This window comes from Elephas maximus, chromosome 17 (assembly GCF_024166365.1).
Source record: "Elephas maximus indicus isolate mEleMax1 chromosome 17, mEleMax1 primary haplotype, whole genome shotgun sequence".
NCBI lineage: Eukaryota > Metazoa > Chordata > Mammalia > Proboscidea > Elephantidae > Elephas > Elephas maximus.
In genome coordinates this window covers 18723340-18795428 of record NC_064835.1, presented here as the reverse complement: position 1 = coordinate 18795428, position 72089 = coordinate 18723340, and the positions used below count along the sequence as shown (strand labels likewise).

Here is a 72089-nt window from a genome sequence, read left to right as displayed (position 1 = left end):
CTTCTGTAAAAATTAAAAAATTACAGCCTAGATAATCCTATGAGGCAGTTATACTGGATCACATGGGGTTTTTATGAGTTGAAAATAGTCTCCAAGACACCTAACCACAACAAGAGATAAAGGGGAACCCAAACCTTGAATCATCTACATAGAGCGCCTTAAGTGGCAACTAACAATGAACTTCTTCTTACAGCTGCACCTTTCTCTCTTCTTTCCAGAAGCTGCCAAGAGGAAAATGACATCAGAAAATCACTCTACAGTGACTGTGTTCATCATAGCTGGGCTAACTGAAAAGCCAGAACTCCAGCTGCCCCTCTTGTTCCTCCTCCTAGGAGTCTATGTGATCACAGTGGTGTGCAACATGGGCGTGATCACACTGATTGGGCTTACTTCTCACCTGCACACCCCCATGTACTATTTCCTCAGCAGTTTGTCCTTCATTGATCTCTGCCTTTCCACTGTCATTACTCCCAAAATGCTGGTGAGCTTTGTGACAGAGAACACCATCTCCTACCTCGAATGCATTACTCAGCTCTACTTCTTCCTCATTTTTGCTATTGCAGAGTGTCACATGCTGGCTGCAATGGCATATGACCGTTATGTTGCCATCTGTAGACCCTTGCTTTATAATATCATTATGTCCCCCCAGGTCTGTTTGTATCTGATTTTTGGAGTGTATATTATAGGACTGGTTTGTGCATCAGCTCATACGGGCTGCATATTTAGGGTTCATTTCTGCAAATTTGATGTTATCAACCATTATTTTTGTGATCTTCTTTCCCTCTTAAACCTTTCATGCTCTAGCACCTACGTCAATGAATTACTGATTCTAATCTTTAGTACATTTAACATTCTTGCCCCTAGTCTGACCATCCTTGGGTCTTATGTCTTCATTGTTGCCAGCATCCTCTGCATTCAGTCCACTGAGGGTAGGTCCAAAGCCTTCAGCACATGCAGCTCACACATCTTAGCTGTTGTAATCTTCTATGGTTCTGCAGCATTCATGTATTTGCAGCCATCATCGGTCAGCTCCATGGACCAAGGGAAAGTGTCTTCTGTGTTTTATACTATTGTTGTGCCTATGCTGAACCCCCTGATCTATAGTCTGAGGAATAAGGATGTCACAGTTGCCCTGAAGAAGATGCTAGAGAAAAGGACATTCTTGTGACAAGAAATAGGGTGAGGATGGTTTTATTAGATCTAAGTCTTTACCTATTACCTTGCACAAATTGATGTGTTTCGTATTAGTTCATGTGTCAACATTTTTCCTCGTTCAGTGGAATTTACTGACAACTTTCCTTACTTTCATGGCCTTTTTGATGCCATTTTTGCAGCTACATTTTTCCTCCCATATGAATTATTGAGGCATTCATTAGAAGAAACACTAAGAATGACAAGGATACAGGGACCCACTACTGCCATTGCCTCCTCTCTTCTTCCACACAATTGATTAAAACTCAGTTCTCAACCACATTGAAAATACCATCTACCACCACTGATTATCTGCCTCCTTTCTCCTGTTTAGTTAATAAACAACGTAAATCGTAGCAACATGTTTGCTGTAATCTCTAGTTTGTCGCACATTTCTAGCACGAAACAATTTCCTGCCCTATGCCTCCATGTGCCTGCATTGTCTGGCTTATTTGCTCTAACTCTTAATTCAAAAGGAGTAAGTAGAATTTTAAAATCTGAGTTAGAGACCCATCTGTGCGTTGTGATAGTTCTCAATCCAATATATCCTCTGTTTTGTCATTAATCATTCTAGTTTGTAATCTTCTGTTTATTGTCCAAAAATGCACTGGGCTGTAATCACCATAAAAGTAGCCATAACCACCTCTACATATGGTTCACTGCCACAACCCTGGTACCACCCAGTAAGCTCTTAATAATTGCCTTGGTAAGTATTTCCCCTATAAAATATGTATAGGAAAACAAGTAAGTACCCACCGTTTTCACCCATTTACTCTTCCAAAGTGTTACCTATGTCTTTTATTTTAATTCAGGTGATTTAAGTATAAGCTTGGAGAGTTCTACAAGAATCTGTAACTGGAGACAACCTGAGATGTTTCTATACAAGAGTTTAGAAATATTAGCTTTGAGCTTCTTCTGTGGCAAATCCCAGTATAGGTGTGATAAAAGGTTAACCTAGACACAGCAGGTAATAGCCACAAAAGGCCAGCCTGTTTGTCAGAATCTGAAAAGCATGAAACAATAGAAAACTACATCAAAGAAGTGGAACAGTGTGCTCCAACCCATTCAATGGACAATGGTCCTGCGTATCAAAAACTAAATAGGAATTTATCCTAGGAATCAAGTAAAAGATCTATCCAATATCATATTTAGCACACATAACCAAAAACAACCATCATATGACAGACCCAGGACCCCTGAGCCAACAGACCACATTGTTAGAAAGGAAAACAAGAAAATGTCACCCAGTCACGATCTTAGTTCTTTGTTTTACTTTAATCAGTCATATTCTGTAAGTAATTTACTCACTATGAATTAGCACCTGTCAAAACTCTATAAAAAGCACTTAGAGATTATGCTTCCTTGGATTTTGGTCCATTAATAGCTGGAGTATTTGCAGTCAATCTCCCATTTTGTTTTGTTGCAGAAGACTTTGGAGAAAGTTGTTTCTCCACAACAGGTGTGATAACTTGTTAATACTTGCTCTCTTTGTTATTAAGTCCTGTCAACAACCAAGGAGAGTCCTAAGCAAGTATTTGTTCTTGGTTTTAAATATGGCACATAAGAGACTCAAACAATGTAAACTACATTTGAAAATAACTTCACAGTTCCTGGATGGTGCAAACTGTTAACCACTCCACTACCAGTTGAAAAGTTGGTGGTTCAAACCCACTCCTAGGTGCCTCGGAAGGCAGGCCTGGCAATCTGCTTCCAAAAGGTCATGGTCTTGAAAGCCCTTTGGAGCAGTTCTACTCTGCACACACGTGGTCAGCAGGAATTGGAATGGATTTGACAACAACTGACAGCAAGAACATACTGGCATAGAGGAAATTCTTTGCTGTTTAGGCTTAGGAAGAGAGAACATTTAAATATTTAAATTAAAAGCCTTGTTTACTGCTGCCTGAGGAGATTTTATTCATCCTTTTTTTTCCTTTCTTTTTTAGTTAAGTAATTCTGATTGACTTCCAGCCTACTTCACGTTTGCTGTAAATTTATTTTTTATTTTGATTTTAAAATTTATTAAACCACAAACCAAACTCCCTGCCTTCAAGTCGATCTGACACATACCGACCCTTTAGGTGAGAGTAGAACTGCCTCATAGGGTTTCCAAGTCTGTAAGTATTTTTTTTTTTGATCTATTTCTTCTGATTATTTTATTGTGCTTTAGATGAAGGTTTAGAGAGCATAATAGTTTCTCATTAAACAATTAATACACATTGTCTTGTGACATTTTTACCAACCCCACGATGAGTCAACACTCTCCTCTTCTTGATCTTGTGCTCCCCATTGCCACCTTTCCTGTTCCTTCATGCCTTATGGTCCTTGCCCCTGGGCTGGTGTACCCAGTAAGTCTCATTTTGTTTTATGAGTCTATCTAATCTTAGGCTGAAGGGCAAAACTCAGTGCTGAGTTAAAAGGATGTAGGGGTCACTCTCAGGATTTCAACAGTCTCTGTCAAACCACTAAATTTGGTCTTTTTTTTTTTTTGTCAGAATTCTGTTCTACATTTTTCTCCAGCTCTGCATGGGACCCTCTATTGCGATCTCTGTCAGCGCAGTCAGTGGTGATAGCCAGGCATCATTTAGTTGTGCTGGATTCAGTCTGATGGAGGCTGTGGTAGTTGTGGCCTATTAGTTCCTTGGACTAATCATCCCCTTGTGTCTTTTGTTTTCTTCATTCTCTCTTGTTCCAGTTGGAGTGAGACCAGTTGGGTATCTCAGATGGTGGCTCACAAGCTTTTAAGACCCAGGCACTACTCACCAAAGTAGGATGTAGAACAGTTTTTATAACCTATACTATGCCAATTGAACTAGATTTCCCCCAGACCATGGTGCCCAGCCCTAAAACCAGTAATTCAGTTTATGAAGCTTCCATGACTTTTCCTTGGTCCAGTTGTACTGACTTTCCCAGTATTGTATAAAGTTTTACCCTTCACCAAAGTTACCACTTACCTATTGTCTATTTTGTGTTTTTCCCTTCCCACCCTTCCCCTGCCTCGTAACCATCAAAGATTGTTTCTTTCTGCATGTAAACCTTTTCATGGGTTTCTATAATATTGGCCTCATACAGTATTTGTCCTTTTGTGATTGACTTGTTTCACTAAGCATAATACCCTCCAGACTCATCCATGTTGTGAGATGTTTCACAGATTCATCATTGTTTCTCAAAGTGGTTGTAATATTTTGCATTCCTAACAATAGTGTACAAGAGTTCCAATCTTCCCGCAACTTATCCAACATTTATTATTTTGTGTTTTCGGGATTAGTGCCAGTATTATCGGGATGAGATGATATCTCATTGTAGTTTTGATTTGCATTTCTCTAATGGCAAATTATCTCAAGCATTTCTTCATGTGTCTGCTGGCCAGTGGAATGTCTTCCTTGGTAAAGTGTCTGTTCATATCCTTTGCCCGTTTTTTAATTGGATTATTTGTCTTTATGTTATTGAGATGCTGAAGTACTTTGTAGATTTTTGAGATTAAACCCTTGTGGTATATGTGGTAACCAAAACTTTTTTTCCCAGTCTCTAGGTTCTTATGTAATTCTTTTGATGAAGACTTTTGACGAGTGTTTAATTTTTAGGCGCTCCCACTTATCTGGTTTTTCTTCTGGTATTTGTACATTATTAGTTATGGTTTGTATACAATAGTATTTATGTCATGTGCTAGGGCCCCTAGAGTTGTCCCTATTTTTTCTTCCATGATCTTTACCATTTTAGATTTTGTATTAAGGTCTTGGATTCATTTTGAGTTACTTTTTGTGTATGGTGTGAGATATGATCTTGTTTCATTCTTTGAAAAGCACATTCAGTTATGCTGTCACCCTTTTTTAAAGAGACTGTCCTTTCCCCATTTAACGTATTTTGGACCTTTGTCAAATATAAATGGATCATAGATGGATGAATTTTAGTCTGGGTTCTCAATTCTGTTCTATTTGTCTGTGTGTCTGTTGTACCCACTACCAGGCTGTTTTGACTACCATGGCTGTGTAATGGGTTCGAAAACCAGGCAGTGTGAGGCTTTACAATTTGTCCTTCTTCAGTATTGCTTTACTTGTCCAGAGCCTCTTCCCTTTCCATATGAAGTTGGTGATTTATTTCTCCATCTCACTAAAGAATGCTGTTGGAATTTGAATTGGGATTGCATTGTATCTGTAGATAGCTTTGGGTAGATTTGACATTGTCACAATGTTGAGTCTTCCTATCTAAGAGCATGGCATGTTTTTCCATTTTCATAGGTTTTTTTCAGTTTCTTGCAATAGTGCTTTGCAGTTTTCTTTATATCTTCTATATTCCTGTTATATTTATTCCTAAGAACATTATCTTCTTGGAGGCTATTGTAAATTGTATTCATTCGTTGATTTCCTTTTTGAAGTTCTCTTTTTTGATGTAGAGGAATCCAACTGATTTTTTTATGTTAATCTTGTGTTTTGCTACTTTGCAGAAATCTTCTATTATTTCCAGTAACGTTCTTGTGAATTCTTTGGGGTTTTCTGATCATATCATCTAAGAATAAAAAAAAAAAAAAAAGAATACGGGTAGTTTTATCCCTTTCTTACCAATTTGGATGCTCTTTATCTCTTTTTGTTGCCTTACGGCTCTAGCTAGGTGTTCTGGAACAATCTTAAATAAGAGTGGTGATAGTGGCCAGAATTAACTGGTTCCCATTCTCAAGGGGAGTGCTTTCAGTCTCCATTTAGAATGTTGTTGGCTGTTGCCTTTGTATAAACACCTTTTTTATGTTGAGGAGTTTCTCTTCAATTCCTATTTACCTGAGAATTTTCATCAGGAATGGGCGTTGGACTTTGCCAAATGCCTTTTCTGTGTTGATTGATAAGATCATTTTATTTATGTGATGGATTACATTGATCGATTTTCTAATTTTGAACCATTCCTGCATAAAAAAAAAAATACGTAGTATAAATCCCACTTGATCATGCTAGAATTTTATTGAAGATTTTTAAGTCTATGTTCATAAGAGATATTGGTCCTTAGTTTTCTTTTTTTTTGTTCTTTGTCTGGCTTTGGTGTCAGGATTATGCTGACTTTATAGAACGTGTTTGGAAGTATCCCTTCCTTTTCTATGCTGTAAAATAGCTTGGGTAATACAGGTGTTAGCTCTCCTTTGAAAGATTGGTAGAATTCTCCAGTGAAGTCATCCAGGCCAGGGCTTTTTTTCACTGGAAGTTTTTTTTATTACCTCTTCCATGTCTTCTTTTGTTATTGGTCTGTTTAGTTTTTCTATGTGAGCTTGTGTTAGTTTAGGTAAGTAGTGTGTTTCTAGAAATTTGTCCATTTCCTCAAGGTTTTCAAATTTGTTGCAATACAATTTTTCATAGTATTATGATCCTTCTTACTTCAGTTGGGCCTGCTGTGATAACACTGGGCTCATTTCTCATTCAGGTTATTTGCCTCCTCTCCTATTTTTCTTTTGTAAGTTTGGCCAATCGCTTGTCAATTTTGTTGATCTTTTCGGAGAATCAACTTTTGGTTTTGTTGATTCTTTAAACTGTTTTTCTATTCTCTATTGCATTTATTCCTGCTTTAATCTTTATTATTTCCTTTCTTCTGTTTTCTAAGGGTTCCTTTTGCTGCTCTCTTTCTCTACATTCAAGTTGTAGGGTTAATGTTTTGATTTTGGCCCTTTCTTCTTTTTGGATGTGCGAATTTATTGCTATATATTAGCCTCTGAGCACTGCCTTTTGCTGTGTCCCAAAGGTTTTGATAAGATGTGTTTCATTCTCATTTGATTCTGTGAATCTTTTTATTCCATCCTTGATTTCTTCTATTACCCAGTAGGTTTTAAGCAAGGCCTTGTTTAGTTTCCATGTATTTTTCCTTGCTGTTTGTGTTATTGATTTCTGCTTTTATGACTATTCTGCTATTATGATAAGGGCAGATGGTTTGTATTATTTCGATGTTTTAGATTTTGTTAAGGCTTGCTTTGTGGCCTAAAATGTGGTCTATTCAGACGAATGTTCCATGTGCATTAGAAAAGAATGTATACCTTGCTGCAGTTGGGGAGAGTGTTCTGTGTATATCTATTAGGTCGAGTTGATTGATTATGGCATTTAGGTCCTCTGTATCTTTATTTTCTTTCTAGATGTTCTCTCTTTCACCAAAAGTAGTGTGTTAAAGTCTACTATTATAAAGGAACTTTCTATTTCTCTTTTTAGTGCTGGAATTTTTTTTTTTTTAATGTATTTTGGAGCCCTGTCTTCGGGTGTGTAGATATTTTTTATGGTTTTGTCCTCCTGGTGTATTGAGCATTCATTCAGTCATTATATATTGTTCTTCCTTATCCTTTATGGTGAATTTTGCTTTAAAGACTATTTTATCAGAGATTAATATTGCCACTCCTACTCTTTTTGGTTATTGTTTATTTGATACTTTTTTTTTCCATCCTTTGAGTTTTAGTTTATGTCTTTGTGTCTAAACTGTGCCTCTTGTAGACAGCATATAGATGGATTGTGTTTTCTTATCCATGTTGCCACTCTCTGTCTCTCTGCTGGTGCATTTAGGCAATTTACATTCAGCATAATTATTGTTAAGCATGAGTTTACTGCTGTCATTTTGATGTATTTTGTGTGCGTGTGTGTGGTGTTGATGATTTCTTTGTTCCTGTTAATTTTCTGTGCTGAGTTATTTTTGTTTATGTATATTCTTTTCGCCTCTTTCATTATTGTTGATTTTGTGTTTGCTGAGACTTTAATTTCTTCTTTTTTATTTTGATGGGTAGGTTTGTTAGCTTCCTTTGTGCTTACTTTGACATTTATCTTTAGTTTTCTACATTGAAACCAGTCTTCACTTCTTCTGTGTAAGGAAGTTCTATGGCTACACCATTTATTCCTTCCCCCCCTTTTTATTTTGACATTGTTGCATTTACATATTGATGCGTCCAGTTCCCTATTTTCAACCTTTTAGTTTTGCTTTGTTTTTTGAATTCCATATCTGGGTTGGTGTCTGGTCGATCTGCCCCGTGTTTTAGTTTGAAATGTTTTCTAATGTTGTTCAGTTGCTAATTGGAGGACTCTTATTATTAGTATTTGTAATTTAGGCCTTTTTTTTTTTTTGCAAATTCTCTTAATCTGTGTTTATTTGGAAATGATCTAATTTTGCCATCATGTTTGAGAGAAAATTTTGCTGGCTATATAATTCTTGTTTGATACATATATATATGTTTTTCTTCAAGGCTTTATATATAGGGTCACTATTAGTGGGAATCAACTCCATGGCACTGGGTTTGGTTTTGGTTATATATGTCATCCCACTGTCTTCTTGCTTGCATGATTTCTGCTGAGAAATCAGAGTTTAGTCTTATTGTCCCTCTTTGTAGATGACTTTTCATTTATCCTTTGCTGCTTTTAGGATTATTTCTTTGTCTTTGGTTTTATCAAGTTTGATTATGATATGTCTTGGTGACTTTCTTTTGGGGTCTATCCTGTATAGGGTTCTTTGAGCTTCTTGGATAGCTATCTTCTTGTCTTTTATATTAAGGATTTTTTCTGTCAGCAAATCTTCAACAATTTTCTCTGAGTTTTCCATTATCTCCCCTGTTCTCATACCCTGATCACTCATAAGTTTTTCTGCTTAGTAGTATTCAACATAATTCATACATTTTCGTCATTTTTTATTCTTTTTGTCTTATTTTTCTTCAAACAATTTAATGTCTAGTGATATATCTTCAATGTCACTAATTCTGATTTCCTTTGTCTCATTTCTGCTCCTATTACCTTCTATTGAGTTGCCTAACTGAAATTTTATTGTTAATCTTTTGAATTCCTATTTGATGTTTTTCTATGGTTTCTAGCAGCCTCTTTATTCTGTCATTTTGTTCTTGTATTGTTTTCCTGAATTTTTCTATTGCTTTGTCTGTGTGTTTCTTCTTGATCTGTTGCAGAGTTCTGTCTTTTGAATTCTTTATCAGGTAGTTTCATTGCCTTATGTTCCTCCAGGAGATTTTCTGGTTCCTTATTTTGGTTGCTTGCTGGACCATCTTGTCCTGTTTCTTTATGTGATTTGATATTGATTGTTGTCTCTGAGGCATTAATAAGTTATTATATTTATTCATTTTCTTTTTGTTTACTGCAGCCTATATATATATATATTTATAAATATAATTTTAAGATGTCCGGATTGGCTGGGCATGTGTGCTACTGTGGTCCGTGACATCAATGAAATTCTCACTTCTTGTCCTCATGTGGTAAGAGTAGCTACTAGATGCGTGAGCCTGGGAGGCTGTTTACTCTTCTGAGTGGGTGCTGAAGATGCAGGCAAAGATTTTTGGTGAGGTGATGAATCTGTCATGCTGGTCACCTTGCCTAGAATGCCAGGGTGTTCTCCTTGGTAGTTGAGTTGTGTGTTGTGTGTTTACCCTGCCACTTACTGGTTGGTTGAGGCATAGATAGGTGCCTGGTTCACTGGCCACCAAGTGTGTGATATGGAGACTGTCACCCACAATCCTGAGCTGGCAGGGCTGCATGGGCATGTTCAGAGCACACACAGGTCTCTGGTTGTGGTGGGAATGATGTGGGGGAATTGGCTGACCCTAGTTGCCATGATGGATGGTGTGCCACTATTTGCTTCGTGTGTTCAGTCCTTGGGCACCTGATGCCACTGAAGGGATTGGGAGGCACTGCTATTTCTCAGGCCCCTATTGTGGACAGCTAGATGGAGTGGGTGGTACCACCAGTCCTCAGGACCCTGGTGCAGGCGGGTAAAGCCCCTTCTTAGGGGCTGGAGAGTGTCAAATGTCACAAATTTGTAGTACCTCTTTGACTGCTGCAGGTGAAAAAGGGGTTCAGGTGGATGCCTTCTTTGTCCTCATGAAGGCATACAATGTCGGATTACCCTGCAAGGCACTGGGGTGGGTACTAGAGGTGGTGAAGGGTTCGGCAAGCTTGTGGACTCCTTATGCCAGTGACTGGGTGAAGAAGGGGGTGCCTCCAGATCCAGATGTGAGTTCCTGGTATAGGGGGCATGACAGTGTTGAATGTCACAGGACTGGTATCAGAGCAGGGAGGAGGATGGATGAGGAGAAGGGAGTGCTCCTGGGACATGGAGCTCTAGGAGGGGGAGTGGTTGTGGTACAGTGGTTTGGGGGCTTGCACTTAACTTTCACAGGTCTACTGTCACTCCTATTTCATTCTGAAGGTGCTTGCAAATTCACTGTTGCTTGGCTGGACCAGAAGGGGTGGGTTTCAGCTCGGGATGCTGTTGCTTGCTTCAGTCTTTGTTCTACCAGGACTTTGATGATCTCAAAATCTGTAATTCCCTATTTCTACTGTTTTTAGATTGCCTCTCCTTCCATTTGTTGCTCAGTCTGATTCTTCAGCTTTGCCTTTGATGATTAGGGTTCCTAGACTCTCGTATATATCCTATTCACTTGTTTTCTCAGTTCTTCGTTTAAGAGAGATGACATGAAGCATCTGACTCTTCCTCCACCTTGGCCCTGCCTCCAAGGTTGTCAAATTCCTAGGAACAGAAAATTGTGTTTTGCATTATATCATATTTCTTGGCCTATAGTTATATAACTGTTGTCGGCCGTAGTCTATTCTGACTCATGGTGACCCTATAGGAGAGAATAGAACTGCCTCCTACGGTTTCCTAGGCTGTAATCTTTATAGAAGAGGATCGCCAGATCTTTTCTTCTGTGGAGTGGTTGGTGGGTTCAAACTGTTGATCTTTTCTTAGCAGCCTTTTTTTTTTTTAGTGCTTTACCCATTGTGCAACCAAGTCTCCTTATATAATTATTGATAAGCAAAATTTTCCACAGGGTTTATGGATTATTCTGTTACTAAGTTTTTGCTCTTCTCATTCCAATTGGTAAAAATGACTTTAAACAGATTAAAGCCATACATCTATCAATCAGTAATGAAAACATATAATGTAAATTCAACAAAGTAAATTATTGCATTTATTAATTATAATTATTATATGAAAATGATATAACAGTTAATAAATATTTTGAACCAAAATTTAAAAATACAAGCTTTATACCTAACAACTTAATTCAGCCTTTACAGGAAATTAAAATAATCCCTATAAAGCATACATTTCCAGTTTCTTTAAACAATACTCTTTTTCTTTTAGGAGAAAAAAGGCATTGTCTCTCCATTTAGGCTTGTTAGTAAATCATTGTAATATCTGCAAGATGCTTTCATTCAGCCTCCAAATTAGAAAATACACGTATCACTGTTTTATGAGTACATCATGATATCCAAAAACTGTTAGTAGAGATCATTGATGGAAAAAAAAAAAAGGTTTTAATCTTGAATGTTAGAATGTTTTTCATGATCTTCTATATTTTCCTGTGGGAGATCACTTTAGAAAATATATTTTTTCTATGTTTTCAATATTTTCTGAAGTTTCAAATTTTTAAAAGTTTAAATAGCTTAGCGTGAAGCACATTAGAGCTCTAACATCTGTCACATCTTTGTTTGAAATCTATAATGAGACAAGAGCAATAAATTACACTTATGTGAGAATATTAAATATTTGAGAGCCAATGGGAAAAAGGGAAAACTCTAATTGTTTCTTTTCCCAAGAGTTGATACCTGAGAAACATGAATCTAATGGGAGGTCATTATAATTATTTGTTAATAATCAGATCCTTAACATCTATACTCAGAGTATAAATTCTTTCTGTCACATCAACCAACCAATGCAAAGAGTTAGATGGCCTTGGGCATGAGCATCATAAGAGATCAAGATCAGTAACTCAAAATAAATGCAAAAGGAGACTTAGGTTACGCCTCACTCTGTATCAGAGTGCTGCAAGGTTAGTATTCAGAACTATTCACTAGGATCATCAGAATCATTTTCCCCTCCAGAACAATGGAAGAGAACAATGTACAGCACTGAACTCTTTGAAAGTATGCAATACTTGTTAGGAAATAAAAGAAGAAATTATAATAAAAATAATCTGTTGTTAGATAATACAAATCTTTGAATGACATGAAAATTGGTCTGAATTTTATTTATAGACCATAGAGAATATTGATGACTTTTAAGAGTTTAATAGTCAGTAAAATAATTGTGAATTTCTGTATTATTATGTATATTAAAGTATAAAGGACCAACAGGAAAGATATGCTAAGAATACAAATTATGGCCATCATTATGGGAATGTAAATACTGGGTAAATGAAAAATATTTTACATTTTAGAGAGAAACTCAGTAGACTGCTGTTAAAGCAACTACACAAACATTTATTAAGTTCTTGTCAATAGCCAATAACTGTACTAAGCATCTTCTAGGTGTCGTTTTATTTAGTTTTCACAGCACCATCAAGAGGTAGATTCAAATATCTCTGTTTTTGTTTTGTTGTTTTTTTCCAGAGGTTTGGAGAGTGAAACTAGTTTTTTCAAGGTCACACAGCAAGTATTTGAGTGACCTGAGATTTGAATGCAGGACTATCTAACAATATCAGTGCCCATTAAATTTTTAAAATCATGAAATGCTGGAATTGAAAGTGGTATTAAAGATGATATATACAATGTTCCATCCAGTGCTTTTGTTCTTGAACAATATATACTCTAAGTGGTTATTCAGGCTATGCTTGAACAGGTTTAATTGTGAGTATGTAGCTGCACACTAAGGCAGTTGATTTCATTTCTGGATATGTATGACTGCTAGAATATTCTCATTTGTTGTAAAACAAAATATACCTCTCCATGGTTTACAGCAGTTTGTTTTAACTTCAATCTCTTGAAGACATATAAGAAGAATCCAAAACACCCATTGCCTTCAAGTCAATTCCTACTCCTAGGGACCCTCTAGAACAGAGTAGAACCGCCAAATAGGTTTCCTAGGCTATAATCTGTACAGAGCAGACTACCACATCTTTCTCCTGTGGAGTAGCTGGTAGGTTCAAACCACCAAGCTTTCGGTTAGCAGTCAAGCTCTTAACCACTGCATCACACAAAAAAAAAAAAGCCATACCAATTGTCATCAAGTCAATTCCTACTCATAGCAACCCTATAGGACAGAATAGAACTGCCCCATAGGGTTTCAAAGGAATAGCTGGTGGGCTCTAATTGCCAAACTTTTGGTTACCAGTCGAGCTCTTAACCATTGTGCCATCATGGCTCTTTTAAAAAAAGTTCAACACCTCTTTAATGCAAAATTTTAAACATTTGAAGGCAGCTGTCAAATGTTACAAGTTTTTTTTGATAGTTATATATCCTCAGTTCCTTTAGCTATTCCTCAAAAGGAAATGTTTTTAAATCTTTTTCCTGTAATTGTCCAGTTTCTTTATATTCCACATATCGTATCCCAGCTAAACAGTTTTTACTTGAGTCTTAGTAGGACTATGAATTTCTGTTTTGTAGGATGTGTTTGTTTTCTTTGTAAGTGTAGACTAAGGATTTGTGTCTTTGTAAAAATCTACATCAAATTGTTGACTAGTATTGTACTTAGACTGAATTTCATAATTTTATGTTTCATGTGCTCTAACTAATCAAAATTTTAACAATCATTAACTTCTGTAGCAACGAGACGTAGAATATGTGATTATAAAAACTGACCAGCATTGAGACATGTTATATTTGTCTACCAAAATCCTTCATATGTTTTAGTAATACGTATAACCTTCTAACATCTACCACTTCAGCTATGAAGTGAAATTAAAGTAGTGGACCAATCATGTCTACTTTTCCCCAGGACACAAGGATGGAATATAGGACCTAAATTTAGGTTGTTTTATTACTTCCCAGGGATTGTACACTTAGAAAGACTAGAAGACAATTCCTCACCCTTGGTGAAGCTCTTGAGTTATAAATGTGTGATCAGCCAGGCAGTTATGTCCCTGCCTTGTAGTCTGCGAGAAGGAAGCAGGGAGAAATAGTCACAAAGTCTCAAGATGAAAAGATCTTGGTAGCAGCCCAGTCCTTCTTTTATTGAGTTAGTATTCTAGTAAGAAAAATAACTTAGACTAGTATTAGTAGTTTTCATAAATTTATGAACCATACATTTATTAATTATAAAAACATTCATAACTATTCCTTATTTGGAATCAAACTAAAATGTAAATATTCTGCTTTTTAATATGTATGATATTAATATATACATGTAGAATATAGAAGCAAAAAAATCACTAGTGGCATTCACTTTGATGGACAAAAATATCCACAAATTTAAATTTTCTCCTAAAAATTCATAAACTTTCTAATTATGAGTTCCTTAAAGTCTGTAATTCCTCCTGTGTTCAACGATAATCATTTGATTCTCCAAAGTCAGAGAAGAGAAGACTCAAAGATCTCTGGAATATTAATGTCTTCTAATGAGGGTGAAAGTAAAGATCTCCACAGAATTACTTCCTCCCCTCCACACACACAGATACACATATGTATACAATTACACACACATACAGTGAAATTATTTTCTATTTTTCAGAGCCTACTGAGAGGAAAATGGACCATAGAAATCATTCTTCAGTAACTGAGTTCATTCTCTCTGGACTAACAGAATATCCTGAACTCCAGCTGTCCCTCTTCCTCCTATTCTTAGGAATCTACGTGGTCACAGTGGTGGGGAACCTGGGCATGATCACGCTGGTTGGACTCAGTTCTCACCTGCACACCTCCATGTACTATTTCCTCAGCAGTTTGTCCTTCATTGATCTCTGCCAGTCCACTCTCCTTACCCCCAAAATGCTGGTGAATTTTGTGACAGAGAAGAACATTATCTCCTACCCTGAATGCATGACTCAGCTCTATTTCTTTATTATTTTTGCTATTGCAGAGTGTCACATGCTGGCTGCAATGGCATATGACCACTATGTTGCCATCTGTAATCCCTTGCTTTATAATGTTATCATGTCTTATCATGTCTGCTTCTGGCTCACAAGGGCAGTATATATTCTGGGCATCATTGAATCTACAATTCATACAGGCTTTATGTTGAAACTCTTTTTCTGCAATACCAATGTTGTTAACCATTATTTCTGTGATCTCTTTCCACTCGTGAAGTTATCCTGCTCCAGCATCTATATCAATGAATTATTGGTTCCGGGTCTGAGTGCATTTAACATCTTGACTCCTGCCTTAGCCATCCTTGTCTCCTACATCTCCATCATTAGCAGCATTCTCCATATTCGCTCCACTGAGGGCAAGTCCAAAGCCTTTAGCGCTTGCAGCTCCCACATCTCAGCTGTTACAATCTTTTATGGTTCTGCAGCATTCATGTACCTACAGCCATCAAATGTCAGCTCCATGGACCAAGGCAAAGTGTCTTCTGTGTTCTATACTATTGTTGTGCCCATGCTGAACCCCATGATCTACAGTCTGAGAAATAAGGAAGTCAAATTTGCCCTGAAGAAAATTCTAGAAAGTAGAGCATGCTCATGAATCAATGCTATCATGTCCTATCAGTAATAGATATTTGGTTTGCTGATATATATAATTTGCTCAGCTAATTTTTGAAGTTTGTGGTTTTCTTGATACTTCTTACCCTACATAATAAAAAAAAAAACATAATACACACCCAAAATTCTCCTTCAGACCACCACTTCCTACAAGTCTGTATTACAAAGACTATATAGAAATATGGAGAATATAATCAACGGCTGTTTAGAATTACAGGAACTAAGGTTTCATTTTTTAATAATAATACAACCAAACAAACAAAAAGGTGATGAAAGTAACATATTACTGGGATATTACAAAATGTCAAACCCTGTACCAAGCACCTTAATGTATCACTTCAATATTTACAATATTCTCCCAGGGAAAATACTAGTAGTATTCTCCTCTTAAAGGTAAATATATTTAATCTTACAGAGTTTTCTTAACCTATCTCAAGCCTCAAACAATTAATAATCAAGCCTGGAAACAAACCTGAGAAGTTTGACTCCAAGATTCATGATTTTACTAAAAGTGCTATTCAGACAAAAGGAAGGAGGTATAAGGACTCCCTAAGGATTTTCTACACCAAGTATCACTAGCTCCCTATATGACTGTGCTACTGTCCTCTGAATACACTTCATTAAAATTTCACCTTTTTTGACATAATCAAAATAAAAATTCTTCAGATCTGTGCTGATCAAAGCAAAATGGAGCATAACTAGGAACTTCTTCATTATGGAGACTCCAATCATACGTGATATCAACTACTTGTGTAAAAGCAAACCAGATAAGATTATTTTATCTTTATGCCAATAATAACTTGGTTGTTTTTGAGTCAACTGCTCATAAGAGCCACAAACCCAGCTAAGCTGTATGACTTCCATGCCATTGAATTTTTTTTTGTCCCATAATTTTCAAAGTTACCCTTTCAGATAAGTTTTAACTTGAAAACATTTCTTCTTTCACCTCATTTTATTGCTTTTTTGGTTCAGAATATTTAACATATTGCATCTGTGACTTTACATGATCATTGAAATATTCAAATGCCTTATGGATATGTATCTCCTCATATCAAATCCTCTTATTATTGACAGATTAACATTCTTTGCATGCTTTTCTGTGTTATTCATCTGATGTGACAACTTGAACAGTTTACCAATTATAGGACAAAATATATGATGTCTTTAAAGTGCCTTGCCATCCTTATCATCCTTCATCCATTCGTTCATTGTGGCAAGTCATTCATTCTCAAAGAACCCTTGTATTTATTATTTGACATAATAATAATAATATATATGAGAGAAATGGCCACAATTACAACTCCCGTCTTAAGCCTGCTTCCTAGTCCAGAGCTCTGTACAACAGGCTCTTATAAAAACAAATAGACTAACATCAGACAAGCAAATGTAGTTCTGTCGGGTAGACTGAACGACTGTGACTTGATCTCATATAGAAAATACAAACTACATAAAAGGCAATGACCTCATAAAGAAGGAGGGAAAAAGCCTGTGCAAATAAAGAAATACATGTCCTCTTAGGGTAATGCAATCAAGGTACACATGGAACTCAAGGCAACCTGGAAGGAGGCAAGGTTAGCAGAGTAGATAAAAGATAGTACATGAGCATCACTAAGTCACTATAATAATTCAGTCTTTATTTTATAGGTGAGTACAGCCCCTCAAAAATTTTTTAAGCAAGGAAGTGCCACAATTCGTTTTGCATGTTAGTAATATAGTTACACTGTTGTGGAAGATGGATGGAAAGATGATAAGACTAAATTCAAGGAGACTGGTCAGCAGCCATTTTGTTATTCCAAGAAAGGTATTGCATGTCAGTGGTAGTGGAACTAGAAAGAAAGCAGACTGTCAAGAGATTTTTGAAAAGTTGTTGAGACTTATGAATGAGAAGTGAGTCAAAGGTAAAAGAAGGCATGAGGATGAACAGAAGTTCTAGATTGGGATACTAAATAAATGCATGGATGATGGTAGGACTCTTAAAATGGAGCTACTAAAATCTGCATAAAAATCCACAGTAAAGCAATTGGGTCACTTGGTGTAATTAAAACTTTCTCTTTGTGTCTGTCTCTGTCTGTCTGTGTGTCTCATTATCTCTCTCTTTTCCAAATATATATTTACTATCCTGCATGAGAATGCATAATCTGATAATATGAAAGAATTGAAAGAATAGCTTTTATGAGTCTGTGTATTTTTACTTATTATATGATCATCCATGAAAAGGTCTCTTTATATCCTTCCCAGTTTTGATCTTGCAACTTTCTTTTTCACTCCCTTTATTCAGCACACTGAAATAGCAGTCAACCATAATTGGCTTGCCTGTGAGGTGGCAAGTCTGACACACGTATTCTCCTTTAGATATCCTAGAATCTCACAGTCACTACAATTCTAAAGCTTAAAGATTTCTTATGTCTTAGCATGAGAGAGCTTGCTCAAATTTGAGGTAATAACAATGGAAGAGGATCAAAATACCATCTAATACCTTGATTCACAAAGAGCGGTCCATTGGCAAAACCTGAGAGTTTTAAAAAATGTGTATAATCTCAAATTCCACACCTGACCTACTGTCAGGGATTGAATTATGTCCCCCAAAAAACATGTATCAACTTCGTTAGGTTGTGTGTGGTTGTCCTCCATTTTGTGATTGTAATTTTGTGTTGAGAGGATTAGGGTGGGATGGTAACACCACCCTTACTCAGGTCATCTCCCTGATCCAAGGTAAAGGAAGTTTCCCTGGGGTGTGGCCTGCAGCACTTTTTATCTCTCAAGAGATAAAAGGAAAGGGAAACAAGCAAGGAGCTGGGGAACTCACACCACCAAGAAAGCAGCACCAGGAGCAGAGTGCATCCTCTGGACACAGGGTCCCTGTGCCTGAGAAGCTGCTTAACCATAGGAAGATTGAGGACAAGGGCTTTCCTCCAGAGCTGACAGAGAAAGAAAGCCTTCCCCTGGAACCGATGCCCTGAATTTGGACTTGTAACTTGCAAATAAATATCTCTTTGTTAAAGCCATCCACTTGTGGTATTTCTGTCATGGCAGCACTTGATGACTAAGACAGAATTTGGTACCAGGAGAGGGGTGCTGCTCTAACAGATTCCTAAAATGTGGAAGTGGTTTTGAAACTGTGAATGGAAAAATTTGCGACCATGGCAGAGGGCCAGCACAGCAAAGAAGTGACAGCTACAGGGAACCAACAACAGCAAAACCAGGAGACCGGCATGAGATGGCCTGGAGCTGACTCATGGAGTGAGAGAGCTGAGTACCTGTGTGCAGGAAGCTTCCTGGCAGAGTGGGGTGACTCCAGGCACTTATCAGTGAGCTACAGAGCTTTGGAACTTCGGAACTTTTACCCCAGCAGGGCAGATGTGGGCATGAGGTCCAAGAAGCTAAGAGGCCAGAAACCAGGAAGCAGAAGCTGAAGAGACAAGGAACACAAGAAGCTGAGCTGCTCAGTCTCAAAAGGTATGGCCAGGACCTCTGGGGTTTCAAAGGGTGGGGCCATGGCCTCTGGTGTTTCTAAGCGTGGAGTTGCCACTCAGATGAACTAGGAGAACTGTCCGCCTACAGCCAAGGGAGCAGAGTTGCTGTCCCAGTGGGCTTGGAAGGTGGAGCTGAAGTCCAGGGCCAAGAGGCCTCCACTCAGAAATCTGGAGAGTGTGGCCAACACCTAGAGTCTGTAGGGCAGGGCCATTGTGTAAATTGTCTCAGAGAACAGAGGATTATTTCCAAAGTTTTGAGGGCTAATGTAATGTGTTCTGCTGACTTGCTTGGTACCTGTTATCCCTTTTTTTCCTACAGTTTCTCCAATTTGTAATGGAAATGTCTAGCTTGTGCCTCTTCTGCCATTGTAACTTTGGAAGCAGATAACTTGTTTTCTAGATTTCACAGATGAAGAGGAATTTTTGGATTTTGATCTTGCAGTTAAGACTTTTCCTATGATATGACGAGGTGAATATGTTTTGCATGTTGCAAGGATGTGATTTTTTGGGGGGGCCAAAGTGTGGAATGTCATGGATTGAATTATGTTGCCCTAAAAATATATATCAACTTGGTTAGCCCATGTGTGGTTGTCCTCCATTTTGTGATTGTAATTTTGTGTTGAGAAGATTAGGGTGGGATTGTAACAGCACGCTTATTCAGGTCACCTCCCTGATCCAAGGTAAAGGGAGTTTCCCTGGGGTGTGGCCTGCCGTACCTTTTATCTCTCAAGAGATGAAAGGGAAGCAAGCAGAGAGTTCGGGACCTCATACCACCAAAAAAGCAGCACCAGGAGCAGAGGGCATCCTTTGGACACAGGGTCCCTGTGCCTGAGAAGCTCCTTGACCATGGGAAAATTAAGGACAAGAACTTTCCTCCAGAGCCGACAGAGAGAGAAAGCCTTCCCCTGGAGCCGACACCCTGAGTTTGGACTTGTAACCTACTAGGCTGTGAGAAAATAAATATCTCTTTGTTAAAGCCATCCAATTGTGGTATTTCTGTCATGGCAGCACTAGATGACTAAGACACCTACTAAAGCAAAATCTGCTTTTTTTTTTTTTTTTTACTTTTCAAAAAATCTTTTATTGTGCATTAGGTGAAAGTTTACCAAGCAAATTAGTTTCCCATTTGGTAGTTTGTACTTAAAATGTTCCATGACGTTGCGAGCATTCCCTTCAATGTGTCAGCACTCTCCTCATTTCCACCCTGGGTTCCCTGTTCCCTTTAGTCTGGGTTTTCTCCCCCTTTCTGCCTTTTCATCTTTGCTTTTGGGCAAATGTTGTCCTTTTGGTTTTGTATAATTGATTTTTCTAGGGAAAACATTCCTCTCAGGTGTTTTTCTTTATTTTATGGGCCTGTCTGAGATTCGGTTGAAAGCTGGTCTTTGGGAATGGCTTTAGCCCCAGTTCAGAAGGGTGTCTTAAGGCCATAGTCTTGGGGGTTCACTCCTCCAGTCTCTGTCAGACCAGTAAGTCTGGTCATTTTTGTGAAATTGATTTTTTGTGCTACATTTTTCTCCCGCTTTGTTTGGACAGTCTGTTGTGATCCCAGTCGGAGTGGTCTGTAGTATTAGCCAGGCAGCATCTAGTTCTTCTGGTCTTGGGGTCATGTAGGCTGTGATTCATGCGGTCCATTAATCCTTTGGACTAACTGCTCCCTTGCCTATTTTTTAATTGTTTTTTGTTGTTGTTGTTTTTGTTGACGTGTTGAAGTTTTCAATAAATTTTAGAGATTAGATCTTTGTTGGATATGTCATTGCCAAAATTTTTTTCCAGGTTTTTAGGTTCTCTTCTTCCTCTTTTGGAGAAATCTTTTGATGAGCAAAAGTGTTTAATTTTTAGGAGCGCCCATCTATCTAATTTGTCTTTTGCTACTTATCCATTTTTTTCAGATTATTTTTTTTATTATTTATTTATTTATTTATTTTTAATAACTTTTATTAAGCTTCAAGTGAACTTTTATAAATCCAATCAGTCTGTCACATATAAGTTTGCATACATCTCACTCCCTACTCCCACTTGCCCTCCCCCTCTTGAGTCAGCCCTTTCAGTCTCTCCTTTCTTGACAATTTTGCCGGCTTCCCTCTCTTTCTACCCTCCCATCCCCCCTCCAGACAAGAGTTGCCAACACAATCTCAAGTGTCCACCTGATATAATTAGCTCACTCTTCATCAGCGTTTCTCTCCCCCCCGCTGACCAGTCCCTTTCATGTCTGATGAGTTGTCTTCGGGGATGGTTCCTGTCCTGTGTCAACTGAAGGTCTGGGGAGCATGGCCGTCGGGATTCCTCCAGTCTCAGTCAGACCATTAAGTTTGGTCTTTTTGTGAGAATTTGGGGTCTGTATCCCACTGATCTGCTCCCTCAGGGGTCCTCTGCTGTGATCCCTGTCAGGGCAGTCATCGATTGTGGCCGGGCACCAACTAGTTCTTCTGGTCTCAGGATGATGTAGGTCTCTGGTTCATGTGGCCCTTTCTGTCTCTTGGGCTCTTAGTTGTCGTGTGGCCTTGGTGTTCTTCATTTTCCTTTGCTCCAGGTGGGTTGAGACCAATTGATGTATCTTAGATGGCCGCTTGTTAGCATTTAAGACCCCAGACGCCACCTTTCAAAGTGGGATGCAGAATGTTTTCATAATAGAATTATTTTGCCAATTGACTTAGAAGTCCCCGCAAACCATGTTCCCCAGACCCCCGCCCTTGCTCCCCTGACCTTTGAAGCATTCATTTTATCCCGGAAACTTCTTTGCTTTTGGTCCAGTCCGATTGAGCTGACCTTCCATGTATTGAGTGTTGTCTTTCCCTTCACCTAAAGCAGTTCTTATCTACTGATTAATCAATAAAAAACCCTCTCCCACCCTCCCTCCCTCCCCGCCTCGTAACCACAAAAGTATGTGTTCTTCTCAGGTTTACTATTTCTCAAGATCTTATAATAGTGGTCTTATACAATATTTGTCCTTTTGCCTCTGACTAATTTCACTCAGCATAATGCCTTCCAGGTTCCTCCATGTTATGAAATGTTTCAGAGATTCGTCACTGTTCTTTATCGATGCGTCGTATTCCATTGTGTGAATATACCACAATTTATTTACCCATTCATCCGTTGATGGACACCTTGGTTGCTTCCAGCTTTTTGCTATTGTAAACAGAGCTGCAATAAACATGGGTGTGCATATATCTGTTTGCGTGAAGGCTCTTGTTTCTCTAGGGTATATTCCGAGGAGTGGGATTTCTGGGTTGTATGGTAGTTCTATTTCTAACTGTTTAAGATAACGCCAGATAGATTTCCAAAGTGGTTGTACCATTTTACATTCCCACCAGCAGTGTATGAGAGTTCCAATCTCTCCGCAGCCTCTCCAACATTTATTATTTTGTGTTTTTTGGATTAATGCCAGCCTTGCTGGTGTGAGATGGAATCTCATCGTAGTTTTAATTTGCATTTCTCTAATGGCTAATGATCGAGCGCATTTTCTCATGTATCTGTTGGCTGCCTGAATATCTTCTTTAGTGAAATGTGTGTTCATATCCTTTGCCCACTTTGACAAGATCTCCAGTTGGATTCCTATGCACTTCACAGTTTGGGACACATATCTTTAGGTTAAAAAAATATTGATGTCTGGCCCTGGAACCTCAGGTTTTTATTTAATTAATATTGAGAGTAGCCTTCATACAGGGATTTTTAAAAATTTCCCTGATGGTTAAAATATATAGTCAGAATTTAGAAATACTAATACAGCCCAATCTTAATCTCCTTTAAAAATAATTGACCCTAATTTATTTAACTATGTTGTATAACAGCTCTGCATATGTGATTGTTCAAATTTACTTCGATTCACACTGCAATCTAAGACTGTTTTCAATTATTCCTGTTTTGGGGGAAAAAAAGTGAAAATATGTAAGAAATTGGGAATATAGGTTCTAACAATAAAATACTCTCTTTATCAAATCAACAATAGAATTTAGGTTCATAAAGATCATAAGAAAGATAATATTTCATTAATATTCCAAATTTTCACTGATTTTAGACAGGTTAAATGCAATTACAGATAAATTCTTTTGACTTTTAAATCAAGTACCTATTCATTGAATCATGACTATATATAAAATAAAATAAAAATATTTTATGCAAGAATATAAATGTGTAATTCATTATTTCAATATTTTTAGCGCTATTAATAATATAACTTGTCAGAATGTGCCCTGATGTTCTTGTTGAAACTGTTAGGTGCCATTGAGTCAGTTTCAGCTCATAGCAACTGTGATGGTTAAGATTGCCTGTCAGCTTCGCTGGGCAATGATTCTCAGTGTTTTAGCAGTTGTATTTTTTTATAATATAGTGATTACTTCCCTGATGAAATTTGACATGTGATTACCCCCATGATGGAATCTGCTGAGTGGTACCAGCAGAGGCAGGGCCCGTGGCAGCTCATCACCCCCTCAGCCTTCATCTCTCCACCCTCCTCTGCCTGCTGCCTTCCTGCTCACCCTTGCCAAGGCTTTTGGCTTCCTCTGGATCTTGCAGCTGCCTCTTGTTCATCTGACTTCCAGTTCTTGGTATTTGAGCTGGCAGTTTACCTGCTAATCTTGGGACTCATTCATCTTCACAGCCTGTGAGAAACAGCCCTGGTCTCTGACCTGCTGATCTTGGGTTCTTTAGCCCCTGCAGCTATGTAAATCAGAAGCCTCTATCCTGATCCACCAACATGGAACATTTCAGCCTCTATAATCATGTGAATTGTTTCCTTGATAAAAATCTCTCTCTCTATATATATATTTATACACTTCACTGGTTTTGCTTCTCTAGGAAACCCAGCCTAAGACTGCAACCCTATGTACAACAGATCGAAATACTTCTGGGCTCTAGGCCATCCCGCAGTCATCATTATGCTTAAGCCCATTGTTGCAGCCACTGTGTCAATCTCTCTCTTTGAGTGTCTTGTTCTTTTATTCTGACCGTCTACTTTGCCAAGCATGATGTCCTTCTCCAGAGACTGATCTCTGCTGATAACATATCCAAAGTATGTGAGACACAGCCTTGCCATACTTGCTTCTAAGGACAATTCTGACTGTATTTATTCCCAGACACATTTGTTCATTCTTTGGGTGGCCCATGGTATATTCAATATTCTTTGCCAACACCATAATTCAAAGGAATCAATTCTTCCGTCTTCTTTATTCATTGTCCAGTTTTAGCATCCATATATGGTGATTGAAAACACCATGACTTTGGTCAGGTGCACATTAGTCCTGAAAGTGACACCTTTGCTTTATAACACCTTAAAGAAATCTTTTGCAGGAAATTTGTCCAATGTAATGCATCCTTCGATATTTTGACAGCTACTTCCATGAGTGTTCATCGTGGATCCAAATAAGATGAAACCCTTGAGAATTTCAATCTTTTTTTCCATTTATCATGGTGTTGCTTATTGTCCAGTGTGAAGATTTTTGTTTTCTTTATGCTGAGGTGTAATCTGTACTGAAGGCTGTAGACTTCGATCTTCATCAGTAGGTGCTTCAGGTTCTCTTCAGTTTCAGCAAGCAAGATTCTGTCATCTGCATAACACAGGTTGTTAATGAGTTGTCTTCAAATCCTGATGCCATAATATTCTTCATATAGCCCAGCTTCTTGGATTATTTTCAGATTGAAAAAGTATGGTGAAGGGATACTACCCCGATGCACACCTTTTCTGACTTTAAACTACGTGGTATCCTCTTGTTCTGTTCAAACAATTCCCTTTTGGTCTAAGCATAGGTTTCTGATGAACACAAGTGTTATGGAATTCCCATTCTTTATAATGTTATCCATAATTTGTTTTGATCTACACAGTCTTATGTCAATAAAACACAGGTAAACATCTTTCAGGTATTCTCTGCTTTCAGCCATGATCCATCTGATATCAGCAATGATATCCGTGGTTCCACAACCTCTTCTGAATGCAAATTAAATTTCTGACAGTTCCCTGTTGATGTACTGCTACAACTGCTTTTGAATGATCTTGAGCAAATTTTTTCTTCTGTGTGATATTGATTTTATTCTATAACTTTCACATTCTTTTGGGTCACCTTTATTTGAAATAGGTACAAATATGGATCTCTTCAAGTCAATTGACCAGGTAGCTCTATTAAAAATTTCTTGGCATAGAGAAGTGAGCACTTCCAGCATTTCATCCTGTTGTTGAAACATCTCAAGCCCAAGAGAACCAAAGTACAATCTTGAATATAAACCCCCTGAATTTAGAGACCATCTGCAGAGTAGATTTGATGAGTTGAACACTAATTTCCAAAAACCAGAAGAGTTGTGAAATGACATCAAGGACGTCATACACGAAGAAAGCAAAAGGCCATTAAAAAGACAGGGAAGAAAGAAAAGACCAAAGTGGATGTCAGAAGAGACTCTGAAGGTTGCTTTTGAGCATCAAGTAGCTAAAGCAAATGGAAGAAATGATGAAGTAAAAGAGCTGAACAAAAGATTTCAAAGGGTGGCTCGAGATGACACAGTAAAGTATTATAATGAAATGTGCAAAGACCTGGAGATAGAAAACCAAAAGAAAAGAACACACTCAACATTTCTGAAGCTGAAAGAAATGAAGAAATAATTCAAGCTTTGAGTTGCAGTATTGAAAGATTTTATGGGGAAAATACTAAATGATGTAGGAAGCATCAAAAGGAAATGGAAGGAATACACAGAGTCACTATACCAAAAATAATTGATTGACATTCAACCATTTCAGGAAGTGGCATATGATCAAGAACCAATGGTACAGAAAGAAGAGGTCCAATCTGAACTGATGCTCTAAAACCTGCTAAGCAAAGTAGGCTAGAAGCCTGTAAGAAATGCAGAATCTCAAACCACACTGAGACCTGCTGAATCAGAATCTATATTTTAACAAAATCCCCAAAAGATACCTATGCACAAATATTTACCACTAATTAAAAACTTCAGATTTGGCAGGAACTCCCACTTGAAAGAAAAGGTTAGACAACCGGGAAAATGTCAACTGTGATTGCTTCTTTTCTCCAGAACTTCTTTACCTGAGAAATGAAAATCCTTGGAGAGGATTTATCCCTGTGTGATTTGGTGCCTGGTATATATCTCCAAACCCAGAGCAAACCTTCATAGACCAGCAATCAGAACCACCCAGGTGACTGTGAAAGAAGAGGCTGTTTACTACCCTAAAACTGGGGAAATGCCAACTGAAAATTTGCAATTGGAGATGTTGACCTGAGATGCAGATCACCTTCTAACATGACTCTGTGATGACGACAGTGCCCTGCCCCCTCAGCACTAACGAGAGTGGAATGCTGGCTACATAAACCTGCTAACACCAACATTCTTACCATTATTCTCCAAGGTGAAGAGAGGAAGTTGCAGATAAAATTTGGTATTGAGGCTTCCAAGCAGAAGAAAGGTCAGTATGTTCACCCACCCTTACGATTTGAATTGCTACTAGGTCTGGAAATAATCTCTCTTTGAATCCTGTTAAATAACCCTCTTAATTATTTTATTCATTCATTCCTTCATTCATTTATTCATTTACTTATTTGTAAAATACTTTTTAAGCACCTATGCTGTGCCAGATACTGGGGAGACAAAGGAAAATAAGACTGACTCGTTCCACTATCTAGTTGATGGTATAGGTTGCAGCCCAAAATTGTACTGTTGTAAAAATTATGGGTTCCTTTCTGAGCATGTAGAAAGAAGGCCAACCTATTCCAAAAACTTGGAGAATATTTTCCTGATTACTTGAATTTTCAGTTAGACATGAAAAGAAATAATATTTTGCCAGGCAACAAAGGATAGTGGGTCGGTAAGAGCATATCATTTAAAAGGAAGAACAAATAAAAAGGCAGCTGTCTAGGAGAAAGTGAAATATCTAGGACACTGAAAGGAGCCAGATATGATCTAAGACTGGAAAGGGGCAAGAGGTAGTACAGTTATTTACAATTCATCTTAAGTCCAATGAAGGGAATCCTTTCTACAGTGTCTCTAAAATTGGATCATCATCGAGTTTCTGGTTGAGTGTAGCTCAGTCCATTTTTTAAGAGCTCAGATTATTAAAATATTTTTCCTTATATTAAGTAAAAGTTGTGTACTTAAATTTTTCAAACACCATACTCAAAATAATTTTTTCTTTAGAATCTCTTCAGTTATATGAACATACTTGCTAATTATCCCATTACCTTCAAATGTTTTCTCAACTCTTTACAACTTCTGAGTTCTTTCCATCCTGTCAATGTCTGTCCCTAAAAAGGGCATCCATAAGTAAACACAAAACTATAGATATAATAAGTGTAGCACAGTGCTTCAAACCACATGGCACACATATTTTCTTGCTGTGTGTCATCAAGTCGATGCCAATTCCTAGTCCCCCACATGACAGAATAGAACTGCCACACATAGTGTTTTGGGCTGTAATTTTTATGTAAGCAGATGACCAGGTCTTTCTCACATGGAGCCACTGGGTGATTTCGAACTGCCAACCTTTCAGTTAGCATGAATGCTAAACTCTCAGTCACCAGAAATCCTTCATGGCACACATAGAAAATTAAAATATCTGTATGGTATAATGAAGTAAGTGGATAAGGCTGCTTGTGGCCAATAATGACCAGCTAAAAGTCTATGAATGCCACAGGCATAATCCCAGTACCCAACACCTCAGCAATGTCATTGCTCGTTCATGGAATTCCAGTTCCAGAAAACTACACTTGAGACAATATGTTATAGATCTTATAGGTATTATTATCCATTATACTCTAGACATTGTATTTGTATCAGTGTAAGCTGAAATTCTAATTGCATTATTTAACCAGCCATTTACTTAATGGGATTCACTGAATCAGTAAAGAATTGTGCCTTATTCTTTTTCCCCTGAAGGAAATAAACTAAAACAGTGTATATTGTATACAAAGTTTTTTTTTTTTTTTTTTTTTAAATAAATGAAGACCTTAACAAATCTTTGCCATGCTGAATTTCAATTTATTTGGTTTAACTGTTTTCAGTGTCTGGAAATTTTAGTGACCAATCTGTGTGCACCATACCATGGACAACTGGTAATCTGCAAATTCAAGCTCAGCTGAGAAAAGAAAAATTTCATAGTGTGTAAGTCTCAGTGCTCTTTCTAATTGCACCCTCTCTAATCACCTGTATAATGAAAACAAGGAAAAGGGCAGAAGGAAACACTTTGGGCTTTCTGATTCTCAATGACCTTATCCGACGTTTTGATATAAGGTAATTACAATCCCATTTAATTGACTATGGTCAGACCTTTTGTCGTCTTTGCCATATACTCTAAACCCTTAATCACCTGGATTATGCATAATAGACAGGGAAATTCTATTCTTTATTTATCCTACCATAAAAATAAAAAATAAAGAATCAATACTTTCCAGGAGGAATCCTCTCTCTGAGCTGATATTTTCCATAAATCCTGAGATGACAACAAATAGCCAAATTACCTCGTCGACACTTTTCTGTTTTTTATCTGAGTTTAAAATATTATAGCCAGGGCTGATTTAGAGGCAAGGGAAACCAGAGAATAGCCGGAGTCAGAAATTAGACACACCGTCCTAGTCTGACTAGGTTTTATAGTAGGGAAAGGAAAAAAAGATTGTGTTTTGTTTTATACAAGTCTCAAAAACAAAATGTTGAAGGTCTAGGCAAGCATATAGGTTGTTCTAAGAAGAATAAATCTTGAGCAATTCCCTAGCCCTAAGGGAGAGCATAGGAACTAGGAAACATGGCTGTAAAATGGGAAAAATGTACAAAAGGAAATCTGGTGTCATGGAAACCTGGCCTAGGGAGTAGTGATGCCTGAGAAGAAAACTACCACTCAGGTACAGGACTCTAATATCTGAAAAAAATGGAAGTAGGCAGATCGTAAAAATGATAAAGATGAGAAATGATAATACATTTTACTTATACAGAGTATCAGTAGAGGAGAAATGTTTCATTAGTGTGGACTAATATTTTGAAAATCATCACAAATAACTAATAGAAAGCAAATTTAATCTATAGGTTCAGTTATTCATGGGCCTCAGAAACAATGAAGTAACCCCTTAGAGAGCTTAAATAAGGTTCCTTTAAGTTAGAACTTGCTCTTGATTAAGACAAGATAGACTGAAGAGATTGAGATTCTAGCAAAAATGCTTTTCCAATGTCAGGTTTCCAATGGCAAAGGTTTTAAGCATGGGCATCTACATACATTTATACGTACACATATGTATATATAAATGATGTAAATATATATGTGTGCATATATATGTATGTGTGTGTATATATATATATATATATATATATATATATATATATATATATATAGGAAACCCTGGTGGTGTAGTGATTAAGTGCTATTGCTGCTAACCAAAGGGTTGGCAGTTCAAATCCACCAGGCGCTCCTTGGAAACTCTATGGGGCAGTTCTACTCTGTCCTATAGGGTCGCTATGAGTCAGAATTGACTTGACAGCACTGGGCTTGGTTTTAGTATATATATATATATATATACACATATATATATATATATACACACACGCACACAATGTTCTCCACACTGCAAAGTAGTGTTACCTTTGTCATAAATCAGGTGACTATAAAATTGCATGAATATATTTTTAGATTCTGTATTTTGTTATACTGGTTTTTCCTTGCACCAATATCACTGTCTAAAGTTCTTATGTGCCAACAAATTGATATCTAGTAGCATAATTTGTAAAATTTTGCTATTTTTCATGGTTGTTGAAGCTATTTTTGGCCCATATATTTGGATATGAAATTTATGGCAAGCCCCCCAAAATACTACCAAAATTTTAATTTGTATTATGTTGAATCTATAGCTGAATCTGGGAAGGCTTGATGTCTTTCCAATATTGGTTTTTCTAATCCATGAACATGATAAATCTCTCCTTTTATTTGGATTTTCTCTCAATAATATTTTATAGTTTTCAGTTTGTAGACATTGTACCTATTTTGTTAATTAATTCCTAGATATTTGATGCTAACTTACTGCTATTCTAAGTGATATGACTTTTTAATTTTTATTTGTACTCGTTGTGTCGTACAAAAAATACATTTTAATATATGGACACAGAAAGATCAAAAGGAAAATGATTGAAAATGACATGCCGTCTAAACACTAACCAACAAGAACAAAAATACGTTTTAGTATAAGGGCACTGAAAGATCAAAAGAAAGGTGATTAAAAATAATATTCCAAGCAAACACTAACCAACTACAACAACAAAAATGTCTGGCATTGAGATACTATATCACAGAAGCTTTAAACATGATGCATTAATAAATATAAGGGGAACTTTCCACATAATAAAGGTTTCAATTCAAGGTTATCTTCAGCAAGAAGGTTTCAGAATCCTAAATATCTATATGTCCCAATTTCTGGAACTTTTGCAACACACTTGTAAATATTCCATGGGTCAAAAAATCAAAGAGAAATTATAAAATATTTTAAACTGAATGATAGTGACAATTTAACACATTAAAACTTGTGAGATGCAGCTAAATTGGTGCTTATATGGAAATGTATAATTTATATGTACATAGAAGGTAATGAAAATAGAAGATAATGATTTACTCTTCCATTTCAAAACATTAAGAAAAGAGCAGAAAATCATATTAAAAATGCATAAAAAATAAAATAAGTTATCAGAAATATTTTAAATACAAAATTAAAATATAATTCATAAAATCAGCATGGCCCAAAGTTGTTTATTAAATTGATTAACAAAATTGACAAAGTTCTAGTATGAAGTGATCAAGAAAAATGAGAAGAAACACAGATCACTGAGTTCAGCAAACATAAAAAAGCTAAAAAAAAAAAAAAATGAATAACTTAATGTCAATAAATTTGATGATTATTGAAATGGACAAATACCTTGAAATTTCAACTTAGGAAAGCTGAAAATAAAGACAAAAATTTGAATAAATAGTGTCTATTAAAGAAATCTAATCTGTTACTGGAAACCTTACACAAAGAAATAGAGATGGTTGTCTTTTATAAAAATAGCTGCAGTTATCCTAATTAAATGTTAACAATTTTAATCCAATGATACAGGCACACACACACACAGAAAATGAGACTATTTCTGATATTTTAACATACTAAAATCAAACATAATTTTGAAAATTTATGTTTTAAAATATTTACATCTAGAAATTTTATGAAATTAATTTATTATTTTCTAAAATTTGTTCTCTGTATTAATTTGATTTTTCTACTTAATCATGTCTATATTAATTTTATTTTTCTACCTATCATTCAAATAATAGTTGTTTTCTTCCTTTCCTAGTCTTGTCATTTTATTTTTCTTGCCTTATAGAACTTGCTAGCACCTCAGTAGAATGAGGAATGTGTATAGTGGTAGCGATAATATTTGCCTCATTTCCATTATCAGGGGAGTTTTCTAGATGTCAGCAAAAAGCTTGGTGTTTGATATATGTACTTTTTAAGAAAATTCAAAGAAGTTCCCATCTATTCCTAATTGTCTAAGAGATTTTAAAAATTATGATGGTTGTTACTATTTCCTATATTTTAGAGTAAAACCTGTAAGATTCTTGTTGTGCTTTTCTAGGTGTGAAGACCAGTGAAAACATCTGAAAGGAATTGTAGCTTGCTTTAAGGCCCAATATATTAATGCCTTAATATATGTGTAAAAGTCCAATGAGTCCCTAAAAAAAAAAATGTGTTGTTTTGTTACCTGCTTTGATTCAAATTGGTGAACTTTGTTGTTTAGATTTTCTTTATCCATGCTGATTCTTTATTAGATAAAAAAAATGAAGATTATTATTTTATCATAAATGTATTATATTTATTATTGTTATTGGGGAATACTTGGACTGTTCCCCATTTTGGATTGTCATTAATAAAACTTCCATCCACACTTTTGTGTAAGTTTTTGTGTAGACTTTTTTTATATGTTGCATTTCTTTTTTGGTGAATACTGAGAGGAGAATTGTTGGGTTGTAAGTATATGATTAGCTTTTTAAGAAATCACCAAACTGTTTTCAAGGTGGTTGGACAATGTTACATCCCCCACCATCTATGTAATATGTAAGAGTTCCAGTTGCTTCATAACCTACCAAACTTTGATATTGTCAGTATTTTTTTTTTAAAGTCATTCCTTTCTGAGTGTTTATTGATATTTCATTATTGTTTTAATTTTCATTTCCCTGATGCCTAACATTTTTTCATGAACCTATTAAATATTTGTATTTATTCTTCTGTGTTGTATCTATTCAAATTGTTTCCTTATATTTTAATTTGGTTGATTGTCTTCATGTTATTGAGTTGTTATTATTTGTATATTTTGGTTAAAAAACTCTTGTCAGATATATGTGCTCTTTGTGGCTTGCTTATAATTTTTAATGGTGTCTTTGAATAGTATTTTTTAATTTGTATAAAATAAAATTTATACATCTTTATGATTAGTTTTTATGTATGTGTCTGCCCTTTCTACGAAATCTTATGCTAACACTACTCCAATGTATTGAAGATTTTCTTCAGTGTTTTCTCTCAGAAATTTTATAGTTTAGCATTTACGCTTAGATATATGATTTATTTTGAGATTATTTGGTTGAGATGTGAGGTAGAAAATTCAGTTTTTTTATTTTTTAATTTAACTGTAATTCATTTGGAATCTTTCTTCGTGAATATTATCATTTAATCATCTGTTTATTGCTTAAGAGAATAAAGACCACATTTGTAATTCTATATTCTCTATTTTTTTTGCATGTTCTTTTCACTTCCTCCTAGTTAATTTAATATTTTTTAATTAAAAGATCATTGAAATGTTCAACATAGGGAATAGAAACCTGTTATTGTTGTTGTTGCTGTTAGATGCCACCCAGTTGGCTCTGACTCATAGCAACCCTATGTACAACAGAAGGAAACACTGCCTGGTCCCGCACCTTCCTTACAATCGTTGTTATGCTTTAGCCTGTTGTCGCAGCCACTGTGTCGATTCACCTTATTGAGGGTCTTCCCCTTTTCCCTAACGCTCTACTTTACCAAACACGATGTCTTTCTCCAGGGTCTGATCCCTCCTGAAAACATGTTCAAAGTATGTGAGATATGGTCTCTCCATCCTTGCTGCTAAAAAGATTCTGGCTGTACTTCTTACAAGACAGATTTGCTAATTCTTTAGGCAGTCTATAGGATACTGAATATTTTCGCCATACCACAATTTAAAGGCTTCAATTCTTTCTTATTCATAGTCCACCTTTCACATGTATATGAGGCGATTGAAAACACCATGGCTTGGGTCAGGGGTGTCTGAGTCTTCAAGGTTATGTCTTTGCTTTTTAACACTTTAAATTGGTCTTTTGCAGCACATTTGCCCAAGGCTGTGTTGTTTGCTTTCCTGACTGCCGCTTTCATGGGTGTTGATTGTGGATCCAAGTAAAATGAAATCCTTGACAACTTCAGTCTTTTTTCTGTTATCATGATGTTGCCTATTGCTCCAGTGTTGAGGATTTTTTTTTTTTATGCTGAGGTGTAATCCATACTGAAGACTGTAGTCTTTGATCTTTTTCAAATCCTCTTCACTTTCAGCAAGCAAGATTGTGTCATCTGCATAATGCAGGTGGTTAATGAGGTTTCCTCCAAACATGATGCTTTCTTCTTCTTCATATAGTCCAGCTTCTCAGATTATTTGCTCAGCGTATAGATTGAATAGATACGGTGAAAGGATACAACCCTGATACCTAAAAGGTTTTAAATGACCATGAACGTGGTTGAAGTATTTTATATGAGTATTTTATATAAAGTAAATTTAATACACTTAAATAAGGCAAAATAAATACTAAATCAAGACAAATTTTATTAGGTAAATTGACACAGATTTAAAGGATCATATACAGATGAAGGAGACCCCGAAATAATAAATCGTATATGAGGCACCCCTTTGAAAATGAGGACTAACAAAGATGGCCCTCTAATAACCATGCCTTTGTCTCTCCCCTCCAGAAGCTACCCAGAAGGAAATGGCAGCAGGAAATTACTCAACAGTGACTGAGTTCATCCTCGCTGGGCTAACGGACAAGCCAGAGCTACAGTTACCCCTCTTTTTTTTCTTCCTAGGAGTCTATGTGGTCACAGTGGTGGGGAATCTGGGCATGATCACACTGATTGGGCTCAGTTCTCACTTGCATACTCCCATGTACTATTTCCTCAGCAGTTTGTCCTTCATTGATTTCTGCCAGTCCACTGTCATTACTCCCAAAATGCTGGTGAACTTTGTGATAGAGAACACTATCTCCTACCCTGAATGCATGACTCAGCTCTACTTCTTCCTCTTTTTTGCTGTTTCAGAATGTTACATGCTGGCTGCAATGGCATACGACCGCTATGTTGCTATCTGTAGCCCATTACTTTATAAGGTCATTATGTCCCCTCAGGTCTGTTCTTGGCTGATTTTGGGGGTGTATATTGTAGGCCTGGTTTGTGCATCAGTTCATACAGGTTGCATGCTTAGGGTTCATTTCTGCAAATTTGATGTGATCAGCCATTATTTTTGTGACCTTCCTCCTCTCCTAAAACTCTCATGTTCTAGTACTTATGTCAATGAATTATTGATTCTAGGTTTCGGTGCATTTAACATATTTGCCCCAACCCTGACCATTATTGGCTCTTATGTCTTCATCATTGCCAGCATCCTCCACATGCGCTCCACTGAGGGTAAGTCCAAAGCCTCCAGCACATGCAGCTCCCACATTTTGGCTGTTACAATCTTCTATGGTTCTCTAGCATTCATGTACCTGCAGCCATCAAATGTCAGCTCCATGGAAGAAGGGAAGGTGTCTTCTGTGTTTTACACCATCGTTGTGCCTGTGCTGAACCCCCTGATCTATAGTCTGAGAAATAAAGATGTCAATGTTGCCCTAAAGAAGATGCTGGAGAAAAGAACATTTTCATGAGCAGGAATAATGTGAGGATGATTTTTTTAGATCTAACATTTTTGCTTATTACATTGTGTGAGATGTTTTATTTTCAACACTTTTAATAATTTGGTGTTATTTTGTTAATATCATTTCCTATTTCCATTGCATTTCTGTTGCTATTCCACTTGAGATCATCTCTCATGTATATCATTGAGACACACATTAGAGGAAGTAGTAAGGTTACATGAATACTGGGGCCAACCTGCCATCAATACTACCTCCCGCTCTTTTTCCACACAGTTGATTAAAACTCAGTCCTCGACAGTAGTGAAAATACCCTCTTCAAACACTGATTATCTGCCTCTTTTCTCCTATTCTATCAATAATCAACATAAATCATAGCATAATTTATAATAGCTATAATATTTTCTTCTTTATAATATTTAGATTTTTTGCACATCCCTAATCTGGAATACTCTTCTTTCTATTCTCTTCCTTCCTATACTTTCTTTGTTGGACTCATTTCCTCTTTATCTTACTTCAAAAAGCCTTATTAGAGCTTGAAAAACTGAGTTACAAACCAATGCATATGTTGTAATAGTCTCCATCCAATATATCCCATCTTTGCCATTTATTATCCTGCTTTGCAATTGTCTTATTATCGTCCAAATCTGTACTGGACTGTAGTCCTTATAAAGGTACCCTCTGTACATATGTTTCATTGCCACAACTTTAGTACCTAGTACAGTACTTACCACCTAGTAGTTTCCTGATGATTTCCTTAATAATTATGTCTTGATAATTATTCCTTGATCATGTACTTGATAATTATTTATAAAAAAACTAGAACATATCGTACACTGATTTTACCCATTAACCCCACCTAAGAGTTATATATTTTTTTAGTTCAATTCAATTAAGTGTAAGTTTCTAGAGTTCCTCAAGAATTTAAGATAAACTAGTGACATACAGAGCTGTTTGTATACAAAGACTTAGAAATATTGGCCCTGAGCTACTTCTGTTGAAAATTCCAGAAGGGGTATAATATATGACTTTTTAAGCATTAAATTCTGTCAACAATAAGTAAAGTCCTCCAAGCAAGCCTTACTTTTACTTGTTTTTTGAACATGTAGCATAGGGGAATTAAAAGTACTAAATATATTTGAAATTTAATGAGTCAATACATCAAGCCTGCTAGTACTGGTATCTGGAATTCAAACAACCCAGTCTAGACCATCATCAATCCTCATTCCTAATGCAGAAAATAACTTCTCCTATGCTGACAGAAAGGAAATTATTTGCTATGTACACAATGGACTAATTTTATATATAGAATATAATTCTATAAAGTTGTTTGAAATAAGAGAGAGAACATTAGTTAAATACAATAACCTATGTTGCTGAAGCCAAAGAAAACATTTTAATTATTCCTTTTTTTTTTTTTTTTTTTTTGATGTTTAGGTGACTATGAATGTATTCTAGTTTATACAGCCTACTTGATCTATGCACATTTATTCACAGACTCCTAGTTATCCAATATGCAGTTTGTCAAGGTCTCTAGATGGAGGAAATGTAGGTGAATGAATAGGTCATAGCTTGTCTCCTGGAAACTCTAAAAGTGCTTAATATGTCATACTGAAAATGCTTAATATGTCACACTAGAGATACAAAGTAGGTTGGGCCTCCTTGCCTGAGCAAGATCTTAATCAATCATGAACTCTATTTGTCTGAGCCAAGGAAAACTTTAGCGTGAATCATTTCTTCCATTTGTTGTTGAGTTAAATGGTTCATATAAGCTAAACCAGCCTATTGGCTTATTTGATGTTACCAGTGTACCTCAGAATAATCACTGAGGAATTCGTCAGAATCTAAGAAAAAAAAACTCCAAAAGATAGAAGAACTTAAAGTTATTTCCCCAGGTAACTCATTGGACTAAACAAGGAGCACAGTGGGCAAATCCGACCTTCATTGCTAACTCTGTGGTTAAGAATGAGCATGAATCCAATTCCCAAAGTGTGGAAATGACTGCAATCTTTTCCTTCCCACTTCTTTATCTTTATCCCCAGCAGCTCATGTGGCACGCTTTCTCCATCCTTAGCCACCCAGAGGTGTACCAGAGCTGACAGATGGGCATCATCTTTCAGACGAGCTGCCCATGCAGCATTTAAAGAACCCTAGACACCCAGAGCAAGGTCAGAGCTCACACATTAGAAGGACACCTTCTTTTAGATTGCTGAATAGGCACATGCCAGCTCCTGTTGGTTCTCACTGACCCTATGGTTTTGTTAACCCCCTGAAATGACTCACAGAATTCATGGAGAGTGTATGGAATCGACTCAGTGTCAATGGGTTTTGTTTTTTGGTTAATACCACACTTACAGCTACGGATTTACTATAACCAAAAAGAGTATAAACAAAGAGATGGATAGGGCAAGGTGAGGAAGGGGTTACAGTATAGATCTTCAACGTTCCAACAATGGATGTGCTACCCTCTCCTGTGAATAGCCACCAATCAGGAAGCCCCTCTGAGACTTTAGGGCTCTGATCAGCCTTGCCATGTGGCAATGACAGATTACATCATGCCTCATGAGGTTTAGTCAGTGCTGGACTCTCAGAGAGTTCCTCTTAGTCTAGTCAACCTCATTCATTAGCCTCAAACTTTAGTTCAAATGAACGGAAAGCAGAGGTCAAACGACATTCTTTAAGGTGATCCCACACCTCACGCCCATCTTCGAAACTTCAACTAAATTAATTTTCCATATTAACTCTCAATTTTCTCAGAGAAATTGGCTCATTTTCTTCTTACCTGTATCCTTATGTTAATTGTATTGTAATTCAATTTTTTTTAATTCAAGCTCCCCTAGGGAAGATCATACACATTCAAATAGTTATTGACAATTGCAACAGATGCTTTCATGCACTACATCACATCATCTTGTACAAGCTTTCATTTCAGTAGGTCCTACATGTGTTAGTTCTTTGCAACCAAAAACTCAGCTTGCATTGACAGCATCCCACTCCAAATTTATGCCATGATCTTTTTACTTTCACTCCAGAAACTTCCCCATAACTGAAGGTACCCACTTGGCCTGTATGCAATTCGGCTCAGAAATTCAGGGGTGTCCTTGTGCTTGGAGTCAACTCTCACCTGTAGGAACAAGAGTTTCGGTAGAAATGCTCCATCTTCCTGTCTCTCAGAGTGGCCATTTTGGAGGCACTATTCACACTCCTCAGAAGTTTACATTAAATTTAGCTCCATACCCATAATAACATCTCAGTTACACACTCCAATATTGGCTTTTCTTTCTTCCCCTTTTCTCCAAAATTTGTAAAAACTACTTAAAAATAAACATATTAATGGGAGAAGAACATCTCAGAAAAGGAGAGTGAGAAATGTTGCACAACTCAAAGAATGCAATCAATGTCAATGAATCGTACATGTAGAAATGGTTGAGTTGGTGTATGTTTTGCTGTGTATATTCTCAACAACAAAATTTTTAAAATAGTGAAAAAAAAAGATTAAAGCCCCTATTTAACAATAATTTAAAGCATTCCAAAATAAATCTGGTTAAGCAAATTCATTAAAGTTATTGTTTCAAAAAATATATAACATTTAATGAATACTTTGAATTAAAAAACTCAAATATTATTTGTATTTCCAAATAAAAATAATTTAGTTTTTCTGTGGAACTAAATAATTTCTATAATATATGGATAGATGAGCTCAAAAGTCTCAAGATGGAGCTCACTACATGTAGGTAAGCATTTACAGTAAAGCAACTGGGTAACATGAGTCCAAGACAGCATAATTTAAAAATGATCTTTTTCACTCTTTTTGCGTATGTGTATATGTATTTATAAAAACCAAACCCATTGCCGTCGAGTCAATTCAGACTCATAGCAACCCTATGTATTTACACACATGTATATTTATACACACATATATCTAATATATATTTATATTTAATATATACAAAATGTATTAAAAACAAAACAAACAAACAAAACCTTTGCTGTTCAAGTCAATTCTGACTCATAGCAACCCTACAGGGCAGAGTAGAACTGCCTCGCAGAGTTTCCAAGAAGCGGATGGTGGATTTGAACTGCAGACTTACTGGTTAGCAGCCATAGCTCTTAACCACTATACCACCATGGTTTTCAATAGCTATATAGTTATTATTTATAATATAAGAATACATATTACTTTAAACCTAACTTATTTAACACTATATTTTAAGTTACATCCCATACATGACTGTTATGTCTTTTTTCCTTGATTCATGATGCGATCTAAGACCTCTTCCAATTTTTTTGAAAAAAAACTGAAAAATAAAGGAAGTAAGAAGAAATGTGGCAAATAACTAGTTTCTTAATAATTAAATATTCCTTCAGTGATAAAAATTAGAAAACAGAATTTAGAAAAATAAGGACCATAAAAAGTTAAATTCATTCTCCAAATTCTTATGTCATGACTCCTAAAATGAATGCAGATTTAGCTTTTAAATAAAATAAATATATTACCAGTTTTTACACAAAATAAAATAAAACCTATTTATACAAAGATGTAAATGGCTTATTATTTTTAAATTTCTAATTTGATTAACAGTAAGATATAGCTTGTCGGAATGTGCCCTGGTGCTCTAAAGCATGGTAACCAAAATGGGCAAGGAACTTGTAAGAAATGCAGAATCTCAAACCCCACTGAGGCCTGCTGAATCAGAATCTGCATTTTAATAAAATCCCCCCGGTGGTTCCTATGGACAAGTCTTTACCGCTAATTGACAGCTTTAGAATTGGCAGGGAATTTCACCTGAAAGAAAAGGTTCGACAACTGGGGAAGTGTCAACTGTAATTGCTCCTTTTCTCCAGAGCTTGTTTCCTTGAGAAATGGAAATCCTTGGAGATTGTTTGTCCTCCTGTTATTTTTATTTTGTGCCAGGTATATTTAAGCTTTTTTTTTTTTTTTTTTTTTTAAGCTATAGGGTTGCTATGAGTCTGCATTCACTTGACAGCAACAGATTTGGTGTTTTTTGTATCTAAGCCCAGGATCACTGGTGGTGCAGTTGTTAAGATCGTGGCTGCTAACCCACCAGCCTCTCCTAGGGAGAAAGATGTGACAGCCTGCTTCTGTAAAGATTTACAGCCTTGGAAACTCTAAGGGGCAGTTCTACTCTGTTCTGTAGGGTTGCTATGAGTCCGAGCCTATTGGAGGGCAACCGGTTTTGGTTTTTTATTTCCAAGCCCAGAGCAAACCTTCATAGCCCAGCAAGCAGAACTGCTCAGGTGACTGTGAAAGGTGAGGCTGTTTACTACCATGAAGCTGGAGAAGTGCAAACTGAAAATTTGCAGTTGGAGATGCTGACCTGTGATGCAGACCGCCTTCTAATGTGATTCTGGGATGAGGACTGTGCCTTGCACCCTCAGCACTAAAGATATCCAAATGCTCGATACTTAAAGACTACCAACATTCTTGCCATTTTCCTCCAGGTCAAATAGAGCAAGTTGCATATAAATTTGGCTTTGAAGTTTCCAGGCAGAAGAAAGGTGAATGTGTTCACCCCACACTTATGATTTGAAATAGTAGGTGTAGAACAAATCTCCATGGGAATTCAGTCAAACATTACTTTCAATATCTTCATTCATTCATTCATTTATAAAATATTTTTCAACCTATTATGAAGTAGTATGGGTACTCATACTTTATCTTAAGAACAATGAAAGAAATCCTTTCTATGCTGTCTCTGAAAATGCATTATAAAATACTTTATGGTCGAGTATATACAATGATTAGGAATATGTAGCTCATTTATTTTTAAGAATTGAAATTGCCATAATATTTTCCTTATATTGATTATAAGGTGTATCCTCAAATCTTTCAAACACCGTACCTAACGTGTATCTCTCTTCCCTTGAAATTCTCAAGCCAAAAGAATGAACAAATCCGTCTTGGAAGAAGTACAGCCAGAATGCTCCTTAGAAGCAAGGATGGTGAGACTGTGCCTTACATACTTTGGACATGTTGTCAGGAGGGATCAGTCCCTGGAGAAGGACATCATGCTTGGCGAAGTATAGGGTCAGCGGAAAAGAGGAAGACCCTTAACGAGGGGGATTGACACAGTGGCTGCACCAATGGGCTGAAGCATAACAAGGACTGTTGACAGGACTGGGCAGTGTTTAGTTCTGTTGTTCACAGGGTAGCTACGAGTCAGAACAGACTTGACCGCACCTAACAACAACATACCAGAGAATAAAAGAGAAGGAACCTTTTTTAAACCTTTTATGGAGGCAGCAGATTTGATTCTAACTCCTGACAAAAGCATTGCAAGAAATGAAACTTTGAGATTGATCTTTCTTGTGAATGTACATTCAGGTATTTTAACTAGTAATCATTTTTTTCCCGGGAATGCACAGAGAAGAATGAATGTATTTTAGATATCAGCTAATGTTTTAACATTATAAAGTCAAACATAATTTTGTGTAATTGTTTTTTAAAAAACACTCACTTTGCATCTAGAAATCTTATAGAAATGATTTATTAAAGTCTAAGACCTTTGTTCTTTTTTTAAGACCTTTGTTCTATATTATTTTGATTTTCCTATCTACTTGATTATGTCACCTGCAAATAATGTTATTTCGTTCTTTCTGAGCCTTATAATTTTAGTTTCCTTGCCTTACTGAACTTGCTAGTACCTTATGAATAAGAGTAATGATAGTGAGCATCTTTGGCACATTCACATTATTAGGGGAAGGTTTTTCAAATTGCAATGTGAAGTTTTATGTTTGCCATACGTGTTTTTTAAATCAACTTAAGGAAATTTCCATCTATTTTTAGTTTTAGTTCTTTGTTTTAAATTACTAACAGTTGATGCCTTTTTTTTTTTTTTTTTTTGTATTTCAGAAGATACCTTGTAAGATTGATGCAATGGCTTCCTTAAATGTAAAGACCAGTTGCAATATCTGAAAAAATATTGCAACCTGGTTTATAACCAAGCATATATATTAATAATTTTGTAAAGGTTTCATGTGTGCTTGAAAAGACTGTGTTGCGTGCTGTTATATGTCAGTTGATAGATAATTTGTAATCTTGATTTCAGATTTTCTTTATTTTTGTAATTCTTTGAGTTATTTTGATGCAATTTACATACAAGAAAATGAATGCACTCATTTTACGTAGAAAAAAAAAATTGCCATCGAGTCAACTCAGACTTATAGTGGCTCTACAGGACAAAGTAGATCTGCCCTACAGTGTTTCCAAAGAGCAGCCAATGGATTTGAACTGCCGATCTTTTGGTTAGCAGTTGAGCTCTTAACCACTGTGCTACCAGGGCTCCATTTTAGATATATAGTTTACTTAAATAAATTTTGACAAATATACACATCTGTGTAACCACCACCTCAATCAATATATTAAACATTTTTTATCTTTCTAAAAGGTTCTCTTATACCTTTTCCTAGTCAATTCCACGCATTTCACTGTAGTCAACCCCTGAATGTGTACTGTTTTTATCTGACTTCTTCTGCTTAACATAATGTTTTTGAGGTTTGTGTTGTTGTATATATTTGTGATTTATTCTTTTTCTATTGCTGAGTAGTATACTATTGTATGAATATGTTCCAATGCATTTTTCTGTTCATCTCTTGAAAGACATTTGGGTTGTTCCCATTCTGGGGCTGTTATGAATAAAGCTTTATGCACATTTTTGTGCAAGTCTTCACAGATGTTGTTTACATTTCTTGTGGGTGAAGAATGATGAGCACAATTGTTGGTTTAGATTTTAAGTGTACATTTCAATTTGTAAGAAGTTGCTAAACTGTTTTTCAAAGCAGTTTAAACATTACACCAACAAACAGCCACGTATGACAAGAACATTTGCTCCATATCCTTGTCAACATTTTTCATTGTCAGTTTTTTTTTTCCCCTTTCAAATATGGTTGTGTAGTAGTGTGCCATTATGCTCTTAATATTAATTTCCTTGATGAGTAATGACATTGAGCATATTTTTGTACACTTACTGATTATTTGTTTATCTTCTTATGTGAGGAATGTGTTCAAATCATTAGTATTACTTCACTTTGGTTGTCTTTATGTTCTTAATTGTAAATACTTATATCTTTTGGATTAAAAATGGACAGATATATGTGCTCTCTTTGGCTTCCTATTTGTTTTCTTGATTGTGTCTTTTTTAAAAAATAATTTTTGTTGTGCTTGAAGTCAAAGTTTACAAATCAAGTCAGTCTCTCACACCAAAACTCATATACACCTTGCTACACACTCCCAGTTACAGCCTGCTCTCTCCCTCCACTCTCTCTTTTTTTGTCCATTTCACCAGCTTCTAACCCTCTCATCTCCCCTCCAGGCAGGAGATGCCAATAATCACAAGTGTCCACCTGATCCAAGAAGCTCACTCCTCACCAGTATCCCTCTCCAACCCATTGTCCAGTCCAAGCCATGTCTGAAGAGTTGGCTTCAGGAATGGTTCCTGTCCTGGGCCAATAGAAGGTCTGGGGACCATGACCACCAGTGTCCTTCTAGTCTCAGTCAGACCATTAAGTCTGGTCTTATGAGAATTTGGGGTCTGCATCCCACTGCTCTCCTGCTCCCTCAGGGGTTCTCTGTTGTGTTCCCTGTCAGGGTAGTCATCGGTTGTAGCTGGGCACCATCTAGTTCTTCTGGTCTCAGGATGATGTAGTCTCTGGTTTATGTGGCCCTTTCTGTCTCTTGGTGTCCTTGGTGTTCTTCATTCTCCTTTGATCCAGGTGGGTTGAGACCAATTGCTGCATCTTAGATGGCTGCTTGCTAGCGTTTAAGACCCCAGAAGCCACTCTTTAAAGCGGGATGCAGAATGTTTTCTTAATAGATTTTATTATGCCAGTTGACTTAGATGTCCCCTGAAACCATGGTCCCCAGACCCCTGCCTCTGCTACACTGGCCTTCAAAGCATTCAGTTTATTCAGGAAACTTCTTTGCTTTTGGTTTAGTCCAATTGTGCTGACCTCCCCTGTATTGTGTGCTGTATTTCCCTTCACCTAAAGTAGTTCTTATCTACTAATTAGTGAACGCCTCTCTTCCACCCTCCCTCCCTCTCCCCTCTCGTAACCACGAAAGAATGTTTTCTTCTCAGTTTAAACTATTTCTCCAGTTCTTATAATAGTGGTCTTGTACAATATTTGTCCTTTTGCACCTGACTAATTTCACTTAGCATAATAATGCCTTCCAGGTTCCTCCATGTTATGAAATGTTTCACAGAATCCTCACTGTTATTTATCAATGTGTAGTATTCCATGATGTGAATATACCATAATTTATTTATCCATTCATCCGTTGATAGGCACCTTGGTTGCTTCCATCATTTTGCTATTGTAAACAGAGCTGCAGTAAACATGGGTGTGCATATATCTGTTCATGTAAAGGCTCTTATTTCTCTAGGATATATTCCAAGGAGTGGGATTGCTGGATCATATGGTAGTTCTATTTCTAGCTTTTTAAGGAAGTGCCAAATCGATTTTGGATGGTGTCTTCTGAGAAGCAGTTTTTAACTTTGATGAAGTATGATTTAACTCTTTTAATTGTCAGGTTTTTGTTGTGTTCCAGATCTATTTGTTTTGTTTTTTATTTTTATGTGTGTTTGAATTCTTTCAAAGAAATATTAGAGTACTACAAGATCTTAATTTTTTAAATTGTATTCTTTTAAAAGTTTCATAGTTTAGCCTTTAAGCTCAGATCTATGATTCATTTCAAGTTTATTTTGGTGTAGAAGTGAGATAGTAATTTATAGATTTTGTATATTTTATTATTTTTTTAGGATTCACTTTTAATGCATTTGGAATTTTACATTATTGTATATAATATTAAATCAATTGTTTACTGCTTAAAGAGTAGACCAAATTTGTAATTGTATATCCCTTAATTCTATGTCTTTGCTTTTCTCTCCACCTAACCCAGCCTTCTAATTGGTTCATTCCAGTGTAACCCCCTGCTGAGAGTTTGGATTTCTACCCCAGATATACTGAATCACAATTCACATTTAACAAGATCTCCAGGTGATTTTTATGTGTGAATCACCTGGGGATCTTGCTAAAGTATAGATTCTGCTTCAGTATATCTGGGGTGAAAATTCAAATTCTTAGGAGGAGGTTGAACTGGAATGAACTGGTTGGAAGCCATGACCTCAACTGAAAAAAATGAAAGAAGAAAAAGGAAATGAGATATTATGACTGCTATTTCTGTATTTGAAGTGAATCATTATCCCAGATTTTCCATCTAATAGTGTAACAGGTAATAACAAAACACAGTAATGGTAATGCTCACTTTCTGTGTGATAAGTCTGTCAATTTTACTATGACATAGGTAACATTATTATCTATCTTTTACAGATACAGAAGTCAAGACAAAAAGAGGTTATTTACTTGCCCAAGGTCATCAGGTATGAAATGGTTGAGCCAGATTTTGGATATGGGCACCAGGACTTTAAAGCGTGTCTGCTTAACCACTACTTATATCTCCCTCCTCACATGAAGGCAGAGCATTTGGTCCAGGGGCCACAAATCAACCAGCTGTGGGCCAATCCAGCTGGTAGATCTGCACAATGAATTTGTCAGTAGTCTTTTAATAGTAATAGTTTAACAATCTGAATATTCTATACAGAAATACAGATTTCCTAATTATCAAAAAAAAAAATCCATATACATGTCAATAGAGACCAGCTCTATTGTTGTTGTTAGTAGTCATTGAGTTGGTTCTGACTCATAGTGACCTTATGTACAACAGAATGAAACACAGCACCTTCTTCACAATCATTGTTATGCTTGAGCCCATAGTTGCAGCCGCTGTGTTAATCCATCTCCTTGAGGGTCTTCCTCTTTTTCACTGGTCCCTCTACTTTACCAAGCACGATGCCCTTCTTTGGGGACTGATCCCTCCTGATAACATGCCCAAAGTCTGTGAGACATAGTCTTGCCGTCCTTGCTTTTAAGGAGCATTCTGGTCGTACTTCCTCCAAGACAGATTTGTTCCTTCTTTTGGCAGTCCATGGTATATTCAATATTCTCTGTTAAAACCATAATTCAAAGGCATCAATTTTTCTTTGGTCTGCCTTATTCGTTGTCCAGCTTTCTTATGCAGATGAGACAATTTAAAATGCCATGGCCTGGGTAAGGTGCACCTTAATCTTCAAGGTGGTATCTTTGCTTTTTAATACTTTAAAGAGGTTTTTTGAAGCAGATTTGCCCAATGCAACAAGTTGTTTGATTTCTTGACTGCTGCTTCCATGGCTGTTGCTTGTGGATCCAAGTAAAGTGAAGTCCTTGACAACTTCAGTATTTTCTGTTTATCATGATGTTGCTCATTGGCCCAGTTGTGAGGATTTTTGTTTTCTTTATGTTGAGGTGTAATCCATACTAAAGGCTGTTGTCTTTGATCTTCATCAGTAAGTGCTTCAAGTCTTCTTCAATTCTTAGTCCATTTACTTATGTGAAATTTACCTTAATTTTATATTTACTAAGCCTCATTTTCAAAAAATAACAAATGTGTTTCTCCAAGGCCCACAACAACAACAATAGAGACAAAGAAGCCCTGGTGGTATTATGGTTAAGTGCTTGGCTACTGACCTGAAGATTGGCAGTTCAAACCCACCCAAGCATTTCACAAGAGAAATGGCTTGGTGATCTCCTCCTATAAAGACTACAGCCTATATAACCCTATGGGGCAGTTCTACTTGGTTACATGGGGTCTTTATGAGTTGAAAATAATCTCCAAGGCACCTAATCACAACAACAAGAGGTAAAGGGGAACCCAAACCATGAATCATCTATAAGGAGCACCTTAAATGGGGTCTAACAATGAACTCCTTCTAACAACTGTGCTTTTCTCTCTAGAAACTGCCCAGAGGAAAATGGCAGTGGGAAATCACTCCACAGTGACTGAGTTCATCCCCACTGGGCTGAGAGAAAAGCCAGAACTTCAGCTGCCTCTCTTTCTTTTCTTCCTAGGAATCTACGTGATCGCAGTGGTGGGGAACATGGGCATGGCCACACTCTTTGAGCTTACTTCTCGCCTGCACACTCCCATGTACTATTTCCTCAGCAGTTTGTCCTTCATTTATCTCTGCCATTCCAGTGTCATTATCCCCAAAATGCTGGTGAGCTTTGAGACAGAATAATACCATCTCATGCCCTGAATGCATAACTCAGCTCTATTTCTTCCTTATTTTTGCTATTGCAGAGGGTCATAAGCTGGCTGCAAAGACATATGACCACTATGTTGCTATCTATAGTCCCTTGCTTTATAATGTCATTATGTCCCCCCAGGCCTGTTTCTATCTGATTTTTGGGGTGTATATTATAGGCCTGGTTTGTGCATCAGTTCATACAGGCTGCATATTTAGGTTTCATTTCAGTAAATTTGATGTAATCAACCATTACTTTTGCTATCTTCTTTTTCTCTTAAACCTCTTGTGCTCTAGTACCTATGTTAATGAATTACTGCTTCTAATCCTTAGTACATTTAATATTCTTGCCCCTAGACTGACCATCCTTGGCTCTTACATCTTCATCATTGCCAGCATCCTCTGCTTTTGCTCCACTGAGGGCAGGTCCAAAGTATTCAGCATATGCACCTCCCATATTTTGACTGCTTCAATCTTCTATGGTTCTGCAGCATTCATGAACCTGCAGCCATCAAGTGTCATCTCCATGCACCAAGAGCAAGTGTCCTCCTTGTTTTACACCATGGCTGTGCCTATGCTGAACCTCGCTGATCTATAGCCTGAGGAATAAGAATGTCAGTGTTGTCCTGAAGAAAATGCTAGTGAAAATCACACTGTTGTGACAAGAAATGGTGTGAAGATTGTTTTGTTAGGTCTAAGTCTTTAGCTATTACCTTGCATGAATTGATGTTTCGTAGTTGTTCATGCGTCAACGTTTTTCCTCATTGGATAGTGTTTACTGACAACATCTCTTACTTTCATAATTTCAAAAGCCTTTTTGATGCTGCTTTTCCCTCTGAGGTTTTCTCTCATTTAGATCATTGAGACAATCATTAGAAGATGACACAGAGGCAGTGACCCACCTGTGGCATGCAGCATGCCAATAGGAATTGGAGATATAATTTAATGCGGGCACCTTTCCAAAACAAACCTATCAGGGCTCTCTTAACGATCACACAGGGAAGTTATAATTGTGCTTGCAAGCCTTATAAAACAGAAATAAAGGGACAAAAAGGCAAAAGGTTACAAAACTAATACATCCAGGATTCATGACAGAATAGAATGCCCAGCCTACACAATGAGGCTCCAACTCAGGTCCGCTGAGCTTCACACATTTCAAAAGGGAACTACATTGACACTAAACTCATTAGAACAAGAATAACACCTTGCAAATCAGGTCCAGGGGCATAAAAACTGGCTGGCAAACTATGTATGCCAATGGTAATGAAATTAATCTGTCCTCTGTCATTGTTATAGGCCTATCGTCGTCTCACCCTGGGGATTATTTTCAATAGATCTGTTTCTCCTGAAGCTTACCCTTTTCCCTCTTTCACTTTCCACTTTCTATATACATTATCACGCATAAGGACTTACACATGAACAGTTTAATCTTAGAAAATTAAAGAATTCTAGAGATATGTAGGTCTATATATTAATATATAACAAAATTGAGCATATTTCTGACTGAGGAAAAACATAGTGATATAGTGGAAAGAGGGAGAACAGGAAAACAAGAAATCTATAATCTTTCTCCACCTCCACCACAAGTTTGCTGTATGAACTCAGAAAATGGAGGAGGGCAGGCCAAGAGGTAAGTTGCTGGGCAGGGTAGGCTTATGAGAATGACCGGGGCCCATACCCAAAGTCCACTAGATATGGAATGTGAGGTACATTTACAAGAGCAGGGATGTCCTTATTTTGCTAACAAAATACAAATGTAAGCCCGGCTTGCCCAGGGATTCTCAGTGTAGACTAATCACATGTGACATTCACTTCTTTAACACCTTGAATGGATCCCTGTTGTCCACAGCTTCTATTAAGGTTAAAACCTTTTCATTTTTACCTAGTTTTTCATTTACGTTATGAAATTCAACCTAACTGTCTAGTTGTTTTCCACCAACTCCTGTTCCTCTTCCTCATGATGGTTTCAAGTTGTTCACTTCTGCTGGTGGATAAGCATTTCCTCTCAGATTTTTGGCATTTATTCATCCTTTTATTTCTTTTGTTCCATGATGGATTTTGTTTATTTTTAAAGGCTTGGCTCTTATGTACCCTTTTCTGCAAAACTTTCCTAGAGTCCCCCAAGCAGAATTCATAGCTCACTACCTTTTGTGCTTCTTGCATCTGAGTTAATGTCATGGTGGAAAGGTTAAGAGATGGTTCATTGAAGTCGCCTGCCTGGACTCTAATCGTGTCTCTGCCTTTTCCTAAATGTATAACATTCAAGAAGTTATTTAACCTTTCCATGCCTCAGTTTCCTCATATGTTAAATGAAAATGATATTAATATCTACCAGCTAGTATAGTTTTTTGTTTTTTTTTTTAGTATAGTTGCGAGAATCAAATGAGTTAATAAATACATGTATTTCAATCAGTGCCTGGCACAGAGTATTTGCAGTTGCCACCACTACCTTTTATTATGAATGATTCTATATTTACCTGGTTCCATCATGTTTTGTAAAACTACTGCAGATCAACAACCATGGTTAAATGATCACTATAGACCTAACATTGAGAATTATGCCTGAAAAAAAGTAGACAACCAATAAACTGGCTGATTTCATCAGGATGGGTTGTTTCTAGATTTGATTGGGGTATATTAGATTGATCATTGACCAAACTGAAATCTAGTCTTTGATGTCTTCTCCTCCATATAATATGAACCCAAACAGAGACCTATATTTCTTTGACAATGATCTCATTTATTTTATTTCTAGGATAATTTACATATCTGAAAAGAAGTTTTAGAAGCTATGAATTAATTATAGTGGCAGAATTCAGACATACATCTGTAAGGAGGGCTCTGAAGTACCATATTTTTATGCAAATAATGCTCAAGTTCTATGTTTTTTTTTGCCAACAGATATTTTGATAAGTACATTATACCATTTTGTTTTTACATGTTGCTGTAAAAAATAGCATAATGTGCCTATGAAAACATGGGGCACGGCTGGCAAAGAAACTTAGAACATTTGTATTATTTGAATAAAAACATGGTAGTCATTTTCTCCTCTCTCATGCTTCATTATAACGGGAAGAACCAAGATAAGCACCAATGAGTTAGTCACCATAACTGTAAGTTTCTAGACCATGATCGTGTTTTCCCTTGTCTTCACTTTCAGCCAGCACATTTGTGTCATCTGCAGAACCCGTAAAACCCATTGTCATCGAGTTGACTCTGACTCATAGTGACCCTATCACTGAGCTCCCTTCAACCACCACTTTTTCTAGCCAGCGGTTTGCCATCTGTGTAGTCACTCATGTTGTGCTCCAAAGATCTCTCCAGTGACCCCCAAACAAGGAATTAGAAAACCTCACATAGGGTCTCTTTTCCTGCCGAGACTCCATGACACTACCTAATCGAGTGGTCCTTTACTTCTCTGCTCAAACCTTCCCCATATCCTTGGCTCCTCCTCCAAACCACCTCTCAGTTGCATCTTTCATGATTCTTTCAATGATATCATCTGCTGTGGACTCTTTAAAATGGGATATAGTAAAGAAATTGGGATGAGATATGTCCAGTCCAACTTAAGGGACAAAAGCATATAGTTATATTACAAACCTTGCTTTGTTTTCATCTCCTCTTTCGTTTCCCAAAACAGAACTTTTTATAATGAATAAAAATTCTCCGACCTAAAATTCTTTATCCAGGTCTACTGACATCCTGTGTTTTCTTCAGTTTTAGGACTCCATGCAGATCCCCCTTCTTATTGAGATTAGGTAAATCTTAGGTAATCCTGGTGCTTGTCTTAATATTTTTTACTTTATTTTATTGTGTTTTGAGTGAAAGTTTATAGTGCACATCAATTTCTCATTCAAAAATTTATACACAGATTGTTTTGTGACATTGGCCGCAATCCCGCAATGTGTCAGCACTCTCCCCCTTTCCCTTTCCACCCTGACCTCTCTGTGTCCATCTGCCTTTTTATTTTTTTTTTTCTTATCATGCTTTTGGGCTATTGTTGCCTATTTGGTTTCCTATACTTGATTGAACTAAGAAGCACATTTCTCACATGTGGTACTGTTTGTTTTATAGGCCTGTCTAATCTTTAGCTAAAAGGTGGGCTTCAGGAATGGTTTCAGTTCTGAGTTAGTAGGGTGTCTGGAGGCCATAGTCTTGGGGGTTCCTCCAGCCTCTGTCAGGCTAGTAAATCTGATCTTAATTTTGTGAATTTGAATTTTGTTGTACATTTTTGTCCCCCTCTGCCTGGAACACTGTATTGTGATCTTGGTCAGAGCAGTACGTGGTGGTGGCCATGCACCGTCTAGTTTTCCTGGGCTCAGGCTGGTGGAGGGTATGGTTTAAGTGGTCTGCTAGTCCTTTGGACTACTTTCCTGTGTCTTTTATGTTTTTCATTCTCCTTTGCTGCAAACATGATGGTACCAATAGATATATTTTAGATGGCTGCTCACGAGCTTTTAAGACCCCAGATGTCACTCACCAATGTAGGACGTAGAACATGTTCTTTAAGAACTATGTTATGCTAATTGACCTAGATGTCTCCTGAGACTGTGGTCCCCAACCCTCAGCCCCCGTAACTGGGGGACTCAAGGTATTTGGATGTGTCTAGAAAACTTCTATGGCTTTGCCTTGGTCAAGTTGTTCTAGCTTATGCTATATTGTGTGTTGTCTTCCCTTTCACTGGTTAGTGATCTCCCCTCACAACCCCTCACTTTCCCTGTAACTAACAAAGATTCCTTTTTTCCTGTGTGTAAACATTTTCTTGGATTTTTATAATAGTGTTCTCACAATATTTGCTCTTTTGAGATTGACTTATATCACTCAACATAATGCCCCCCAGATTCATCCATGTTGTGAGATATTTCAGGGATTCTTCATAGTTCCTTACTGTTGGGTAATATTCCTTTGTGGTATATACCATAATTATTTTATCCATTCATCTGTTAATGCGCAATTAGTTTGTTTCCATCTTTTTGCTATTATGAATAATGCTGTAACAAACAAGGGTGTGCACATAGCTATCGTGTGATGGCTCTTATTTCTCTAGTACACATTCCCAGGAGTGGAAATGCTGGATCCTATGGTATTTCTATTTCAAGCTTTTTAAGGAGGTGCCATATTGTTTTCCATAGTTGTACCATTTTATATTCCCATCCACAGTTCATAAGAGTTTTAATCTCCCTGCATTTCTCCAACATTTGGTATTTTCTGTTTTTTTTTTTTTTTTTTTTCTGATTAGAGCCCAAGATCAGGGTGAGATGGTGTCTCACTATTGTTTCAATTTGCATTTTTTTAATGGCTAATGATCTTGCACATTTCCTCATGTGTCTTTTAGCTACCTGAATGTCTGCTTTGGTGAAGTGTCTGTTCATATCCTTTGCCCATTTTTTCATTAGATTATTTGTCTCTTTGTTATTGAGGTATTGAAGTATTCTAAAATTTTAGAGATTAGACCCTTGTCAGATATGTCATAGCCAATTTTTTTTTCCCCAGTCTGTAGGTTCCCTTTTTATTCGTTTGATGAAGTCTTTTGATGAGTATAAGTATTTAATTTGCTTTCTTTATTTTTGATGTGTGGCCACAGTATAATCTAAAACATAAATATTGATTTATTCAGTATTCTTGGCACCAAGATGCTTTGAGCACCAGAAAGGAAGTTCATGGGTGTGCTAAGGCAGACATGCTCCGAGCCCACAAGATAAAGATGATGATATCACTATGTGAGACCTCTAGCAAGGAACATCAAAGCTTCCCATTCAATAGCCCATACGCTTTTTTAGGGCCGGTTATGTATGTGCTAAGAGAGAACTAAAGTTAAAGTGGCTTTTTGAAGATTGTTTCTATGTATGAAGGCGGTTAACTAATATAAATTATTTGTGAAAATTTATTTCTTGAACCTGGGATCAAAGTGTTTGATTGCCTTTTCTCATGATATGAAATCATCCTGGGTTGAGTAAAGTCTGCTACGAATTGAAAACCAGACAGATAACAGCTTCTGACAGGGCGCCAGAGATTTCAAATGAACCAGGTGGAGACCTAATGTTCGGACAAAATAAAACTGAAATGATTTGATAAACAAAAGGTTTTGAACATCTTCCTTCTGCTTTCTCATATTCTAAGAAGGGGTTTGTATTGGGTCTGTCGCATTCATCCTCAAGTCTTGTTTACATAATGAAACTTCTGTGATCTTTGTTTCTCTCTCAAACTTCTTTGACAAATAACTTAATTTCTATGTAATCAATATATGAAAAATGCATAACTTATAAGATTTATTACATAGATGCTGCACTATTAGATCAAAACCCTCAGACTTAAATTATCACAAAGTCCTGGTATGTCTGGAATTATAGATCATGAAGTGTGAAAAGAAGGTGGTCTTCAAAAGGCAAACACCAGTGGTTGTTCCTGTACCTCCTTTTGTTAATGAAGTTAGATGTCAATACGTTTCAGTTGTTATGATGACAAAACAGGGAGGATTTGGGGAAGATGTCATTGTGTGCCGTCTAGTGGATTATAGGACAGAGTACAACTGCCTCATAGGGTTTCCCAGGCTGTAGTCTTTATGGGACCAGATTGCCAGGTCTTTTCTCCTATGTAGCCACTGATGGTTTTGAACCACCAATCTTCCGGTGTCTGTTAGCTGAGCATCTAACCATTATGTGAAAGACACAATATTAACTGTTCTCATGATGCTAACTGGAATAGTAATGAAATAACATCTCTTAAGGTGATTAAAAGAGCCCTCATGGAGCAAATGCTTAAGCACTCAGTTGCTAACTAAAAGATCGGAGGTTTGAACCTCCCTGGAGTTCTGTGGGAGAAAGACCTGGCAATCTGTCTCCATAAAGATTACTACAGTCAAGAAAACCTTATGGGGGAAATTCTACTGTGTCACATGGGGCCATTATGAACAGGAATCAACTCCATGGCACCTAACAACAAGGTGATTCAACCAGATCACTCTCTCAGTTATCCAGGAATCCTTTACATCCATAAACTCAAGTGGATGAGAACTCTGATAGAATACATCATGCCCTTTCACAGCTTCAGCTCTCACCTTTAGGAGGGTCATTTACAAATCTGTACCTCTAACTACATATCTAGAGTGAACCACAGCTCTTTCTTTCCAAGCACTTGTTGGACTTTTCCCCATACATACATCCTGAATCACATGAGAAATCATTCTTTCCTTCTGATTTGAATTCAGAGCATCAAAATTTGAGGGATCAAGGCTCAAGAATCCACGCTGAACTATTTCCTTTTCAGCTTGTTTGAGAGTTGATCATCTTCTACCAACTCCTCTTCCCATACATGCATATAGTATGTGCATAGTTATTTTTTATATGAATGCTATTGTGGTTCTTGCATTGTTTAATATAAATACATGGAATTGCAAAAGTAAAAGTTCACCTCCCATTTAAAGAGGGGGGACTCTACTAGAGGGTCAGGCTATTTTAGGCAGTTGGATGGAAAAAAAAAATCTGCATGCTTACTGATTATCAACACTCGGAAGTAGGACTTAAAAACAAGGAATGAATGAAGAAACTGTGATACAAATTTGCTTTATGTTCCACCATAATCTGAAGTGTGCTCTTGGGAATAACCTTCAGAAAGAGAAATTTCTCTGTAGCTCCGGGACCTACTGATGGAAATATAATGTGATCTTTGGAGACTTGTCTACCTCTCCTGAGCTTTAGTCTCATGCCATTAACTATTCAGAAAACAATAGATAAAGATGGTAAAGTTGTGGGGTTTCAACAACACCTCCAAATCTGCGGAATGAATTTGTGAGTGATTTTTCCCTCGCAAAGGGGCAATTTTTTTCTGTTTCAAATCTTTTTAGAGGTGGCAAAGGTATAGTGGAAAAAAAACTGAACTTGGAGTCTGAAGATTTGCGTATGACTTGCTCTTCAGTTTTTACTTTTAGAAAAGCTATAAACTCTCTTTCAGTGTCCTTACTTGGAAATCGAGATTAATTACCACTACCTCATAGGGAATCTTGTGAGAATCAATTGGGGAAGCATAAAATCACATTATAAAAATAAAGCAATATAAAAATAACATTAAAGTTATCATTAGGAAGTCAAAATTAGTAAGAACTCAGGAAAGGATTCCTAACATCCTAGACGTGGAATTTAACTTTACATTTTAACAGATGTGTATTGGTTAAGTTGCTTAAACAATTTGTGCCTCACTTTCCAAATGTAAAAGGAGAATTAACACTACAATTTTTTTTCTCATAGACATGTGACAAGAACTGAGGATTTAATGTACCTAAAGTACAATGCCTAGAATATTTATATTCAACATTTAAATCTTTTTTTTTTTTTTTTAATTAAAGATCATACACAAAAGCATCTCAATAGGCTTCTATCACCCTAAGGGACTCTCCCACAGGGATATTCTGGCCTTCCTCTTTGCATTTGCAACTCATTTTAAAATGCCTAAGGGATGGTATTAAGTTGTTGTTATGTAGCCACTTTAGTGATATTCATAAGTACTATTACAGATGTGGATAGATCTACTGTGTTTAAAGCCACCTATTCACCAGGGAAACTATTTGTTAATGTTTATTTTGCCTACATTTTTTAATATATTTGCAAATGTGGGCAAAATAAATATGAAATATCTAATAAAATTTAAAAAATCTCAAAGTTATATGGGACATTAAGGGTGTATATAGGATAATCTTGCATTATAATTAGGAACCTCCTTCATGGCATCCTGAAAGAAAGTCATCTTACTCATATTTAAATACTTAGAGTGACAGGAAATCATTCCTTCATAAGGAAACTTATCTCATTTTTTTTTTCTTTCTATACTGAAATAAAATCTGACTTTTTGTTAGTTTCATTCCTTTTTACTAGTTATTCACCATGGAAAACCACACAATTCTACATAGCAGCTCTTCAGGCATTTGAAGATAAGTGACAGTATCTCGGCTTCTTTGGGCAAAAGATTCCTAGGAGCAATCACACTAGAGGATTTGGTTCTGGAATCAGAAGACTTGGGTTTAAATGTCAGCTTGGTCAATTTCTAGTAGTGTGATGGAGTTACTAAACCTCTCTGTGCTTTTATTTTCTCTACTGTTTAATCAAATTGTTTTGAGACTTAAAACAAAACAAAAAACTACTGAATTAAAAAAAGAAATTAGCACAGAACCTAGCAAATGATCAGCTCTTTTTATGGCTGAATAATACTTCATTGTATAAGAAATATACCACATTTTATTTATCCATTCATCTGTTGGTGGGCACTTGGGTTGTTTTCCCCATTTGGCTATCTCAGGAAGCCCCATTGACTTCTCAGCTGCATTTCACTTTGCTTCCTAGCGTGTTACTCATCCTAGCAAAATCAGAAACTGTCTGGAGGGAGAAATTAGTGCCAATATTAGGCTCATTTTTTGTGCAGCTCTTTTCTCCAACATCTTGGCCTATCAAGTCCTGGTTGGAACAACAGCTTTTTGATGCCTTCAAACAGTTGTCCTTTGTGTAGGATTTGCAATTATTTTCACTGTAAGTAATGGTCTTTTACATGTTTCTCTACAAGAGCTGGAAAACAAAACTCACTTGTGCTGTTTTCTTTTGAGATATTTACATGTTATATTAATAGCCACAGAAGTTGGCTTCCTGTCCAAAATTGTCTTCTTGTCTATACTTTACCTGATGAATGTGGTTCTGCATACTGAAGTTGCTATTTGCAGTTGAGATCAACTTCTGCTGAATTATTAGAAATAGTTTGAACGGCCTTGAAACTTGGGGCTGGTTTTTTTTGCGTGGATCATTTTTTGATTACTAATTCAATCTCTTAACTTGTTATGGGTATATTCAGATCATCTATTTCTTCTTGAGTCACTTTTGGCAGTTGTGTCCTTTGACTAATTTACCCATTTATCCAAATTATCTAATTTGTTGGAACATAATTATTCATAGTATTATAATCCCTTTAATTTCTGTAAGGTCAGTAGTGATGTCCATTCTTTCATTTATGATTCTAATAATTTGAATCTTCTCTCTTTTTCTCTTGGTCAATTTAGCTAATGGTTTGTCTATTTTGTTGATCCTATTGATAAAGAAAAAATAAAAAATTTAAAAATATTTTTTTAAATTTTTTTATCAAATACCCAGTTTTAGCATCATTGATTTTCTCTATTGTTTTTTATTCTCTGTTAATTTATGACTTAATTTTTTTTCCTTTTAAATGGATAGAGCAACTAGACAAAAGATTAATAAAGAAATAGAAGACTCGGCCAATACTATAAACCAACTAGACCTAACAGACTTCTATAGAACACTCCACAAAACAACAAAATATACATTCTTCTCAAGTGGACATAAAACATTATCCAGAATATACTATATAATAGGTCATAAAACAAACTTCAATACATTTAAAATGATAGAAATAATACAGAGTACGTTGTCTGGCCACAATGAAATAAACTTAAAAATTAACAGCAGAAAAAATATAGGAAACTCACAAATGTGTGCACATTAAACAATACACTCCTAAAAAATAAAAAGGGAAATAAGGAATACCTTATGATGAACAAAAATGAAGATACAGCATATCAAAACGTGGAATGAAGCTAAAGCAGTGCCTCAAGGGAAATTTATAACTAGAAATATTAGGACAGAATAAAGATCTCAAATCAATAACTTAAACTTTCAAATTAACCAAACCAAAACCAAACCCAGTGCCATCGAGTTGATTCAGACTCATAGCGACCCTATAGGACAGAGTAGAACTGCCCCATAGAGTTTCCAAGGAGCGTCTGGCGGATTTGAACTGCCAACCCTTTGGTTAGCAACTGTATCACTTAACCACTACACCACCAGGGTTTCCTTCCAAATTAAAACACTGGGAAAAAAGAATCTAAATTTAAAACAAAAAGGAGGAAAAATAATACCACAAAAAAGGGAAAAGGAAACAGAGCTTTATAAGAATAACATTTCTATATATCACTGGAATTAAAATAACATTTCAATAAATCACTGGAGTCTAAATAATGGCAACACCCTGTTTCCATGTCAAAGAGACGGTATACCTATAGGAGTTTAGTCTGCTGAAAAGCCGCCACACGCTTCTGTAATTGGGATCCTCCTTCAGACAAAAAAAAAAAAAAACAGGAGAAAATTGGGGGAGGAAAAAAAAAAAGGAAACTCACATCACACCTGCATGGATTTCTTCAAATTTTGACTCCTCTTTCCAATCTGCCTCCTTTTGTATACTTTTTGTATTTCTTAGGCAATTCCTTTTTATATTCTATCTAGAGTTTTAAATTGCAATCTCTGGGAAAGATATGCTATAGTGAGTTTAGTCCATTTAGTCAAAACCAACAGTTTCAGAATACAATCAAGAGTTTTGCTGTCCTTGTACTTTTCTGTAGATCTGCCCCTACATAAGAAGGTCGATTGGTAAAACATGAAGCCAATACATCCATCAGAGAGATGCTTGGTTTGACATCAGTGTTCACACTCTGGCATCCTGTGGTCTTCTTTGAAGTTTATCTTTCTGACAAAGATGAGGAATGTCTCAATGGTGACCAAGTTTATTCTGCTGGGCATCCCGCACACAGAGCGTCTGGAGACCATCCTCTTTATCCTGTTTTTGTCCTTCTACCTATTCACCCTGATGGGGAACCTGCTCATCCTACTTGCAATTGTTTCCTCCACTTGGCTTCACACTCCCATGTACTTCTTTCTGTGCAAGCTGTCTGTGTGTGACATATTTTTCCCTTCAGTGAGTTCCCCCAAGATGCTGTTCTACCTCTCAGGGAACAGCCGAGCTATCTCCTATGCAGGCTGTGTCCCCCAGCTCTTTTTTTACCACTTCCTGGGCTGCACTGAGGGCTTCCTGTATGCCATGATGGCCTATGATTGCTTTGTGACCATATGTTACCCTCTGCGCTACACAGTCATCATGAGTAACAGAGTGTGTGCCATCCTGGCCATGGGGACCTCTTTTTTTTGACTGTATTCAGGCCATCTTTCTAACCACTCTCACCTTCCAGTTGCTCTACTGTGGTCCCAATGAGGTGGACTATTACTTTTACGATGTCCCAGTGATGCTGAAGCTGGCCTGTGTAGATACCTCAACCCTGGAGATGGTGGGGTTCATCAGTGTGGGCCTCATGCCCCTCGGCTGCTTCCTTCTCATCCTCACCTCTTATAGCTGTATTGTCTTCTCTATTCTTCAAATCTGCTTTGCAGAGGGCCAATGCCGTGCCTTTTCCACCTGCAGTGCCCACCTCACTGCCACACTCCTTGCCTTTATGCCAGTAGTTCTCATCTACCTGCAGCCCACTCCTAAAAAAAAATAATGCAGCTGTTCAAATTCAGAATAAGCTGGTTACCCCCATGCTGAACCTTTTGATCTACAGCCTAAGAAATAAGGAAGTGAAATATTCCTTGAGGGAAGTACTACAGCAGCTGGACTTACTTTCTGAGAAGTAATAGAGAGAAATCAGTAGCTAACAATTCAATAGAACTACACTCATTGCAAAAGATATGCTCTAGGGAACAAGATACTATCACTACCCCCCTTTTTGATGAAGAAGCAAGGACTTGAAGAAATAAAGTGACTTGCACCAGGCCACATAACTTATGAGCTGTCCTGCCCAGAAAGGGTTGTCTTTTTCCAGTTGGCAAAATATTCGGACCTTCTTTCATTCATTCTTTATTCCCTCTCCATTTTTTCTCTCCCACATCTTTTCCTCCTCTTCTTTTCCTCTTCATGATTATCTCTTCATCTTGTCTGCAGTGATCATCTCCTCAAATGCCTCATTTGATGCTTCAGATGTTTAAAAAATAGTAGAGGTGCAACCCCATTGCTTCAGGTGACACCCTTGACTTTTGAAATATAAATATATAAAGAAAAAAGACTTCTGATTGGGACCTAGTACAGGTCAATAGTGGGGGAAGCAGAGGTACTAGTGTGATGTATCCTTCACAAAAACTGTCTGTTGGTCTTAGACCTGAGAATTGGTCCTGGTTGGGAGCTGACACAGGAGGAGAAAGAGAATGTGGGCAGATCAGCTAGCTGGAGTCTAGAGGAGTAACTGATTCTGTTGTTTTTCAGTATTAGAAAATTTCAGCTTGGCTTTGTATTCCCCAACACAGTAAGTGGTCGATGCTGAGCTAAGGCTGCTATTGTTTTGTATTTTTGAATACTCTACGTACAAAAAGGCTGTGACATTAGCCCTGTCCCCTTACATTTTTTTTATTTCCTAAAGTTTGGACTTACCAACAGGTGCTAAGAGACATGTGCTATTTCAAACCTGGCAGCAATCTGAAGGAAAGAAAGGACAGTGAGAAAAGGGTGATGGGAAGAGAATTTCCTGAAGCAGAGGCAAGACTTCCCCTCTCTTGGTTCTTTCAGGATCAGAGAGCAGTCAGAAATCTGCCAGCCTGAACTGGCCCCAACAACATGGTGCTTCAGCTTCATGACAGGGTGGTGAGCCTATGCATGCTCCTGAAGGGGAGAACGCCTTTTTCCTCCTCACCTTTTTTAAGATCTCAGGATACTTTTATTGCTGTCTGTGGCTTTTTTAACTTTTTTATGTGTGTATGTTTATATGTTTTGTTTTTGTTTGTTTGTTTGTTTTGAGGTAAACAAGAGCCTAAGGAGGAAGGTGGAAATGCATCTCAAGTTATTTCAGGCTTGGTAAAATTACAAAAGTCCCTTGGATTTCTGTGATGATCCTTTACTATTTTTCAGTTTCTATTGCAGTCCCCTAATTGTTGCTTCTCACAGAACTTAAATGAGACATGTTTTAGGAATATAGTTGGGATGCCATTTATTTTCATTTAACTAGTTGATATTTGGGTATTACTACTATGGTTGCTTGCATGTTGCTGTGATGCTAGAAGTTATGCCACTGGTATTTCAGCAGTGTCACCCATGGTGGACAGGTTTCAGCAGTTTCTAGACTAAGGCAAACTAGGAGGAAGGGCCTGGTGGTCTGCTTCCAAAAATTAGCCAATGAAAACCTTATAGGCTCAAACATATCAATAATTGCGGGATGGCACAGGACCGGGTAAAGTTTTATTATTTTGTACAGAAAATTGGCATGAGTCGTAGCTGACTCAACGGCAATTAACAACAATGAACTGTGCTAGAGGTGAGAAATGAAAAAATGAAGAAAGCATGCCCCCAGCCTTAACAATCTCTTGAAAGAAGCATGTATATTATACATTATACAAAATACATGTTGATAAACCCTATAAATGGGGTACTGTAAAAAGTATTAAGAAAGAAAATCTACTGCAATTGGGTTTGGGTTTTCCATCTTCCATATTTTTCAGCCAAGCATCTGCTAATGAATCAATCAACCAAGTTTGTTGGATCCATACCCAACTGAATATTTAGGCATGCCGGCAAAACACCTATGCAATTGCCCCTTCATGATTGTCCTGTAGGAGGGAAGAGAACATTAGTATATTCACTTCAGAGAGATTGCCCACCTCTGCTAAATGTGTTGTCTCACCAAGGAAAATAGCTGGCAAAATGTTCAAAGGTTCTTGCATTTAAGTATTACTGTTGCGTGTAGTGCCAAAATGTATAGACTTCTAATTGAGCAAATAATACTGGGTTTGTCCATGGGCATTTGAAATCATTCTCAAAAATTAACACATGCAATAGACCATCAAGAAACTTAGATGTTTATGATGTCAATATGTAGAGATTCTAAATGTCTAAAGCCTTATGGAGAGAAGGCATCGGGTCTTTTTCTTTCCCTTTCTCCTTGCTCTCTCTCCTTGCCATCATCAACTGGCATGTTGTAAATTCAATTTAGAAGAAAAGCATCTGTTTACTTATAGAAGTTAAAATAAGAATGCATGAGTTATCACCGCTCACATGATCTAAGCTGAGTTTGGAACCAAACCTGTTGAATTGAGTAGATTCTGATTCGTGGAGACCCCGTGTGTTATACAGTTTTATGGAGTAGAATTGAGCTCCATAGAGTTTTCTTGGCTGTAATCTTCACAGAAGATTATCACAGCAGATCATCAGGACTTTCTCTCATGGTGCCACTTTGTGACTTTGATCATTTTTAAAGTGATAGGTACAGTAATTTTTAAGAAAAAGCAATATAAATTTCAATTTACAGTTGTCCTGGAAACTTAGGTTTTTTGCATACCTTGAGTTAGTAATTTCCTTGTAGTAACTTAGAAACAAGGGACAGAGAAGAACAGTGTTCTGTAATAAGGGTGATGTTCTCTTTCTTCTCCCTCTCTGATGGTATGTTTAAATTTACCATCCATATGAGATCAAACCAGGTTTTATATGAGATCAAAAGTTCAATAACTACTTTAAATTGAAGATAAGAAGATAAGGGGGCAGGGAAACCAGAGTGCTGGAAATGGGACAACCAGAATGCAATTAGAGAGAATCTTGACACACTGTAAAAAATGTAACTAATGCCACCAAACAATTTGTGTAGCAATTGTCAAATGGAAACCTAATTTGCTGTGCAAAGTTTTGCTAAAAAAATATATATATAGATATATAATTTTAAAATATTTAAATCATACCTCCAGAACTTAGCTTCCTCAGAGTTGGAATTATATCTGGGGCCCCTTCGTCTTATCAAGGATAAGAAATATGGGTAAGCTTTTCACTTACCTAATATCTTTCTTTCAAGCTTAATGGGAGATTTCAAAACACTTGATCCTCATACCAAGATTTCTCCTTAAGTCACTCATACAATTAATCATAGATTTTTTTTTCCCGCTGAGCCCTAACATAGCATCAGTTGATTCTCAACATAGCTCACCAAGAATATAAAAATGTGGTTTCTCAGCATGCATAGTAAGAGTATCATTTTACATCTTCTTCACTACTCTCATAGTTCTGTGTCTTTTATTCTCTCTGCATGGAATGTTCTTTCTAGAGCCTTCAGCTGGATAAACTCATTCCTTTCATTAACGACTCAGTTCAAATACCATTTTCTCTGTAAAATTTTCCTTATATTAAGCAGAGTCATCCTCTCACTTCTCACTTCCTTGGGTTAGATTTTAGAAAGTCATCAATCCATTGTCTCAGAAAACATTTTGACAAATCACCAAGATTAAGTTAGGTAGATACTGGGAGGATAAGAACAAAACAGGGTCAATTGGATATTGGCAGTACAGAATTGACAGTCCATTTGTTGTACAAATGAAGATCTGATTCCCAGAGGAGTTTTTGTTGTGGTTGATAACCCAGAATCTCAGTCTCTATGTCTGTTAGACTTGCACCTATTTAGCATTGCCAGAGTCTTGAGAGCAGATTCTTCTTCTAGCCCTTGAAATGAAGCTTCAAGGATAGTCACAGCCCTTTCCTTTTAAAGAGCTTTTATCAAATTAAGGAAACATAACAGCAGTCCTGTTTTCCATTTGCTCATTCTCTTAGGCCAAGTGCAGGGCAGTGAAGTAGGCAGAGAAGTAGAGCAACTAACAGGTTTCGCCCAAAAGAAAATGAGCTGTTTTGAGTTAGGAGATCTTCATCAAGAATATTTTAAATCACCATTTTGAAGAAGGAACGCAGGCCATATAGTAAGCAGTAGGAGGAATTTATCTAAAAAAATTTCTCTGCCACTTACTAGTTGTTGGCCTCAGTTTCCTCCTCTGTAATTTGGGGATAGTAATACCTTTCTTGCAGTGTTGTTGTTGTCCAGATTAAATGACACAAAATGCAAGTGCTAATATTGTTTTTTACTGAAAAAAAAAAAAACTTAGCTTTTAGAATTTTGGGGGGGAATAGTTATATTCAAAAATTTTATTTATCTTTTACACACTAAAGACTCTGAAATTTATACCTTCAATTGTGACTTACTCTATGAGCGTCTTAATATTTCTATTTGAAATATTTAATAGACTCCTTAAACAAACCAGGTCCAAAATGGGAGTTCTTGATTTCATACCTTAAATCTGTTTTTCATTCAGGTTTACCATATTGGTAAAAGATATTATCATTCACCGGGGTTAAATAGGCAAAAATACAAGAAATTATGCTTGACTCTTCTCCTGTGACTCCCATAGCTTCCACAACCAAGTCCTACTAGCTCTAATTTTAAAACACATCCATAACAGGACCTCTTCTTTTTACCTTCACTTATTTAAGCCTAGGAAACCCTGGTGGTGTAGCGGTTAAGTGCTAAGCCTGATAACCAAGAAGTCGGCAGTTTGAATCCGCCAGGCGCACCTTGGAAACTCTATCGGGCAGTTCTACTCTGTCCTATAGGGTCGCTATAAGTCGGAATCGACTCGACGACAGTGGGTTTCGTTTTGTTTTTTTATGTAAGTCTAGAGCAATCTACTTATGTTAACTACTTTCCTGGACAATTGCAATTGCTTCCTAACTGGTCAATTGTCCACCCATAAGCCACAATAAGACTTTAAAAGGTAAATTAAGGTCAATTCTCTACTGAAAGCCCTGTAATGATGGCTCACCACACTTTCAATAAAATATAAGATTCTTTATATGGCATCTAAAGAAAAAAAAAAAAAACAGGATATAACCTCTGCTTGAAGTCCCTGAGTGGTGCAAATGGTTAACACTCTTGGCTGCTAACGGAAAGGTTGGAAATTCAAGTTCACCCAGAGATGCCTCTAAAAAAGGCCTAGTGATCTACTTCCAAAATATCAGTGGCTGCAAACCCTATGGAACTCAGCTCTGCACTGACATCTGTGGGGTCATTATGAGTCAGAGTCAATCTAGAGCAACAGGTTTGGTTTGACTATTGGCTTTACCTGTGCTTTACTCTCTAAACACTTCTTCAGACTGCCTGCCCTTGATTACCCGATTCTAGTCATATTGAAGGATAGTAAAGGATGGATTTGGATTTCAGAAGCAATAAATAGACAACTGGTGCCCTGGCTGCTTGAAAACAAATCAGTATAACTGATAAAACTCTGGCAAGACTTAGTAAGGGAATTTACTGTTTGGAAGACTTTGAAATGAGTAAAAGAAATTCCTGAATATTCTTTCAGTGTAATCCCAGAGATAGCAGAGATGATTACTTGATTCTATAAGGTTGTGCTCCTTTGTTTATCATTGACTAACCCACTGCCTTTGAGTTGATTCTGACTCTTAGTGACCCTATAGGACAGAGCAGAACTGCTCCATAAGATTTTCAAGGCAATAAATCGGCCCAAACATTTATTTCCAAAATCATGGTCTCTACAACTGTACTGCAATGACAACCATGTACTATGTATGATATCTAATGTTGATAAAATGTGCACTCCAGGTTTATTCCAGACTAATCCTTGAGCAGTCAGGACTACACATATTAACACCATTTCAATAAGACTCAGAAAAAGTCCTTGCTTCCTAAAATTACTGCCATGAAAAATTTAGGTGACAAATAACTTTAAAATGACTTTTGTTATAATCAAATAACTTCTTGTTTTAACCACTCTCTAAGTAATCTTTGAGAACAGAGATTTTTGGTTAATTAATCTCAAAGGTCTGCATTCACAGGCCATGTAGAGATCAGAGTCTCCCAGCCTCATTATGAGTTCTGATTCCTGTTTGTTCCCCTTGAGAGATTTGTCATGGGGCAGAGCAGATTGATCACCCCGGGAGTTGGGAGATGCAATGTTGGGATCTTTGTTGAAATGATAGTGGTGTTGGAATCTCTCTGTGTATTCAAAGGCAAAACTGAGCGTCAGTGTAACCCACACAGACACACACACACTAGCACAATATGTGCCCATGCACACATATGCCCATGCCCACATGCCATTCACATAGGTTTCACTGGCACCCTAAGGTGAAGGCGATTCTTCGTGTCACTGCAGTTAAAAGGAAAAATGAGGTCTCTCATGAGTGTTAGTAATAAAAATGCCCTACACAAACTCTAAATAGCCTTGATTGACACTGATAAGATGCAACAGGAAAAACAGGAATTTTTTTCATGCAAGGGCTCTAAATGGTTGCATGTTTTGAGTTTATAATCTTGCTCACAAAGAAGAATGAGTAAAATCTGTCAGTTGCATCTCAATTTGGCTTTCTTTGTGCTCAGAGCAGCTTTTGCCTAACACATAAGGAAGAAGAGAATTAGGAACTAGGAAACTAAGCTGAGCAACAGAGCCAGGGTAAATAATCTGAGCCTCAGAATTAATTTCAAGAGAGAATGCAGAGGGTTAAATTTATCAAGTTCAACAAACCATACATCTTAAATTTGCCGGCTACTCTCTGATTCTTTCCATCTGTGTATGTGATGCAGCTTGCCTGGTGGATTTGAACTGCCAACATTTTGGTTAGCAGCTAAATTCTTAACCACTATGCCACCAGAGTTTCCAGTTTACCCTTAGTCTTTTAAAATTCAAAATGCAGGCATATGTAGTTTGCTAGTTAAAGGCCACTAAGTAAGCTCTTCTTAAATTTTCTACTCATATAACAATTACCTTGAGCACAAACAATATAACACAAATACCCACACTCACATACAATTACATCCTGGCAGAATCAATAGGAAGAAGAACAATGTTTTTGATAATATACCCATAAAATATTGATTTTTATTAAATACCATAAAATCTTATGAAGTCCATGGAAAATATGCAATCAATACGGTCACTATGAGTTGGAATCTAATTGATTCTCTTATAGTTTGGAAATTCTCTGAGATCAAAGACCATGTGCCCAGTATCTCCTTTACTACTACTGACTTTATCTTGTGTTCCCCAAGGTTACCACGAGAACCTGAACATAGTTGATGTCCTATATATTTTTTTAACTGAATAAAGATACCTAATCCATAGAAAATTATTTATCTAGCTGAAATTTACCAATATTCTGCTTCACAAGTGGATTTTTACAGAATAAGAGATTAACTCCTATTTTTTAGTGAAACTTCATTTATTTAAAGCTATAAAATAAACAATTCTAAGAGCAAAGTACAGACCCAACCAGTGCCAAGGCTACAAAAATAGATTAGTAGTAAGTACATGGGAAGGTTTATCGTGGTAATTGGCCTTACTTGTCTCTTGGTGTTGAGGCTGCTCCTGTCCATTACCACTTTGGGATCTCCTTATTCCCATTGAATCAAGGAAGCCAATTCCACCACAGAATTACCAATGATCATTTCCCATTTATCTACAAAGCTACCACAGAGATTTTGAAAGATGTCGAGACCTCATACCTGAACATTTTTTTAAATACTATTTTATTTTTGGTAAAAATATACACATCAAAACATGCTCACATTCAACAATTTCAACACGTATTGTTCAGCGACAATGGTTACATCTTTCACACAGTGTCAACATTCTTGTTATTTCTGCTGTAGTTGTTTCACTTCTATTAATTTAGACTCACTGTCCCCTAAACTCCTCATCTCTGCTTTATTGTTACTGTTGTACCTTTGGTCATATATATATATATATATATATATATATATATATATATATATATATATATATATATATATATAATTTTAAAGTGGAAACAATAATTTATTGCAAATTCTTTTACACATTAGCATGGAATATTTATACACATATTGATGTGCTGATATGAAACAGTAAATTTAAAGGCAAACATTTTCACACCAAAGTAGCTGCACTATATTTTATGAAGATAGATATTTGTAAATTATGAGAGACATTTAAGAAAAACAGGTTGATTATCCCAATAGGGATTCATTCTATGTTGAAATTAGCTTTTCTGAACATGATACCCTGGATATGATCACATTATTTTAAGCTTTGAAAAAAGAAGCCTGTTCCTGGGAATAAAAGACCAGAAAGAGCTCTCACAGGAACATCCACGAATGTTTTTCTAGCTTAATTCTTGAATTTGGTTACAGCCCCTAACATTTAGCCCAAGCCTGTATGAAATAGCCCCTCTTTCTACGACAGCTGCCTGTGGTTAAGGAAATCAATACGAGGGATACAGTGCAAATGACAACATTTATAGGAATTATAATTGCCACAGGATTTGAATTAGCAAGCAAATTCTTTAATAATAGAAATGTGTGCTCTATATTTCTGAAGGAAAATTAGCAAACTTCACAATGGTTACTATTTTCTTATCATGGTATATTAATTCTTACTCTGGAAACCTGAAAATAAGCTGCATTTTCTCTAAAACTTGTAATTTAATCCTTTAGAAAATAATACCTATAACGATATACACCAACTCTATATAAACTTTGTTATATGTTATAGTCATTAAAATATATAAACACACTTATACGGAGCACTAAATAGATTTGGTAGACCATGCTATGCATAAACCAAAAAAAAAAAAAAAACTGTAGCCATTGAGTTGATTTTGACTCATATTGACTCTTTAGAACAGAGTAGACTTGCCCCATAGGGTTTCCAAGGAGCTACTGGTGGATTCGAACTGCCAAACTCTTGGTTAGCAGCTGAACACTTAACCCACTGTGCCACCAGGGCTCCGTGCTATGCATACACATGGCCAAATACAGTTCAGTTTCATTTGATTAAATGTAACAAGCATTGATTGGGTGCCTACCACTTTCAAGTCACCAGGTTAGGTAATGCTTGTAGATTTTAAGACACAAAGCACACATCATCCACATCTAAAGCCATACTTTAAATAAACTAGGAAAATATGCTAAAACCTTAAATAACATAATCAAAAGCTGAGCTAAAGTTGAATAATGTGTTAAATGGATTATTTAGATCCTTTTTGATTTATCAGGGCTTTGTAGTATTCTCCATATAGATCCTATACATATTTTGCTATTTTTATATCTAAGTTTTTATTTTTTGATATTATTGTAAATTGCATTGTCTTATTTTTTCCAAAAATTATTTCAAACTCCAACGTTTCATTGTTAGTTTATAGGAAAAGCATGCTTCTGGGCTGTATCCTTTCACCACTTTTATTCAATCAGTGTGCTGAGCAAATAATCCCAGAAGCTGGACTATATGAAAAAGAATGCAGCATCAAGATTGGAGAAAGACCCATCAACAATCTGCATTATGCAGATGACACAGCCTTGCTTGCTGAAAATGAAGAAAAGGGAAAACACAATCATGGTTTAGAAACTTACAGTTAGGGCCACTCAATCATTGGTGCTTATCTGTCTTGGTTCTTCCCATTGTAATGAACCCTGGGAGAGGAGAAAATGCACATATTCTACATTTGCTTGCCAACCATGCCCTTCCCCTTCGAAGTATTTTCATAATCGCATCATGCAAATTTTTTACAGCAACGTAAAAAAATATAGCATAGCATGCTTATGAAAAAACCTGTTTGGGGGGAGGGCACTGCTGGCAAAAACCATAAAACACTGGCATTACTTGGGTAAAAATACTGTATTTCAGAGCCCTCTTTACAGGCCCATATCTGAATTCTGCTTCTAAAACTTCATTACAAATATGCAAATTATTCTAGAAATAAAATGAGATAATTGCCTAGGAAATATATGCCTCTCTTCATGGTATCAAAAATACTAAAGACTTTAGATTTCAGTTTGGTCAAAGACCAATCTAATGTACACAAATCACTTCTAGAAATAACACATCCTGATGAAATCAGCCAGTTTATTGGTTGCCTACTTTATTTCAGATATAATTCTCAGAGTTAAGTCTATAATGACCACTTAGCCATGGCCTTTGATCTGTAGAAGCTTTACAAAAAATGATTGAACCAGATAAATATAGAATCATTCATAATAAAAGGTAGTGATGGCAATTGCAAACACTCTATGCCAGGCACTGACTGAAGTATATATATTTATTAATTCATTTGATTCTCCCAATTGTACTAGCTGATAGTTGTTAACATCATTTTCATTTAACATACAAGGAAACTGAGACATGGAAAGGTTAAATAACTTCTTGAATGTTATACAGGTAGGAAAAGGCAGAGGCAAGATTACAGCCTAAGCAGTTGACTTCAATGAACTTTCTCTTAACCTTTCCACCATGACATTAACTCAGATGCAAGAAGCACAAAAGGCAGTGAGTTATGAATTCTGCTTAGGGCACTCCAGGAAAGTTTTGTAGAAAAGGGTATGTGAGAGCCAAGCCTTTAAAAATAAGCAAAATCCATCATGGAATAGAAGAAATAAAAGAATGAATGAATGCTAAAGAGGTGAGGGGAAGTGCTTATCCATCAGCAGGAAGTGAACAACTTGAAACCATCCTGAGAGAGAGAAAGAGTAGTTGGTGCAAAACAAGTAGACAATTGGGTTGAATTTCGTAATGTAAATGAAACACTATGTAAAACTGAAAAGTTTTAACCTTAATAGAAGCTGTGGACAACAGGGATCCATTCAAGATGTTAAAAAAGTGAATGTCACATGTGATTAGTCTACACTGAGAATCCCTGGGCAAGCCAGGCTTACATTTGTATTTTATTAGCAAAATAAGGACACCTCTGCTCTTGTGCACCCCTTGTAAATGTATTTCTCATTCCATATCTAGTGGACTTTGGGTATGGGCCCAGTCATTCTAATAAGCCTACCCTGTCCAGCAACTTACCTCCTAGGCCTGCCTTCCTCCATTTTCTGAGCTCATACAGTAAGCATGGGGTGGAGGTGGGGAAAGATTATAGAATTCTTGTTTTCCTGTTCTCCCTCTTTCCACTATATCACTAATGTTTTTCCTCAGTCAGAATTATGCTCAATTTTGTTTTATGTTAATATATTGACTGATATATCTCTAGAATTCTTTAATTTTCTAAGATTAAACTGTTCATGTGCAAGTCCCTATGCAGAATAATGTACTTAAAAACTGGAAAGAGACAGAGGGAAAAGGGTAAGCTTCAGAAGAAACAGATCTATACAAAATATTCCCCAGTGCAAGAGGATGGTAAGCCCATAACAACCATGGAGAAAAAGATTAATTTCATTACCACTGGCATATATGGTTTGCCAGCCACTTTTTTTTTTTTTTTTTTTTTTTTTTTTTTTTTATAATAACTTTTATTAAGCTTCAAGTGAACGTTTACAAATCCAATCAGTCTGTCACATATAAGTTTACATACATCTCACTCCCTACTCCCACTTACTCTCCCCGTCTTGAGTCAGCCCTTTCAGTCTCTCCTTTCTTGACAATTTTGCCGGCTTCTCTCTCTCTCTATCCTCCCATCCCCCCTCCAGACAAGAGTTGCCAACACAATCTCAAGTGTACACCTGATATAATTAGCTCACTCTTCATCAGCGTCTCTCTCCCACCCGCTGACCAGTCCCTTTCATGTCTGATGAGTTGTCTTCAGGGATGGTTCCTGTCCTGTGTCAACAGAAGGTCTGGAGAGCATGGCCGCCGGGATTCCTCCAGTCTCAGTCAGACCATTAAGTTTGGTCTTCTTATGAGAATTTGGGGTCTGCATCCCACTGCTCTCCTGCTCCCTCAGGGGTCCTCTGCTGAGCTCCCTGTCAGGGCAGTCATCGATTGTGGCCGGGCACCAACTAGTTCTTCTGGTCTCAGGATGATGTAGGTCTCTTGTTCATGTGGCCCTTTCTGTCTCTTGGGCTCTTAGTTGTCATGTGGGCTTGGTGTTCTTCATTTTCCTTTGCTCCGGGTGGGTTGAGACCAATTGCTGCATCTTAGATGGCTGCTTGTTAGCATTTAAGACCCCAGACGCCACATTTCAAAGTGGGATGCAGAATGATTTCATAATAGAATTATTTTGCCAATTGACTTAGAAGTCCCCGCAAACCATGTTCCCCAGACCCCCGCGCTTGCTCCGCTGAGCTTTGAAGCATTCATTTTATCCTGGAAACTTCTTTGCTTTTGGTCCAGTCCAATTGAGCTGACCTTCCATGTATTGAGTGTTGTCTTTCCCTTCACCTAAAGCAGTTCTTATCTACTGATTAATCAATAAAAAACCCTCTCCCACCCTCCCTCCCTCCCCCCCTCGTAACCACAAAAGTATGTGTTCTTCTCAGGTTTACTATTTCTCAAGATCTTATAATAGTGGTCTTATACAGTATTTGTCCTTTTGCCTCTGACTCATTTCGCTCAGCATAATGCCTTCCAGGTTCCTCCATGTTATGAAATGTTTCAGAGATTCGTCACTGTTCTTTATCGATGCATAGTATTCCA

The 72089-nt window shown here is 36.9% G+C and overlaps 3 protein-coding genes and 2 pseudogenes across 3 annotated transcripts; all 5 read left to right on the top strand.

The window, feature by feature from the left end:
* Nucleotides 1-235: 235 nt before the first annotated feature.
* LOC126060656 (olfactory receptor 8G1-like) lies at nucleotides 236-1168 on the top strand. Its single transcript, XM_049856892.1, has one exon. The coding sequence runs from the start codon at nucleotides 236-238 to the stop codon at nucleotides 1166-1168; it is 933 nt and encodes a 310-aa protein (XP_049712849.1).
* A 13432-nt stretch (nucleotides 1169-14600) lies between these two features.
* LOC126061025 (putative olfactory receptor 8G3) lies at nucleotides 14601-15536 on the top strand. The gene has a single exon (XM_049857411.1). It carries the CDS (start codon nucleotides 14601-14603, stop codon nucleotides 15534-15536), a length of 936 nt encoding a protein of 311 aa, XP_049713368.1.
* An 18473-nt stretch (nucleotides 15537-34009) lies between these two features.
* Nucleotides 34010-34942, top strand: LOC126060657 (olfactory receptor 8G1-like). The gene has a single exon (XM_049856893.1). The coding sequence runs from the start codon at nucleotides 34010-34012 to the stop codon at nucleotides 34940-34942; it is 933 nt and encodes a 310-aa protein (XP_049712850.1).
* An 11855-nt stretch (nucleotides 34943-46797) lies between these two features.
* LOC126061024 (olfactory receptor 8G1-like) lies at nucleotides 46798-47776 on the top strand (annotated as a pseudogene).
* Nucleotides 47777-58593: 10817 nt separating this feature from the next.
* Nucleotides 58594-59525, top strand: LOC126060662 (olfactory receptor 149-like; annotated as a pseudogene).
* Nucleotides 59526-72089: the final 12564 nt, after the last annotated feature.

What these genes read in the sequence shown, in the direction of transcription:
- LOC126060656 (XM_049856892.1), top strand. Translation starts at nt 236, where the DNA reads ATGACATCAGAAAATCACTCTACAGTGACTGTGTTCATCATAGCTGGG.
- LOC126061025 (XM_049857411.1), top strand. Translation starts at nt 14,601, where the DNA reads ATGGACCATAGAAATCATTCTTCAGTAACTGAGTTCATTCTCTCTGGA.
- LOC126060657 (XM_049856893.1), top strand. Translation starts at nt 34,010, where the DNA reads ATGGCAGCAGGAAATTACTCAACAGTGACTGAGTTCATCCTCGCTGGG.